A 72089-nucleotide genomic window follows, 5' to 3' on the forward strand; every position below is an offset into this window, starting at 1 on the left:
GAGCATTCGTAGCTCGGCTGACACGCACACAAACAAACACAAAGGCAAACGTGGAGCCCGACTGCCAATCACTGGACTTATGTCAGCATCCGAACCAAACACACGCACACTGGAACCCAAATGCCACTCGATGGACTTACATCAGCTTCCAAGCACACAACGACACAACAAGTTAATAGGGAGTCGGGGACTTGAGCCTATAACTGTCAAGCACACACTGAAACAAACAGGCAACGGATTGCTAAGGAGTCAGGCACTCGAGCCTAGCAACTGTCAGACAACTCACACAAAAAAGAAAAAGGGCGCCCGGAGAGATCAGCTCAATCTCCTGCCTACATACTTCATCTGGTATGAAGATCAGGGCGATGTAGTTCCCCTACAGAGGGATAAAGGACTAGCCTAACCAGATAACAGAGGGAGACACAACTAGGGAGACTACGACTCGAGCCTAGATGTTATCATGCAAATCATCCCTAAATTAAGGTTTCTAGCTAAACGGCACGCGGGCCAACCTATCCTAAGCATGGCTCACACAGGAAGCAAGCCACACACACACCTAACTTGCACAGGGAGCAAGCCAAGTAAAACCTACTTGCACAGGAAGCAAGTCTAAACTAATCCTAACTTGCACAGGAAGCAAGTCAAACAATCCTATCTTGCACAGGAAGCAAGTCAAACAATCCTACAAGCACAGATAGCACACGCTATACACAAACAAGTGGCTCAAACAAGGGTTAGGTTTTAGTCAAGGGGTCATATCAACCTCGACAAACAAACCTCTGGAACTGGGTGAATGTTGCTCTTAACCTTGCCATTGAGGGGCTAAGGTGAAGCAGATGAAAGGATGAAGTGAGGATGAGACCTCACAGCTCTTATCCCTGGCCAGGGAGAGCTCAAGACAAGAATGTGTGGGTTCAGAAAGTGGGAACCCTTCTACACATTTAAAACTGACTCAAATGTACAATTGTACAAGATCTTGGGTTTGTATCTGCAATGCATCAACACAGTGGTGTGAGCAAAGCAGATGACACACTGAATAGTGGGGGATAGATTGCATATCCCTACCTTCCACCAATTGCCTCTTCACTTAGGAGGTCTTTGACTCTATGCAAGGACAAAGTTAAACATCCACAAACATTGCCTCTTAAGGAGGACTTCAGACAGTTGCCTGGCCAAGTAACAGGCCAGGTCTTCCAGACTACATGAAGACAAAGAGACATACCTCAATGCAAATTGCTTATACAAGCAAAGCAAAGCAAAAGTTCACAAGGAACTAAAAGCAACTAAAGCACCTGAAACAGTCAAGCAGATGTTAGTATACAACTTCAAACAAAGTAAAAGGAAACAGAGGTCAACAGTTAATTGGAGGCAAATGAATGTGCAAGGCACAAGGCTTAAGGCATGTGAGCCAAGCCACCTACAAAACAAAGAGGTTAGACAACAATGTTCAAGCAAGTTCAGTCAAAAGAATTGGTCTCAATGGCCATTTGATGGTCAACCTGAAATCACAAACTCAAAGGTGAGTAACAGGACCAATAGGGCTAGCCTAGGGTCAAAAGTGAATGAGAAAGTCCAAACAGCAAGGGGTAAGTATCCAAAATCATGTTCAAACAATTAGGAAACAAAACCAATTGGGTTCACATTCATATCAATCATCATCATCATTTCATGAACCATTTAGGTCAAAACATGGCAAACAGAAACTCACAGAAGTCAACAGAAAGACTTGCATCAAAAGCAATCTAAACATTTTCCAAAAATCACCAAATAAATCATGATCAACCCTAACACATAGCATGGTAAGCATGTCAAATTTCATCCCATTTGGACAAGTGGAAGGCAGTCAATGAAAATCAGAAAGTCAAAGCAATTTTGAACATGCTCAATGAAGTCAACCAAACATGCATCAACTTAGAAAAATCATAAGTCAAGAATGGTGTGTGATAAATGAATGGGACTAAAGCCAAGGCAAAGATGAGGATGCCTAGTTATCTCATGTAAAATTTCAGGTCCATCTAATAAAGTATGAGAATTTCACAAATGAAATGGGAACATGTGTCACACAAAGTCAACATTTGACTAGGCAGGGAAGGAAAATCTCAAACAAATGGAAAAATAGTTCAATTAAATCCAAGAAAATTCACAAGTCAACTAGTCATACAAGAGTAAGTTCATGCAAAATTTGGGGTCATTTGGATGTAAGGAAGCATGATAATGAAAATCATGAAGTTGGACATCAATGGTGTGACACAAATTGTCACACCCTAATTCAAAAAATCATAACTCACAAACCACAAATGATAAATTCACAAACTCTACACCAAAATCACCATGAGTGTGTCTAGTTTGAGCACAAAAAATTTGGGAGCCATTGGATACATTCTCATCATTTCACAAATGTTTTGGCAAAGTGTACAACATTTGGTCACATGTCACAAACCCTAGTACCATTTAAAAACCACTCATCCAAAAATTCTGGAAAAATAATGACAAAAAAGTAGAGGCCATGAGGGAGACAATGCAAAAAACCCCATTCAAATTGGGTTAAAATTGGACAAGTTATGATTTTTGTAAGTGAGACATACCAAGTGAAATAAAAAATGAGAAATAAAAATGAATTAATTGGATAATTGAAACGAAAATGGCAAAGCTGTAAATATGAAACTCATTAAACGGAACGACGCCGTTTTGGGCCAAGGAACGAAATGTTCCTATTGGTGGTTGGCTATGCACGCATGAAACAGAAGAAAATCTGGAAAATTGGCTTAGGGTTTCACTGTTCACTACCATCCCAAATCGTGATTTTCAAAGTTCTCCAGAAATTGCAATTGAGCATACCATTGTAATCATCAAACAACATACAACAACAATCCAAACCCTATTTTCATTAATTTGAACTACACAACAAGAAATCAAAGGAAACATTTTCAAACATCAAACTTTATCTCATCATATCTTCATGAATAAGCAACCATTCCAAAAAGTGAAAGCATCACTAAACTCAGCATTGAAAGATCTTTTGAAAACATGTATCAATTTGAGAATTCATGGAACTCGAAAACTCACCAATTTGGAAGAGCAGTTGTGTTGTTGATGCTTTTGGATGGAATTGGAGTGAAATAATTGTCCTGGAGCCTCCTTGATGATGAATGATGAAAGTTGTTTGACTTATGGATGCTTCAATCTTGGATGGCCATGGATGAATGTTCTTCCAAAACAGCACTTAGCAGAGTTGCTTCCAGTTGTGAAAAGCAATTGCCATAAGCTTAGAAAGATGTTTGGATGGTGTTTAGGCAAGGCAAGGCTTGGTGACTTTGGAGGTTTTGGGCTGTTGCCTGAGAAGTGGCCAAAAGTGTTTTTTAGAATGTGAATGAACAATGGTTTTTCAGTTGGTTATGTTGGTTTGTGGTATGTCAACATGATGCTTAGATGCAGTCCTAAGCAGAGCAAGGCCAAACTCTTCTTAAGTTCTTGGACAAATTTCTGTGATTTGATTAAAATGCCAAGGCAAAAGGTCAATGCAGTTTTAGGGTGAGATGCTCGTGCTGTTGGATGGATTGGCAAGGCTAGGTCAAGTTGGGAGTTTTTTCATGGCAGGGTTTTGAGATGCAAAACAAGGTTGAGGTTGAAAACTGAGTGAAGGTGTTTGTGGTGTGCTGCTGCTTGTTGGTTCAAAATGCTGAGTGGAATGTGCAAGGCAAGGCAGGTTAGATCATGCTGCTCAGTTTGTTGTGTTTTTGACAGAACAATGGCCAAGTGAGCAAGGGCTTTGGTTGGAAAAATAAGTGAAGGTTTATTTTTGGCCTGCCACTTGTGGCAGGGTTTTTGGTTATTTTGAAGCTATGTGTTTGGACAGCAAATGACCTTGGCCAACAAGTGAAGTGTGTGTAAATGTGAAGTTGGTTGTGATAGGGCTACTAGTGTTTAACATGACAGAAGATGACCATGATATGCTGTTTTATGTTGCTCTTTGGCAAAGGCAAACTTGGTCTTTTTGGAAGTTTTGACAGGTCTTGTAGAAAATGCAAGTGAGATCATGTTTGAGAAAATGAATGCAGTTCTGTTGGCAATCTCATGGCTTGGCTGGTATGGCTGCTCTTAGTTTCTCATGACAGAAAAAATGATGGAGAATATGGTGTCTCAAGCAGGGCCAGGTTTGGTTCCTTAGTGTTTTGGACAGCTTCTTGATAAATGCCAAGCAAGCAAGGTCACCTCTTATGAGTATGAATCAATGCAGTTCTGTTGGCTTGGCTGCATGATGAAAATGGTGGTGAAACAACCAAGGCTTCAGCTCTTTGCATTTTAGGACAGACTTTTGAAAGTGCAAAGCAAGGTTGGTCCCATGACAGGTTCTTTTACCCTATGCTGTTGGATACTGCTGGGTTTTCAAAAATGGTCCAATGGCCAAATGAGGTTTTGAGTGAAAGAACATTGAGCAAGGCAAGGCAGGTCAGGTTGTGCTGCTGCAGGGTTTTTTTGGAAACACAATGCAAGGTGAGGTTTTAGAATGCTGTAGGCAATTGATTTTGTTGGTTAGCTCAGCTTAGTCTTGCTATGTCTGTTGACAGAAAAATAGGAATGCCAAAGCCAAGGTGAGATTTGAGGGGAGTGTATTTAGAGGATTTGGTTCTTTTGTTTGGACAGACGATAGCAAGGTGAGGGCAAGGTTGGTCTGTGGCTGCTAGTTTCAAAATGCTGAGTGAAATCTGAAAAATAGTTTGTGTTGTTGGCTAGGCAAGGCAAATGTGATTAAAAAAATGACAGCAGGACCATGTACAAGGTCTGCTCTTTGATCTTTCCCACGCTTCTCTCTTGACAGCTTTTTTGGCAATGATAAAAGTAAGGTGAATCACCTATTGGATGAGTGATTTCCTATGTGTTTTGGTCCTGTCCAGAATGTTTTTTTTTGTCCAAGACAGAAAAAATGATGGTGAAAATACTGTCATGGTTACTTTTTGCACAAGGCAATGACTTGCAACCTTGGAAATTTGGACAGTTCCCTCCAACAGTGCCAAGGTGTGATTTTTTGCAGCCTGAAATTCTGTGGTATTGTGTAGCCTTTAGTGTATCCCAAAAGATGACAGCAAAAAATGCTGCACCATTGCTGCTATGTTGCTGTTGGACAGTTCAAATCATGGCCTGGAGGTATGGAGGACATGGTCACATTTGTCCTTTTTGTTCCAAAAATTAAGCAAGTAGTGAATGGCCCTTTGTACTACTGGTTTTTTGCTGCAAACATGTGTTCAAAATGACAGCCAATAGCCTCTAAAAACTCTGTTTTGATGAGTACAAGGCATGGCTCAAATGCAAGTATGGATGGCATGGTGAGATTGTACTTTTATCCAAATTTCAAACAAGTTGAAGAATGGTTTCATGTACTGCATAATTGAGCTTGCAAACACCTTTTAAATGACATTTTTGAGCTGTTCTAATTGGCCAAATGCTGAAAAAAATGTTTAAATCAAAAAGTCAACTCTTGGTCAAACTTACATTTAAATGAAAAAGGTCAAAATATGCCATTTTGATTGGTGAAGTTTTGGCTCATGAAATTTATATTTTTGGAAAGAGGGGATCAAATGTGACTTGTAGGAAAAAACCCCACCAAAATTGGCCAAACGGTTTGGGAGATATGGCCCTTTGAAGTTCAAGATTTTCTGAAATCGATTCGATCATAACTTGCCAACCATACGTGGGAATTGAGAGTTCTAGGACTTTTTGGAAATGGGAGAACAAGATATTCAACTTTCATGTTGGGCAAAAATTCATTTGAGGCTTGTATCACAATGTAAGTTTGAGGATCAAGACTTTCCATTTATGGCAGGTTTCAGTTACAGGCCCAGTTTCCATTTTGGGAAATTCATGATCTGGCTTCAAATTCTTCCATGATGGTGTTTGGCATGATATATGATGACTATTTGGACATGAATGAACTCTCACAAACCAATTCCAATCATCAAATCACTGATTAAATGGACAGTTGACCAACAGTTGACTTTTAGGGTTTCTGACTGATTATGCATTGACTGATGAATTCCAAACCCTAATTCCTTGAGAATTTGACTTCAAATGATGTCCCAAGTTGTATGAACTCTTGATTATTGATCATGGTGCCCAAATTCCACAAGAATGGCCACCATCCACTGCTTTGACTGACTGTTGACTGTCTAGGGTTTTTGACTATCTGTATATGAACTGCTGACCTCTGAGCCCTCAACCCTTGCCTTGAACACTTCAAATAGACCTCCAAGTCATGTGAACTTGTTGGACAAACCCCAAGGCCTTGATTCAATGAGAAATTCCTTTGCTTGCTTGGTTGACTGATCAGGAGATTAGTTTGACCTAATTCTTGATTGCTTGCTCTTGAGGCAACTGAGGGACAATGCAATGCTATGCAATGGACCATGATATGCCATGACCTAACATGAAAATGTATGTATAATGATAGGTGCAAATTTGAGGTGCTACAGCTGCCCCTATTCAATCAGCTGGGAACCCGAATGGATGAGAGCAACGGCTGTCAGACTTTCAGGGTAAACAGGGATTGAATACCAAGAACCGTAGAATTTGCACAACACAGGGATCCAACAATGGAAACGTCCACTGGGATTTGATACTTATTACTGGGTATTTTGTTTTGTTTTTTTGGTTTTCAAAGGGTATGGTCACATCCAGACATCACAACGATGGTGAATGGGAACAACAAATCACAACTAGATGCCAACGGACAACTAGGAAAAACTCGACGTTTATCGGGACCAACGGAGAGGTAACCAGACGCTATTGAATAACTGGGAGGGATACAACCATACGTCAACGGGCGAAATGGGAAAAACTCGACGTTTACCAAGATCAACGGAGAGGTAAATCCACATGGGGACAGGTACAACTAGTCGTCATAGGACGAATAGGAAAAACTCGACGTTTATCGACACCAACGGAGAGGAGACCACTTCACTTGGGAAGGAGGACACAACCAAATCATCAACGGATGATCGGGAAAAACTCGACGTTTATCGAAACCAACGGAGAGGTAACTCTGCATGGAGAGGGGTACAACTAGACATCATCGGATAACTAGGAAAAACTCGACGTTTATCGACACCAACGGAGAGGAGGAAACTCTACTGGGGAGAGTGAACACAACCAAATCATCAACGGATGATTGGGAAAAACTCGACGTTTATCGTCACCAACGGAGAGGAGAAAACTTCTTCGGTCTGAATACCGGAAAATTGGCCTTGTGCCATGAGTACATCGACCTGATCGTCGGAAACTCCTTCGGTCTGGATACCGGAAAATTGGCCTTGTGCCATGAGTACATCGACCTGATCGTCGGAAACTCCTTCGGTCTGAATACCGGAAAATTGGCCTTGTGCCATGAGTACATCGACCTGATCGTCGGAAACTCCTTCGGTCTGAATACCGGAAAATCATAAGTACATATTATCTATAGCCGTCAAAACGTAGATAATACACTCGCATGGAAGATTATCCATAACCGGGTTGTAGGTTGCTAAATGAACAATCGACCGAAAAGAAAGGCATCTGGGTACCAGACTAGGTATGCAAAAGATGACCAATCAAAAGAGGATAAAGTTGCTAACTTGGAGCAAGTATCCAAAAAGAAAGTGAAGACCCAATGGGGACAATACTGCTTGATCAAAGCAAGTATCCAAAGGGGACAAGACCATTAATACCACAAAGAGGGGATTACATCTACCGGTTTGTAGGCAGAAAACCACGGAAAAGTAACCAGTCATCATCGGGATGAGCACAAAGGGTTAATTCCAACAAGGGGAGGAAAGTGGGATTTTACAACTACCAGCTAGTGGGTAGAAAACCACAAAGATAGGACTTACAGCTACCGATTCGTAGGTAGAGGCCCACAACAAATTCCGCTGAGGATGAAATGAATGAGTGCCGGTTAGTGAGCGACTATTCATTTATGCCCCAGGGCAGCACAAGAGATAGTCAACAAGAAGCCCATTTAGGATCGATCCAAAAAGGCAGACTGAATCAAGACTCATCCTAATGAGGAAAGAACTCAATAGGGAAAACCCATCCCATTAGGGAGGGAACGGAAGCAACCGTCATCCACGAGGATGTATCTCAGTGGGGAAATGGCAGGAAAAGATTGACACTTTCTGCTTAAGGGGTAGACTCTACATGGAGAGATCAGACACACCCATATTTGCTTAAGGAAAAAGACCCAAGCTGGCAAGACACTAACAATTGGGAGTAACACTGATGGGGATACCCACTCGACCGAGGAATCACTTGTTCGGAAAACACCAACCTCTCGACCATGCTGATGAACCCAATCCTGAAGCCGGTCCAATGGCGCGATGCTAAACTCTTTCCAACTGACCCAACCTTGGCTAGCCGCCACGGCCTAGGGTTAATGGATATGCCTGCAATGTTGATGCATGAGTTTTTTCTTGTTTTACACAATGCCCCATGATCATGGAAATGCTATGCACTAATGATGCAATATGCTATGCTTATCTAAATGATGAATGCATAAACACACGTCTCCTTCAGAGACAACACCGGGGAATTCCAGGAACTGTGCTGGGGAATGGTAAAGCGACTTCGCTGGGAGGAAGACTCAACCAATCTTCAGATAGGATAAACCCTGCTTTGGAGAATGTCTGTTACTCCGCTAGGGATAACCCACGCGATCCATGGGTAGAATCAACTCAGCTGGGGATGCAGATATCGGTTTACTACAGAAACTCGTCCAATCCACTGGTAGGATGAACTCTGCTGGAGAAATAAATGCTAATCCACTAGGGACGACCCAACCAATCCATATGTAGGAGAATCACTGCTGGAGATGTATTTCATGAGACCCGCTCCACTCGGGGAACTTGCTGAGGAAAAACCACACCATTCTGCTGAGGAGAACGATCCTAGTGGAGAGAACAACCATAGTGGTGAGAGTAACAACTCTGTTGAGGATGATGACACGTCATATCATACTGGAGATGAATTCCCACAAACCTGCTTGGGATGAACACTCACGGCCATACTGGAGATAACAGCATCATAAACCCAATTGTTGAGGAACACACAAACAGTCTATTGATAAACTCCACTGGGGTGCTCCCGAGGGAAATAACTGCCAGGCGCTCAGCGGGGATTCTCAACTGGGGAAATCTGCAAGCATAGGCCTGCCGGGGAGAGGAGAAGACTGCTCTGCTGGAGAGAGGAACGCTAACGTCTTCAGCAAACACTCTGCTTGGGGAACTGCCCCACAAAAATATTTCAACAGCAACCTTGCTGGGAATGCCCCACGGTAGGGCTCAAACAAACCTATATTGGAGATGCCCCACAATAGGGCTAACAGGGACCTGGAGGAGGAATGTTGTACTGCCGGGAACATGAAGATAACAACTTCAACCAACACTGCACTGAGCAAATTCACTGAGGAGAGACCATACGAGGTTCTGCAGGACAAAGATACAGTCATGCTCGAGATACGAACAATTGTCTTACCTGCTGGTAATCATACCACCCCCGGGAGAGCACCGTGGGTCTCCTAAGTATCCTTCCATCATTGTGAACGTTCTCTTTGTTTAAGAACAATTTTTTTGAAAAATTTGTTTATTTTGAAAACAATGATACTTTATCAATTAAAAACATGCAAAACATTTGTTGAGTTGAAACAAATAAGAATGCAAATAATTGGATAAAAGCTCAAATTGATGTGATGGAATGGTAGTCTGCAAAGGGCGAGACTCCATGGATCTGTACAAGTTTGAAATTGGCGATATATATTGGAGAGGGCTACATTGAACATAATGACCTTTCCTCTACCATTCTGAATTTTCGATGTATTCAGAGCTTCAGTCGACGACGAATCGAGAATCCCTGACGGATGACAGATGTACAACATAGTCTTGTCAAGATGCAGTTACTTGCCAAATCCCTAATTTTGCCTAGATTGCCCCAGTGTGAGGTGTTCAATCTAGCGGGATGCAAATTCTCTTCTTTCTTTTTTTTAATGTCTCTAACTTTTGCCTGGATCGCCCTTTCGGGTTTTCAATCCACCGAGACGCTCCTTTTTGCCTAAGTCGCCCTTTGGGGTGTTCGACTTAGCGAGCTTTTGCTTTTTGTTTTTGTTTTAGGCGAAGTATTTCTTGACTGCATCTGGATCCACAGGACGAGTGAACTTCTTCATTGTTGTAAGTGTCAAAACATTGCCTGAAAAGGCTCTCGTGACAACATGTGGACATTCATAGCTTGGGGGTTCACTTGCCCCTGGAATCGGGCACGAAAGACAAGACTTTTTTGAGCATGAGTCACCTTCTCGGAACACACGAGGCTTGACCTTCTTATCGAATGCTTTTTCACTCTCTGCTGATATGACTGTCCATGACACATGGCAGTTGATCTCTTCCTTTCGATCGAATTCAGCATCAGCCAACTTGGGACTTTGAGGGTGCTATTTTTTTTGTTTCTTTCTTTCTTTTTCTTTCTTTTGATTTGGATTTCTTTTGATTTTGCACCCTCTCTTTCTTTTTCTCTTCTTTTTTCTTTTTCTTTTTTTTTTTTGATGCCCCAGTTGGCTGTTCTGCTGATTCTCGAGATGCAGCTGAGTGATCTTCTTTTCTTGCTCAAGAAGTCGGGCAATCTCGTCAGGAATCCCTTCAACATCATCTTCGTCCGCTTCGAATACAGGGAATTCAAAATTGGGAGATGACGTCTGATCATTATGTTCAATGGGTTTGAGAAACAACCTGCATAAAGATTTTGATATGAAAAGCTCTTTGAAAATCAAACAAGACAATCGTTATGCAGATGAAAAGATTGCTTTTATTCTTGTTTTTTAGGGTTTTTTGTGATCACCAATTTCATGCAAAAAGCGAAAAGGGAAAACAATTGGAAAAACAAATGTTTAACATGAATTATTTGAATGAAAATATCATTGCACAAAATGTTGCCAACAATGTCATCACTTCTCCTTTTGGCATGGGAGAAGGGCTTTTAAATAAAGTGTTTATTACAAAGACTTATGAACAACTGTAGGAAAGCCCACAGTGACCCAATTGTGGCAGACACCACCAGGAATGGTGAAATTGTTCAAGTCCTCTGCGTCCTCTTCCAAGATAGCAGCATCCTCTTCTTTCTCTTTGATCGTCATGGACGAATCCTCCACTCTTGAACAAATCTTGCTCATTAAGTGCCCCAGAACAGTAGCCAATACCAGCCCGGGATCGGTTAACCAGGAATAAATCCATCAACAGTACAAAGTCTGGCAAATATCTCTCTGAGTTCACGATTCTCTTGCTCAGGATGATCCATCAATCTGGCAGAGATGGCTCTGGTATAATACCGGCAAAGTGCGTCTTCAAAATAAATGAAGATCACAGGGTCAGACCACAGGACGGGAGACCGGAACAGAACCTGCTGATGCAAATGATGCATGAAGTGTTTATGCATATGCTTGTTTTTATTTCAAAGGAACTCGAGGGTTTTATTTGCAAACTTTGAAATATTTAGCATTTTGATCATATATGAGAATATCTCATCAGATATATCAGGTGAAAAAATTTTCCCGGTTTTTTCATGTTTTGAAATTTTTGCAAATAAACTCCTTTGAGTTCCTTGAAAATTTTCTTTTTTTCTTTTTTTCTTCCCTTTTTTTTTTATTTCTTTTTTTTGATTTTTTTTTTATTTTTTTCATTGCGTTTCTTTTGAAAAATAAATATGCTATGATGCAAATGATGCAGACTGGACTGGCTGGTTGTGCAAACTCTGATACTAGGTCGAAGCTTCAGTCAAAATCAGAACATAAATCCAACTTAAGGTCAACTGAAAACTGTTGTCTGAACTAGAGTCACCAACAGAACCAAGTCACCAACAGAACCGAGTCACCAACGGTACCTGTAATGAATAACCCTTCCCCACTCACGGGTGTAGTCTAGGCCAGGGTAAGGCTGAGAGAAACGCAACATAAATAACCTTTCGCAGAATACTGTCATATACACACCCGAAGTATGTAACGACAGTATCCCACCAGGGTCTGAACTGCTCGTGATATCAATGTTCCGCTAAGTGGCGCCATACCACCCGCTTCCCATGAATCACTCTATTCCTAGGTATCCTAGATTGCACTCATGGTCTGGGTATTGGACCTTTTACCTCAACTGACTCTTCCCCCCCACACAGAGAGAAACAAACAACCAGCCAGGTGAACAGATGAATAAATGCAAACATTAATGCAAACATAAATGCAAACAATAGACAATGAATGCAAACAGTAAATAATGAATGCAATAAATAAACACAGCACAAAGCAACCAAAACCCTAACCTAGAAAGCGCTAGGAGAGACTCGCTCAGGGAAGATGGACCAGCATAGGTCAACTTCTCTATATATCCCCAGCAGAGTCGCCAGCTGTCGCATCACGCGAAAAACCGGCGGGAAAAGAAAGAAACAACAGAGCCGCCACCGTGCGTTATTTATCCCAAAAGAGGGAAAGGAAACGCTCAGAGTAAACCTAGGAAAGAACATGGTCTCGCGACCAAAGAGAATGGGTTCGGGAGTCGGTTATGCGAAGGGAAGGTATTAGCACCCCTACGCATCCGTAGTACTCTACGGGATCCACGCACAAAAGGAAGGAAAATGGTTGCTAAATCACTGCTCAAACTCACACACACTGGCTGAAAGAGACAAAAGAGACTGACTGAGACTGACTCGGCAGGATATCGCATCCTGGGCCTACTTAGTCTATCAGGCATAGACATCAGAGTCGAAGTAGTTCGGACTGGGGAAACGACACATGCTCGCTAGGATATCGCATCCTATGCATACGTATCTTCTCGGACGAGAGAAGAATCAGAGCATTCGTAGCTCGGCTGACACGCACACAAACAAACACAAAGGCAAACGTGGAGCCCGACTGCCAATCACTGGACTTATGTCAGCATCCGAACCAAACACACGCACACTGGAACCCAAATGCCACTCGATGGACTTACATCAGCTTCCAAGCACACAACGACACAACAAGTTAATAGGGAGTCGGGGACTCGAGCCTATAACTGTCAAGCACACACTGAAACAAACAGGCAACGGATTGCTAAGGAGTCAGGCACTCGAGCCTAGCAACTGTCAGACAACTCACACAAAAAAGAAAAAGGGCGCCCGGAGAGATCAGCTCAATCTCCTGCCTACATACTTCATCTGGTATGAAGATCAGGGCGATGTAGTTCCCCTACAGAGGGATAAAGGACTAGCCTAACCAGATAACAGAGGGAGACACAACTAGGGAGACTACGACTCGAGCCTAGATGTTATCATGCAAATCATCCCTAAATTAAGGTTTCTAGCTAAACGGCACGCGGGCCAACCTATCCTAAGCATGGCTCACACAGGAAGCAAGCCACACACACACCTAACTTGCACAGGGAGCAAGCCAAGTAAAACCTACTTGCACAGGAAGCAAGTCTAAACTAATCCTAACTTGCACAGGAAGCAAGTCAAACAATCCTATCTTGCACAGGAAGCAAGTCAAACAATCCTACAAGCACAGATAGCACACGCTATACACAAACAAGTGGCTCAAACAAGGGTTAGGTTTTAGTCAAGGGGTCATATCAACCTCGACAAACAAACCTCTGGAACTGGGTGAATGTTGCTCTTAACCTTGCCATTGAGGGGCTAAGGTGAAGCAGATGAAAGGATGAAGTGAGGATGAGACCTCACAGCTCTTATCCCTGGCCAGGGAGAGCTCAAGACAAGAATGTGTGGGTTCAGAAAGTGGGAACCCTTCTACACATTTAAAACTGACTCAAATGTACAATTGTACAAGATCTTGGGTTTGTATCTGCAATGCATCAACACAGTGGTGTGAGCAAAGCAGATGACACACTGAATAGTGGGGGATAGATTGCATATCCCTACCTTCCACCAATTGCCTCTTCACTTAGGAGGTCTTTGACTCTATGCAAGGACAAAGTTAAACATCCACAAACATTGCCTCTTAAGGAGGACTTCAGACAGTTGCCTGGCCAAGTAACAGGCCAGGTCTTCCAGACTACATGAAGACAAAGAGACATACCTCAATGCAAATTGCTTATACAAGCAAAGCAAAGCAAAAGTTCACAAGGAACTAAAAGCAACTAAAGCACCTGAAACAGTCAAGCAGATGTTAGTATACAACTTCAAACAAAGTAAAAGGAAACAGAGGTCAACAGTTAATTGGAGGCAAATGAATGTGCAAGGCACAAGGCTTAAGGCATGTGAGCCAAGCCACCTACAAAACAAAGAGGTTAGACAACAATGTTCAAGCAAGTTCAGTCAAAAGAATTGGTCTCAATGGCCATTTGATGGTCAACCTGAAATCACAAACTCAAAGGTGAGTAACAGGACCAATAGGGCTAGCCTAGGGTCAAAAGTGAATGAGAAAGTCCAAACAGCAAGGGGTAAGTATCCAAAATCATGTTCAAACAATTAGGAAACAAAACCAATTGGGTTCACATTCATATCAATCATCATCATCATTTCATGAACCATTTAGGTCAAAACATGGCAAACAGAAACTCACAGAAGTCAACAGAAAGACTTGCATCAAAAGCAATCTAAACATTTTCCAAAAATCACCAAATAAATCATGATCAACCCTAACACATAGCATGGTAAGCATGTCAAATTTCATCCCATTTGGACAAGTGGAAGGCAGTCAATGAAAATCAGAAAGTCAAAGCAATTTTGAACATGCTCAATGAAGTCAACCAAACATGCATCAACTTAGAAAAATCATAAGTCAAGAATGGTGTGTGATAAATGAATGGGACTAAAGCCAAGGCAAAGATGAGGATGCCTAGTTATCTCATGTAAAATTTCAGGTCCATCTAATAAAGTATGAGAATTTCACAAATGAAATGGGAACATGTGTCACACAAAGTCAACATTTGACTAGGCAGGGAAGGAAAATCTCAAACAAATGGAAAAATAGTTCAATTAAATCCAAGAAAATTCACAAGTCAACTAGTCATACAAGAGTAAGTTCATGCAAAATTTGGGGTCATTTGGATGTAAGGAAGCATGATAATGAAAATCATGAAGTTGGACATCAATGGTGTGACACAAATTGTCACACCCTAATTCAAAAAATCATAACTCACAAACCACAAATGATAAATTCACAAACTCTACACCAAAATCACCATGAGTGTGTCTAGTTTGAGCACAAAAAATTTGGGAGCCATTGGATACATTCTCATCATTTCACAAATGTTTTGGCAAAGTGTACAACATTTGGTCACATGTCACAAACCCTAGTACCATTTAAAAACCACTCATCCAAAAATTCTGGAAAAATAATGACAAAAAAGTAGAGGCCATGAGGGAGACAATGCAAAAAACCCCATTCAAATTGGGTTAAAATTGGACAAGTTATGATTTTTGTAAGTGAGACATACCAAGTGAAATAAAAAATGAGAAATAAAAATGAATTAATTGGATAATTGAAACGAAAATGGCAAAGCTGTAAATATGAAACTCATTAAACGGAACGACGCCGTTTTGGGCCAAGGAACGAAATGTTCCTATTGGTGGTTGGCTATGCACGCATGAAACAGAAGAAAATCTGGAAAATTGGCTTAGGGTTTCACTGTTCACTACCATCCCAAATCGTGATTTTCAAAGTTCTCCAGAAATTGCAATTGAGCATACCATTGTAATCATCAAACAACATACAACAACAATCCAAACCCTATTTTCATTAATTTGAACTACACAACAAGAAATCAAAGGAAACATTTTCAAACATCAAACTTTATCTCATCATATCTTCATGAATAAGCAACCATTCCAAAAAGTGAAAGCATCACTAAACTCAGCATTGAAAGATCTTTTGAAAACATGTATCAATTTGAGAATTCATGGAACTCGAAAACTCACCAATTTGGAAGAGCAGTTGTGTTGCTGATGCTTTTGGATGGAATTGGAGTGAAATAATTGTCCTGGAGCCTCCTTGATGATGAATGATGAAAGTTGTTTGACTTATGGATGCTTCAATCTTGGATGGCCATGGATGAATGTTCTTCCAAAACAGCACTTAGCAGAGTTGCTTCCAGTTGTGAAAAGCAATTGCCATAAGCTTAGAAAGATGTTTGGATGGTGTTTAGGCAAGGCAAGGCTTGGTGACTTTGGAGGTTTTGGGCTGTTGCCTGAGAAGTGGCCAAAAGTGTTTTTTAGAATGTGAATGAACAATGGTTTTTCAGTTGGTTATGTTGGTTTGTGGTATGTCAACATGATGCTTAGATGCAGTCCTAAGCAGAGCAAGGCCAAACTCTTCTTAAGTTCTTGGACAAATTTCTGTGATTTGATTAAAATGCCAAGGCAAAAGGTCAATGCAGTTTTAGGGTGAGATGCTCGTGCTGTTGGATGGATTGGCAAGGCTAGGTCAAGTTGGGAGTTTTTTCATGGCAGGGTTTTGAGATGCAAAACAAGGTTGAGGTTGAAAACTGAGTGAAGGTGTTTGTGGTGTGCTGCTGCTTGTTGGTTCAAAATGCTGAGTGGAATGTGCAAGGCAAGGCAGGTTAGATCATGCTGCTCAGTTTGTTGTGTTTTTGACAGAACAATGGCCAAGTGAGCAAGGGCTTTGGTTGGAAAAATAAGTGAAGGTTTGTTTTTGGCCTGCCACTTGTGGCAGGGTTTTTGGTTATTTTGAAGCTATGTGTTTGGACAGCAAATGACCTTGGCCAACAAGTGAAGTGTGTGTAAATGTGAAGTTGGTTGTGATAGGGCTACTAGTGTTTAACATGACAGAAGATGACCATGATATGCTGTTTTATGTTGCTCTTTGGCAAAGGCAAACTTGGTCTTTTTGGAAGTTTTGACAGGTCTTGTAGAAAATGCAAGGGAGATCATGTTTGAGAAAATGAATGCAGTTCTGTTGGCAATCTCATGGCTTGGCTGGTATGGCTGCTCTTAGTTTCTCATGACAGAAAAAATGATGGAGAATATGGTGTCTCAAGCAGGGCCAGGTTTGGTTCCTTAGTGTTTTGGACAGCTTCTTGATAAATGCCAAGCAAGCAAGGTCACCTCTTATGAGTATGAATCAATGCAGTTCTGTTGGCTTGGCTGCATGATGAAAATGGTGGTGAAACAACCAAGGCTTCAGCTCTTTGCATTTTAGGACAGACTTTTGAAAGTGCAAAGCAAGGTTGGTCCCATGACAGGTTCTTTTACCCTATGCTGTTGGATACTGCAGGGTTTTCAAAAATGGTCCAATGGCCAAATGAGGTTTTGAGTGAAAGAACATTGAGCAAGGCAAGGCAGGTCAGGTTGTGCTGCTGCAGGGTTTTTTTGGAAACACAATGCAAGGTGAGGTTTTAGAATGCTGTAGGCAATTGATTTTGTTGGTTAGCTCAGCTTAGTCTTGCTATGTCTGTTGACAGAAAAATAGGAATGCCAAAGCCAAGGTGAGATTTGAGGGGAGTGTATTTAGAGGATTTGGTTCTTTTGTTTGGACAGACGATAGCAAGGTGAGGGCAAGGTTGGTCTGTGGCTGCTAGTTTCAAAATGCTGAGTGAAATCTGAAAAATAGTTTGTGTTGTTGGCTAGGCAAGGCAAATGTGATTAAAAAAATGACAGCAGGACCATGTACAAGGTCTGCTCTTTGATCTTTCCCACGCTTCTCTCTTGACAGCTTTTTTGGCAATGACAAAAGTAAGGTGAATCACCTATTGGATGAGTGATTTCCTATGTGTTTTGGTCCTGTCCAGAATGTTTTTTTTTGTCCAAGACAGAAAAAATGATGGTGAAAATACTGTCATGGTTACTTTTTGCACAAGGCAATGACTTGCAACCTTGGAAATTTGGACAGTTCCCTCCAACAGTGCCAAGGTGTGATTTTTTGCAGCCTGAAATTCTGTGGTATTGTGTAGCCTTTAGTGTATCCCAAAAGATGACAGCAAAAAATGTTGCACCATTGCTGCTATGTTGCTGTTGGACAGTTCAAATCATGGCCTGGAGGTATGGAGGACATGGTCACATTTGTCCTTTTTGTTCCAAAAATTAAGCAAGTAGTGAATGGCCCTTTGTACTACTGGTTTTTTGCTGCAAACATGTGTTCAAAATGACAGCCAATAGCCTCTAAAAACTCTGTTTTGATGAGTACAAGGCATGGCTCAAATGCAAGTATGGATGGCATGGTGAGATTGTACTTTTATCCAAATTTCAAACAAGTTGAAGAATGGTTTCATGTACTGCATAATTGAGCTTGCAAACACCTTTTAAATGACATTTTTGAGCTGTTCTAATTGGCCAAATGCTGAAAAAAATGTTTAAATCAAAAAGTCAACTCTTGGTCAAACTTACATTTAAATGAAAAAGGTCAAAATATGCCATTTTGATTGGTGAAGTTTTGGCTCATGAAATTTATATTTTTGGAAAGAGGGGATCAAATGTGACTTGTAGGAAAAAACCCCACCAAAATTGGCCAAACGGTTTGGGAGATATGGCCCTTTGAAGTTCAAGATTTTCTGAAATCGATTCGATCATAACTTGTCAACCATACGTGGGAATTGAGAGTTCTAGGACTTTTTGGAAATGGGAGAACAAGATCTTCAACTTTCATGTTGGGCAAAAATTCATTTGAGGCTTGTATCACAATGTAAGTTTGAGGATCAAGACTTTCCATTTATGGCAGGTTTCAGTTACAGGCCCAGTTTCCATTTTGGGAAATTCATGATCTGGCTTCAAATTCTTCCATGATGGTGTTTGGCATGATATATGATGACTATTTGGACATGAATGAACTCTCACAAACCAATTCCAATCATCAAATCACTGATTAAATGGACAGTTGACCAACAGTTGACTTTTAGGGTTTCTGACTGATTATGCATTGACTGATGAATTCCAAACCCTAATTCCTTGAGAATTTGACTTCAAATGATGTCCCAAGTTGTATGAACTCTTGATTATTGATCATGGTGCCCAAATTCCACAAGAATGGCCACCATCCACTGCTTTGACTGACTGTTGACTGTCTAGGGTTTTTGACTATCTGTATATGAACTGCTGACCTCTGAGCCCTCAACCCTTGCCTTGAACACTTCAAATAGACCTCCAAGTCATGTGAACTTGTTGGACAAACCCCAAGGCCTTGATTCAATGAGAAATTCCTTTGCTTGCTTGGTTGACTGATCAGGAGATTAGTTTGACCTAATTCTTGATTGCTTGCTCTTGAGGCAACTGAGGGACAATGCAATGCTATGCAATGGACCATGATATGCCATGACCTAACATGAAAATGTATGTATAATGATAGGTGCAAATTTGAGGTGCTACACATCGCGTACTCAAAGATACAACATAGTCGCCATCAAACTTTATTTATTCCCGAAGGAAAGGGAAACATCGATAAAATCCATGGGAAGAGAAAAGGGTAAGGAAGTCGGTTATGCAAGAGGAAGGTATAAGCATCCCTTGCATCCCTTGTACTCAACGAGAACCGTTTCGAATGTTCTTTGCAAGAACGAGTGTTACTATCTGAAAATTACTAGCGCAAGGGAAGAAAGAAAATAAATAAATATGCTCACAGAGGATTAGGGCCCTCGTGTCTATGTATCCTCATAGTGCAATAAGGAAATCAGAGCTCCGTAGTTCGTGGAACTAAGACGGGTGCGGTAGTTATTTATAATGAACAATATTAACATTCGCATTCTACTATCAAATTGCTTGTATGCTCGAGCATGGGAGCCTTAAGTGCCTATTTATTTGCGATATAATGGATATACTCAGACCACACTCTAGCAGTTAAACATTTCTTGTACGCTTGTACATGGAGGCTTAAGCTTCGTCCACGGTAGAACGAAAGTAACACGTCCTTTCTGAAAAGGTTTTAAACTGAAAATGAAGCCCAAAGGAAAAATTGAGTTTGATGAAGTAAGTTTGCTTTTATTTTAAAAAGAGAGTCATGATTTGAATCATACTAAAGTCTATAAATTGAGGTGAATACAATGAGCAATTGGGTCATTCGTCTTGTACCTAAAGATATTCAGAATGAGGATATGAATTATCCATTCTCATCCCTTTTCCATTGCTTAAGGCTCGTGGCGTACAATTCTAATTGTATTGTTAATTATTTTTGAGTTTATTCTCAAAATGGTTTTAGTTTTACTAAGAAAGAAACAAAAAGGAATAGAGAAACCCTAGAAGTTTGAAGTTTGATCTTCAGTCTACATCCCACATTTATGCAGAAAGACTTATCAATTATTCAATTTAAATTGCATTTAAGTCTATGAATAGAGGCGAATATGATGAGAAACTGGGTCATTCGTCCCGTACCCAAAGATATTCAGAATGAGGATATGAATTTTCCACTCTCACATCTTCTCTATTACTTAATGCTCATGACATGTAATCTTCATCATAATTGACGAGTGTTGAAGTTGAATTTCCTTGCAGCTTCCTATGATGAAGGGTTGCTTTTGAAGAAAGAAGACTTTACAATCAATTTAAATCAAATTGTGCTAAAGTCTATCAATAGAGGTGAACACAATGAGCAATTGGATCATTCGTCCCGTACCCAAAGATATTCAGAATGAGGATAGGAATTTTACACTCTCACTCCTTGTCTATTACTTAAGGCTCATGGCACACAACTTGATTTGTGATTGACAAGTGTTGAGTCTGCATTTGTTGTGCTTGAACAGTAGTCTAGCATGTCTTGTAATGATTTGAGTTGAATGAAGTCTAGAATCTTGAGGTCTTGCACATATCTTGAGATCTAGTATATCAAGTACAACTTAAACACAATGGACTTGCCCTATCAAGTGATCAATGATCTTTTGATCACTTTAATAGACTTGGGGAATGGAGCACAGTGTAAAGGATTTGGTTGATCAAAGTGACATTTGACCAACACAACCAACGGGGATGAAAATGAATTGAATCATACATAGAAATCTAAAGGATTAATCATACAATCAGATGATTTACAAGTCCTAATCTAGGGGAACCTGCATTTCAAGATCTAAAACCCAAAGTACTAAGGTTGATGGCATAATTTGTACAATTAGGGAATTAAGCCTAATTATCTAATCTAAAAATTCTAATTAATTCTAAATCATCAAATGCACTTAACCAAATTCTAAAATTCTAATCAATTCTAAAATCTAATAATTCTAAAATTCTAATCTAATATCCTAATTAATTCTAATTATCTAAATCAACCTAAATTTCTAATTATCAAGAAATTCTAATCAAATTCTAATTAACCTAATCAAGTCCTAAAACATAATTAATCTAATATTTCTAATTAACCTCTAATTTCTATCCTAATTATATCCTAAAAACAAATATGGAAATAATTAAATTAAATAAACAATAGGTGATTGGGGTGCAGGCCCATGTATGGAGCGTCAAAAGAAGCCCTGGGGGCAGAGCCCCATCCCCAGGCTCATTGGCCTTTGCATTGCAGCGGGGAAAATTTTACCTTGTACCCCTACAATTAATCCCATACCCCTACAAAAATTTAAAAATTCCCATTTTACCCTTAATTGGTTTTAACCAATTTACCATTTCATTTTTACCATTCTGTTGAAAATTGCAAAAATTACACTTTCACACCCCTCGCACCGGAACTCCTGCAAAAAGACTTCCGGTATGTATTTTTCCAAACCGGAAGACTTTAGGAAAGAGTTCCGGAACACAAAAAAAAACAAACCGGAACACTTAAGGAAAGAGTTCCGGTTCATATAAAAAAAATTTCAAAAAAATTTGCATACCGGAACTCTTCTCCAAAGAGTTCCGGTATGCATTATGTGTGTTCCGGAAGTCTTTCCTAAAGTCTTCCGGTACGTTTTTTTTTTTAATTTTTTTTTTTTTTTACAGAAATGGAAAATCTTCCCAAAATATGTGTAGATACTACTGATGCGTTTATGACGACGAAAAGATTTGGTACACGAGAAGAGGTTATTAGATGGATTAAAAAGGTTGGAATCGACAATAAAGTAACTGTTATTATCAGTCGTTCAGATACTGAAACGGGGAAGAGAGGGAGAAGTAACAAAATAATATTTGGTTGTGATAAAGGTGGGAAACACAAGATTAGTGATAGTGGTACCCAAAGTGCTTCCAAGAAATGTGGATGTCCATTTAAAATCAGGTCGACTCCGGCGAAAGATGGATCTGGTTGGAAGATTGATGTAAAATGTGGGTTACATAATCATGGTTTACCTGATAGATTAGAAGGTCATTCGTTTATTAGTAGGTTGACCACAGATGAGAAGCAACATGTCGCTGATTTGGCAAAGAGACATGTAGCACCTAGAAACATTTTGCTTTCCTTGCAAGACAAGTTTCCTGAGAATGTCACTCGGATTACACAAGTATACAAGCATAAGAGTGTGATAGAAAAAGAGATAAGAGGTCCAAGGAGTGAGATACAACATTTGTTTAAGCTTATTGAGGATGCAGGATATGTGTATTGGAGTAGAAAACAGGATGGCTCGGAAGTGGTGAAAGAGATATTTTGGGCACATCCTGATTCAGTTAAGTTGTTGAATATATTTCCGATTGTGTTAGTTATGGATAGCACCTACAAGACAAACAAATATAGACAACCTTTGTTTGAAATTGTTGGCATGACATCGACTGAGTTGACTTTTGCTGTTGGATTTGCGTATATGGAGTCTGAGCAAACAGAGAATTTTTGTTGGGTACTGGAGAAATTAAAAGAGTTGTTTGTGAAGAAAGACATGTGTCCACAAGTGATTTTGACAGATAGAGATCTTGCTTTGATGAAAGCAATTGAAGTTGTGTTTCCCAACTCGATTAATTTGCTATGTAGATTTCACATTAACAAAAACGTTGGTGCCAAATGCAAACAACATGTGGTGAATGACCTGCAAAAGACGATAGACACATTATGGATGGAAGTTGTCTGGGCTAGTGATGAGGTTGAGTATGGTCAGCGGTTGCATCAACTTGAGCAAGCATGTGTTGATTATAGTGGATTTATTAATTATGTGAAAGACACATGGTTGACTCCACATAGGCATAGATTTGTTGGAGCATGGATTAATCGAGTCCTACATTTGGGTAACACAACGACTAATCGGTACGTCTTATAATTTTGTATGTGTTATTTTTATATCTGATATTATTTTTATGTTTTTTTATGTGTTATTTTGAATATATGATATTTTTAATATTTGATATTTTCAATATCTAATGGTATTTTTTATATCTGATATTTTTAGGGTTGAATCTGCTCATTGGAAGTTAAAGCAGATGTTAGGAAACAGTATAGGTGACATGGTCAAATGTTGGGAAGCCATGAATAACAACTTGAGGTTACAACTGGGACTTATCGTTTACTTACCTCACCGAACCATATATGTCGAGCAACATGATGCTCGTACTTCACCAAAAGAGACGTATCGTACGGCCCTCCTGGATATCCAGTCGGCTCAGCTGCAGCTGCAGATGAAGATGCACCCCGGTCTAACGTGCGGACTGGAATCCGGCCATCTACACCTCTTCTTCGAACCACTGCAAAAATAATGTTAAAAAAAATAATTAAAATTAAAAAATAAAAAATAAAAAAAAATACGTACCGGAACACTTCCAAGAAGAGTTCCGGTTAGCAAAAAAAACAAAAAGCCTTCCGGAACACTTTCTTAAAGAGTTCCGGTATACACCAACCAAACCGGAAGTCTTGAAGAAAGTGTTCCGGTATACAAGTATACAAACCGGAAGACTCTCTAAAAGACTTCCGGTTCAGTGTCCATTAAAGACAACAAACCGGAACTCTTTAGAGAAGTGTTCCGGTGTACAAATATCCAAACCGGAAGACTTACTCTTAAGTGTTCCGGTATACAGTGCAAAAACGCCAAAAATTTGTCTTCTCCGGAAGTCTTCAACGAAAATGGTAAAAAAAATTTGAAAGGGAAAATATACCCTATTTATATGAGGGTATTTTGGTCAAAAAAAATTTAATGTAGGGGTATGGGTACAATTGTAGGGGTATAGGGTAAAATTTTCTGCAGCGGGGGTGTTGAACATCAATCCGTTTAGGCCTTAGGCCCAAACTGGATCCAAGTCTCAAACAGGATCCAAGTCTCAAACATAAAGCGCACGCCTTGTGGAAGCAACGAATCCACACTTCTCATGAGCTGAAGCAAAAGCAGAGAAACGCTTCTCATTCTTTTAGAGGTTTCTGCCTTCAAATACTGAATTCAGCCGTTGTGATCGGACTCTATTATGGATTTCTGACTACAATCGCCATAGGACTGTCTTATGTCTTGCTTATTCGAGCCCGGGTTATGGAAAAAGAAGGGTCCGAGACGGAAATAGCAGCAACAACTGGGTTTATTACGGGATGCCTGATGATCTTCATATCCATCTATTATACGCCTTTGCATTTGGCATTGAATAGACCTCATACGGTATCATTCTTACTAGTACCTTATCTTTTCTTTTATTTTCTATACCACAATGACAATCATTGAGAAGCGTTTCTTCATCGCGGATTGAAACTTCAGAGTCAATCGAAGTGAGCAAGACGAAAACCATGCTCCAATCATCAATTCAAAGACTCGGAATCAGCGTCAATTCGCGTTTCCTCCTCTTCGGCATCGCTTCGTCCTCATCAATGGCGTTCACGTACGAACTCAAAACAAGACAAATATGAAGAACAAGGACTCCAAAATCAACTTCAATCACCTAAATTTGAATCAACACTCACCGTTCACGCTCAATTCAACTTTGTGCATGCACAATCAGAAAGAAACAAGATCAAATCGAAGTAAGAAAATCACCGAATCGAAGCGTCGACACGAATAGGTACCGAATTCTTCTTCTTCCTCTGTTTTGATTCCTTCTTCTTCTTCCCAAACTCTATGCTATCGTGTACATTGTTGTTCGTTGGTTAGTTGAAACGTTGTGTGAGTATGCGTGATTGTTCCTTGATTCCGCAATGAATTGTTGTAAGGAATTGACAGTTGAGAATTGCACGAGTGATGAGAGATTTAGAGTGAAGAACGATTGTTGCGTGAGGTGTTGTGGAGTTGCGTTCGGATTTGAGACTTGTGATGAAACGAAATGGAGAGTGATGAATAATGGATCCCCTGTGAATGATCAAAGAGTGCACTCATTTATAAATTTGAATTCAGTTACGAAATGTACGCTAAATTCACATGAAATTCCATTTGAAATTCTTCAGTTAGTTACCAAATGAAGTGATTCTGTTAGAGTTAGGTATTGAATTCAAATTTGGTTAGTGAGTTTGGATTGTGATTCTCTGCATTGTTTGTGTGTTACAGTGGAACCTCAAAACTCAAATGCTTGTTCATTGTCGGTTTTTAAGTTGTTAGCTTTAGGTAGTTAGTTAAATTTCTTATTAAACTGAACGTTGATGATTATTGGTCATGACCTGTTAGATGTTGGTGATTGAAGACTAGTTAGACCTGTTAGTTCAATGATCAACAACCTGTTATGTAAAAAGTTGAAGAAATCTAATATGCTAAGTGATGCCTCTTGTTCTTGGACTCTTTTAAGCTGTTTGTTGATGTTATGCTAGAATTATGCGAATTACTGGCAACTGATTTTCTGTTGTAATAATGCTATGCTTGCAATGTTAATAATCACTTCCTGTTAGATGTTACTGCTATTGTTATAAGCTACGTCTGCTAGATGACATGGATCATGGATTGCTATGTTAAATGTGAAGTGAATTTGCCAAGTTATTTTCGTGCTAAAAAACTACTGGATGTTGTTGATATGATAGTGATACATGAACTCTGTTAATGGCTTATTGCATCAGCTGGTTATGCTATGAATTTGTTGACAAATGAAGGCTTGATGCTAATGGATTGATATACTTTTGCAGGCCCAAAGTGAGATCAATGTGGTATGTCCAAATGGAAGCATATGGATGCCTTGGAGGATCATAATGGGCTTCCATTCCAAGCTCTCTTTTCTTTTGATTCCAACTATGCATCATGATGCTATGTAATATTCATTAGTGCTATGATGTAATAGTTACTAGGATTGGCTCATATAGAATGCTTGTAATGACATATTCTCTTAGGAGAATCATGTGCCATGCCTGTGTAATGGGAAAAACCTAATTGTCATTTCAATTCAAACTCGTGTTTCAAAGTTCAAATTAATTTTCAAATTTTTTTTAGACCAAAGTGTATGGAATGCTTTTATAAAAATGGATGAAATGGATGTCATAGTCTTCATGTTCAATTCCTTAATTCCACATAAAATTTGGTTAATGTAAATGGAAAAAAGATCAACTAAATGGACTATGATCAATGCCATGGTAATTGACATGGAAATGGAAATGAGAATGCTACAAGTTAGGCTTAGAAAAATCACAATTTGATTTGTTGACATTGGCCAACTAGTTGACCAAAAAGTCAATAGTTGATCAAAAGTCAACTTAGGTAAAAACAACTGCATTCTAATGCACCATGCTTGTGATGAATTTTGAGTGAAATACAATGGGAGAATGGATCAAAATGACAAACAAAACTATGAATGGATGACCAACCATCAATCAAGTCAATGCAATAGCTAGTCAAGAGATTTAATCAAGCACACACTAACGTAATGAACTATATGATCACCAAAAGAATGGGGAATGGATCTCACATTGCCCAAAAGGTTTAGATGGATTCAAAACCCTAAATGTGAACGATCAAGATTATCAATGCAAAAAGTCACGGGAGATTAGGGTTTTATGCTTGGTTGCGCACACTTTAAGATGATGTTATGAAACCCTAGTTTTCCTCAAGTACCATTACCAAACCTTGACCCCATGATGCCTGTCTCCTTGTTTGAATCATGCTAATGCAAATGTGATGGTTTAGTATGCATGTATGCACATGAATTAAGGCCATGGATCAGATGAAAATTGTAAAAGGGGTATGGTACATTTTGAGGTATGATAATTAGTATTAATTAATTTAAATGATTCTTGACTCATTGTTGGAAAAATGTGATTATTATTAGTTTTTGATTTAGGATTAGATGTTAATGAACATGAGAAATTTGTAAATTGCATGATGATTGTTTATCACTTTGTGATTAAATTCTTCCATGCTAGAATTTTAATTCTTGACTTAAGAATTAATTGATTAGGATTAATTTTGTCCATTTAGGTTTAAGTGACCTTTTGATAATTTGTTCCTCGTGTAATTAGTGACGTTGATTTCTTTGATTGGATTGCACCTTAACCATTGCATGTTCCCCTAGTTTAGGGTTTTGTAAAATCATTTGGTGTAAATTGACTGATCAGTTCACTAGATGGTACATAATTCAACTAATCTTTTCCCATTTGTTATGTTGATCAAAGTTTACTTTGATCAACCAAATTCTTTGTATTATGCTAATTTCCCAAGTCTACTCAAGTGATCAAAAGACCATTGATCACTTGATATGACAAGTCCCTAGTGTTCAAGTTGTACTGGACCACAGGACCTCAAGACATCAAGATCAAGAGTTCAAGACTTCAAAGTCGGTATAAGGCCTTCACATTGCAGACAGGGTGAACTATTTTTCAAGCACAACGAAGGTGTATCAACACTTGTCAATCTTAATTCAAGTTGTGTGCCACGAGCCTTAACCAACGAAGAATGATGAGAGGGAATTTTTCCTATCCTCGTCTAGAGTACCTTTGTGTAAGGGAAGTATGCCCTATCTATTCAAAGTATTCACATTCGCTCATAGACTTTAATACAATACAAATCAAATGATTGTCAAGTCTTCTTCTTCAAAGCAACACTTCATCATAAGGAGCAACATTAAATTCTTCCATGCTAGAATTTTAATTCTTAACTTAAGAATTAATTGTCCGTTTATGTTTAAGTTACCTTTTGATCATTTGTTCCTCGTGTAATTAGTGACGTTGATTTCTTTGATCGGATTTCACCTTAACCATTGCATATTCCCTTGTTTAAGGTTTTGTAAAATCATCTGGTGTAAATTGACTGATCAATTCACTAGATAATACATAATTCAACTAATCTTTTCCCATTGGTTATGTTGATCAAAGTTTACTTTGATCAACCAAATCCTTTGCATTATGTTAATTTCTTAAGTCTACTCAATTGATCAAAAGACCCTTGATCACTTGATAGGGAAAGTCCTTAGTGTTCAAGTTGTACTGGATCTTAGGAGCTCAAGACCTCAAGATCAAGAGTTAAAGACTTCAAAATCAGTATAAGGTGTTCACATTGCATACATGGTGGACTATTGTTCAAGCACAACAAAGGTCTGTCAACATTTATCAATCTTGATTCAAGTTGTGTACCATGAGCCTTAACCAACGAAGAATGATGAAAGGGAATTTTTCCTACCCTCGTCTAGAGTACCTTTATGTGCGGGAAGTATGCCCTGGCTATTCAAAATATTCACATTCGCTCATAGACTTTAATATAATACAAATCAAATGATTATCAAGTATTCTTCTTCAAAGCAGCATTTCATCATAAGGAGCAACAAGGAGAGCCTTTTTCGGTAGAATGCCAATTATGATGAGTATCACATGCCATGAGCCTTAAGCAACAGAGAATGATGAGAGAAAAATTCCTACCCTTGTCTGGAGTACCTTTGTGTATGGGGTGTAAACCCTAGCTATTCAAAGTATTCTCCTTTGTTCATAGACTTTAATGTGGTTCAAATCAAATGACTGGCAAGTCTTATGCATCCATCATTCATCATTCCTCAATAGTGTTATATCGTCTTCTCCTTTAGAACCAAATATTATATCCCTTTGGATTCCATGTACACCCTTTTAGGGAAAATAACTAGTGTTCACCCCGTGGAACAAAAGTTGTTTGAATTAATGCTAAGCATTTAATTCTCTTTGTTTCCTGGCTTGATTCATGTTTCCTCTTTGGTTCAGAGTTTATTCCTTCATGGATTTGATATACCAGTGTCTTTTGGTGCTAAGTATACTCTTCATCACTTCTGTCAAATCTTTCTTTCTTTTCTGTATTAGTTCCATGAACTACATAGCTCTGACTTTCTCATTGCACGATGAGAATACATAGGCACAAGGATTCGAACCCTTGAAGATCATACTAATTACTTCTTCTGCCTTGGGGAATCATCCATATATTTCATGATCCATTACCCGATATCTTCAATCATAACCATTCATCTAAGTGATATATTGTCTTTCTTTGAAACCAAATGCCATACTTTCTTTGGGATTCAATATATACCCTTTTAAGGTAAATAACCAGTGTCCACCTTTGTACCAAGAGTTGTTTGTCTTGATGCCGAACATTTAATTTCTTTCTTTTTGGCCAATATGCTTGCTTTTCTTTATGGTTCAAATTTCATCCCTTTATGGATTCCAATAATACCATTATCTTTTAGTTCCAAATTATACCTTATGTCACTTCTGCCAAACCTTCCAGTTATTTCCATATTAATTATTTCTCTCTATCCTACCATTCACTTTTCATTATTCACTAGTCACTACATTCACTCAATATCTTCTACCTTCATTCATACTAGTGATATACTCTCTCTTTGGGCCAAATATACTATTACTTTGAGCTTCATATATACCTTTTTGGGCAAATAACCAATGTCCATCCTATGAACCAATTGTTGGTGTAAGCCCTAGAGGCCAATACTTTTGGTACTTGTATCGAATTATTTATTAATAATAAAAGGCTTTTTCTTTATTATGTTTGTCTAATAAAGTCCCTAGAATAGATAGTCTGTTTAATGTATCAAGTGTGACTTAATCATGAGATCACATTAAACATAAGGACACTATTCTTAAAGTATCCATAGTCGAGCTTTATTGTGAAGGGGGGTAACATTAAAGCATTAAGACTATTATGTATATAGACTGATGATCACATCTCATGGATCATGGATAAGGAGTTATCAAGTCTTAAACATAGGTATGAATATTAAGAGTAATATTTATACTGGATTGACCCGCTATGAGAATACTATATAGAATGTTATGCAAAGTGTCATAAGTTATTCTCATGGTGATAATGGTGTATACCACCCTTCGACCTGAAACCACTATGGACCCTATATGTAGAGTCGAGTGCCTTATTGTTGATCAAACATTGTCTGTAACTGGATGACCATAAAGATAGTTGATGGGTACTCCACGAAGCATGCTAAGGGACATGAGTGACCTAGATAGAATTTGCCCATCCTGCGTAACAGGATAAATGTCTATGGGCCCAATATTGAATTGGACAAGGATGACACGGTTTATGCCTTGTGTTCAATATAGACATAAGGGCAAAAGGGTAATTGTACATATAAGTATTATCACAAAAGGATTTGTCAGATCACATGACATTTTCGTGTCTTGGGTAGCAGTGATGTGTTGCTAGATACTGCTCACTATTTATTATGTTAAATATGTGATTTAATATAATTGCCAATGCCGCGAAAACCTACAGGGTCACACACAAAAGGACGGATTGATGAGAGATAGAGTAACTAAGGAATACCGTAATGTACGATGCCCTTAAGTGAATTGTAGAACATCGTAAGGTACGGTGTACTTAAGTAGAATACGAAATATGGTAAGGTACCATGCGCTTAAGTAATTTTGGCATATTATAAGATATGGGCCACATACACTTGAGTGGGCTTTTAACTTGCAGCCCACACAAGTGGTTCTATAAATAGAACCCTTGTGTAGAAACATTTGTGCAGTTGCAATTTCGTTTCTCTCTCTCTCACTCAATGCCTTCATTCGTAGCAGCTAGCACTGAGATTGAAGGAATCCGTTCGTGTGGACTGAGTAGAGGCTTTGTCATTGTTCAATGTTCGTGACCGCTCTGTAGATCTGCATCAAAGGTTAGAATCGCCATAAGAGGTAACAATTCTATCACTAATCATGCCCATTCGTAAGGACCACTAAAGGAGAAATTTTAAATTTCGCTGCGTTTTGGATCACCCTTCTCCTTCACCAATACCTCTTATTTTTGGCTTGATGCCAATTTAGCCTTATCTTTGGCTTGATGCCAATTCCCCCTTTGTTTTTGGCTTGATGTCATCTTTTCTCATTGGTTCAGATATACATACCCTATGGGTTCAAACAACATTATCCCTTGGTTCAAACCACACTTCAATCACCCTTCTTTCATCTTCCACCATTAGTTCTATGAACTACGAAGCTCTAAATTCCTTATTGCATTATAAGGATATGTAGGCATAAGGACCTTAATCCTCACCGAACACTTTATTTATTCCTTTTTTTCCTTTTGCGAGTAATGTTTAGATAGTAACACTCATCAAAGCATATAACAATCAAAATGGTTCCTGTCGAGTACAATGGTTATGAGGGTTGCTAATACCTTCCCCTTGCATAACCGACTTTCTTACTGTTTTTCTCTTTCCCCCGGATTATAGATGTTTCCCTTTCCTTAAGCAATAAATAAAGTTTGATGGCGACTCTGTTGTATCTTCGAGCTTGCGACACGCTCAAGTATATTTTCGCTAGCTTCAGAATGCTTCCCCCGCAACAGCGATACAAATGTATGTGGATGAAAGAGCTTACGTTTAAGGGGGAGTGAAGCTACGCGAATTATACTCGAGCGTATCGCACACTCAAAGATACAACAGAGTCACCATCGAACTTTATTTATCCCCTAAGGGAAGGGAAAACATCGATAAAACCCGGGGGGAAGAGAAATGGGTAAGGAAGTCGGTCATGCAAGGGGAAGGTATTAGCACCCCAAACATCCATGGTACTCCATGGGAACTGTTTTGAATGTTCTCTGCAAGAATATGTGTTATTATCTGAAGATTACTCACGAAAAGGTGGAAATTAGGGTTAATAGATAATTGTGAAAAAGGTGAGAAATAGATAAATATGAAAAAGGTGGTTATAAATAACTGTGCTCGCCAAGGATTTGGGCCCTCGTGCCTAAGTATCCTCATTCATGCAATGAGGAAATCAGAGCTCCGTAGTTCGTGGGACTAGGACTGATGGGTTAGTTGTTTTTATTGGACAGTATTAACGTTCACGTTCTACTATCGACTGGCTTGTATGCTCGAGCATGAGAGCTTTAAGCGTCTGCCTGTTTGCGGTAGAATGGATAAACTCGGATCGCACTCTAGCAGTTAGACATTGCTTGCCCGGACATGGAGGCTTAAGCGTCATTCACGGTAGAACGGAAGTAACACATCCTTTCTGAAAAGGTTTTAAACTGAAAATGAAGTCCAAAGGCAAAATTGAGTTTGATGAGGTGAGTTTGATTTTATTCTGAAATGAGAGTCATGATTTGAATCGTATTAAAGTCTATGAATGGAGACGAATACAGTGAGCAAACAGGTCATTCGTCTTGCACCCAAAGATATTCAGAATAGGGGTAGGAATTCTCCAGTCTCATCCCTTCTCCATTGCTTAAGGCTCGTATCGTACAATCCTAATCGTAGGGTTAATCGTTTTGGAGTTTATTTACAAAAAGGTTTTTGTTTTACTGGCAGAGCAAAGGATAGAAAGAGAAACCCTGAACGGTTGGAAGTCTGATCCTCAGTTTGATCTTCAATCTTTGTAGACAAACTTATCAATTATTCGATTTAAATTGCACTAAAGTCTATGAATAGAGGCAAATACAGTGAGCAAACAGGTCATTCGTCCTGCACCCAAAGATATTCAGAATGGGGGTAGGAATACTCCAGTCCCATTCCTTCTCTACTACTTAAGGCTCATGACGTGCAATTCACATCGTAATTGATGAGTGTTGAATTTGAATCTCCTTGCAGCTTCCCATGATGAATGGTTGTCTTTGAATGATGAAGAGGCTTGTTAATAAACTTGAATCGAGTTGTGATAAAGCCTATGAATAGAGGCGAGTACGATGAGCAAACGTGTCATTCATCCTGCACCCAAAGATATTCAGAATGGGGTAGGAATACTCCGGTCCCATTCCTTCTCTATTACTTAAGGCTCATGGCACACAACTTGACTCATGATTAACAAGTGTTAATTTTAACCTTTGTAGTGCTTGAATAGTAGTCATGTCTTGTACTGATTTGAATTGCTTGAACTCTCGATCTTGATCTTTGAGTCTTGATTGAACTTGGAGATCCAATATCTAGCATCTTGATCACAAGGACTTGCTTTATCAAGTGATCAAGGGTCTTTTGATCACTTGACTAAGCTTGGGGAATTAAACACAGTCAAAGGATTTAGTTAACCAAAGCGTACTTTGATCAACTTAATCGGTGGGGAGAAATTAGTTGAATTGAGAATACAACTACCTAAGGGGTTATTTGTTTATTTGGAATTATTTTCTCAAAGCCTAAAACTAGGGGAACATGCAAAAATTGGACTATTTCTAACCTAGGAGCAAAACAGTCATTTGACAATTATGGTTAATATTGAATTAAAAATTCTAATCATGAAATCCTAATTGAAATTGATTCTAAATTCTAAATTATTTTCTAAGTTCAATTAAGTTCTAAAATATCCACAAGTGTTGAAAAGATTAATCTAATTAACCTAAAATTCAATTAAATCTAAATTCTAAAATTAATCCAATTTCTAACCAAAATTAATATTTCTAAAATCTATTTAGTCCTAACTTCTAACTTCTAACCCAATATTTCTAATTAATCTAATCACTAATTAATTTTTAATTTCCAAAGATCCTAATCAATCCCTCTAATTGACCTAAGTCCCTAATTATTATTCTAAATTTAACCCTAAATGATCCTAATTAAAGTGTTTTAGAATCCTAATTAGATTTTAATTTCTAATCATAAAAAAAACAATGAGCAAAGCCATAGAAGAAAAACCTGAATTGGGCTTTCGTGGACGATATGGGGGTGCAGGCCTGAATATGGTGGTATGTGCACGAAAACGTACTTGGGCCATGAAGCTTTTGGGTTTTCGGCCCAAGACTCCAAGAGGACTCCAAGAACTCCAAGAAGGCTCCAAGATCGGGTTCAATATCCACGTAACCGAAACCACAATGTCAAAGGGGAATCGGATCCCACGCGAGACGCTTCTTCCATGAAACCTAGCCCCCAATTTGCGATGCCGGAAACGTCTCTCAAATACCATACGCCGCCGTGGAAATTTCCCGTCGTCTTCAACGTTTCCCTTAAGCCCGAGATTCAAATGAAATACAAACTCTACGGCGCAAGACATATACTACCTCAAGGCTCGTTCCACTGTACGTAATCAAAAGGCGGATAGAAGAAGGAGGACCTACCCAATTCCGGAACCGTGTGCGTCTCGTATTGTGGCGTGTTGTTGATCTATGACGAAGATTGTACGATGAAGATGAAACTCTACGCTTTTGTGCCGCTGACTTGTAATGATGAAGGGCCGTTCGTGCCTCGCCGTAAGAGATGACGAACTTCTCCAATTGTGAGTCACTTCCTCCAATTTCTGGTTACTCCTCTTTTCCTTCTATGAGTTATCTGTTGCATTCTGTTTTTTGATTCCTCTTCTTCTTCTGTTCTGATTTTATCGTGTGCAGATTGTTGTGTGTTCTGTGGAGGAGTGGGATTGGAGAGTTATTACGTGGATTGAAGGTTGAGTGTGTTATCCCTAAAACAAGATGATGGTGAGAGTTCTTATGAACTGTTGGGGTCAAGAGAAGAATGGACGAGAATGCAGGTTATAACGGTTATGCGGTTTTTCGTTGGTTGGTGGTGATGGCTGAAGGAACGAAGAACGGTGGTTGAATGGTGGTGATTGGAGGTTACACGTTAGATGCAAGTGAGGCTTGGTGAGGATGAAGACTGAAGATGATCAAATGGGAGTGAATAAGATTGCTAGTGGATAGAGAAGATGGAAGAGAGGTTGAAGGTGGAGGAGAAGGAAGTGAAGAAAAAAAAGAGAGGGGGCGTTGAAGAAGATGTGGTGAGGTATATATAGATTTTTCTATCAAATTTTGTTATGAAACTTGGTTAGAAACTGTGTGAATTTCTGTTATGACAGCTATTAGAATTTGTTGAATCAGTTGGGAAATTCTGTTAGAATTTTTTTTGAATAAGTTTTGTTTTCAGTTAATTCTGTTTTGGGTCTTTTGAGCTAGTTGTTTTCTCATGTTCCATTGTTTTGCAGGTTTTCAGTTTTATAACAGTTGGAGGTTAATTATAATTAAGTGACAAAGTCTCTATTTTGCAGGTGGATTATTCTGCATAAGTGCTTTTGGTTCTCCTGTGTTTACATTTGGAAAGCTCACATTTCATGTTGGCATTTCGGTTGTAATTTACTGTTGTTACAGCTCCCAGTTACAACCTGATCAAGCCTCTTTTTGAACTCATTTGAATATCTTTAGACTGCCGCAACATTGTTATTGCTGGTATCACCTTACTATGTTCTTTCCCCTCATTCTCATCGTTCACTGAAGACTTGTCTACGTTTTACACAGGAACTACAAAGTACGACGTCGTCGTCCCTGACCCGGTCCCGCGTAGAGCCACAAATAATAGTCACTGTCGAGCAGTAACCCGATGCAGACCGTTTGTTATCTATTTGAGAATACTTTGCTTACGCCATGTCGTTATTGGTCAGTGAGTCAAGTGCCTTACAGATAGTTTAAACCTTAGGCCATTCAGACAGAATCGATTCTGAGAGAGGGTCGTTGTCTGCGTATTGTGTTACGCATGAGGGAAGAAGAAAGAAAAATCTGGAATTGGGGACATGAAGGTAAGAAGAGATAGGGGTGACATATATGAAGGGAGAAACATTATGATTTGGGGCGGTGGGATAAAATTGATAAGGAATAGAATATTTGAACTGAATGTGGATTTTGAATATTGTGATTTGTTGAAATTGAATTTTTGTATGTTTATTTTTAATATATGAAGGAAGATGAATAGGCGAGTCACTCATTCGCCACAAACAGGGCCCAATGGTGAGAACAAGAAAAAACAAGAGGAAATTCTATCAATCTAAAAATGGACCTCTAGAATTAATGCAAAGTTAAAGGGTTAATGACTCCTACAATTAATTCAAAATTACAAGGTTAATGCTTTAATTAATTCAACTCTCAAAACCAATTCAGGATTCGAACCAATTTGGGATTCGAACCAATTCGAAATCAAAATATTAATGGTCCCTACAATTAATTCAAATTTCAAAATCAATTTGGAAGCAAAACCATTTTGAAATCAAAAGATTAATTACCTATACCATTGGTTTAAACTTAAAAACTCAGTTTGAGTTTGCAAAATCCATTTGATCCAGAATCAACTTTAAAATTAAAGTCATCTTGACACTCGAATCAACTTGAAACTAAAGTCAATATGACACAATGATGAATTCGGTATCAACGTGTAGTGGACCAATGAACGATCACAAGGCTTTTAAGTCAAGTAAATCAAATGACTTAGATTGGAAGAAAATTCTTTATGCTTGTGGAATACGTCATGTTCAAATGAAATGCAAGCCCTAGGACAATATATGACATGAACTGCAATGATATGCACTATCACTACCTATAAAATGATGAGTGAATAAACTTGAATGAGAATGGAACAGGACCCCATGGATGGAAGTGTAACTTGTACTGATGAATCAAGACACATGTAGTCAAAAATCAAATGGTTGACATTGGACGAGCATAGACCCATGAGTGAAATGAGGCATAAGACCCAATGGATACCATGCAAGTGAAAGTGTCAAGAAGTTAGGTTTTTCAAATCACAGCGCACCACCATTAGGGTTTCCAGCCAATCCCAAGATCAAGGTACCAGTTATCCAATTCAAGTTCGCAAAAAGGTCCTCAAATGGTATGAACCAGGCAATTAGGGTCTTAACCCACATGATGAGCAATACCACAAGCTTCAGGCCAAAATTGCTTCAAAACCTTGAATCTATGATGTTTGTTAGTTGATGTCAATCATGAATGAATGATGAACATGAATGAGGTTAAAATCGCGAGTTAGGTAAAAAGAAAAAAATGGGGGGCAAATTTTGGGGTATGATAGTTGCCCCTATTTAATCTTCTCAGACCTGAAGGTATGAATAGCAACGACTTTCAAACATACATGGTAAGAGAGGATTAAATACTAGAATAGCCAAGAAATTTGCCCGCAGGGAACGAATGAAATGAGTGAGATGTAAGGTAAGGGTATTTATGGAAAGATGTTCAGTGGACGACGTATAGGCTTTCATATATGATTATTCATTAGGGATCAACTGAAATGTATGTGGGGAAAATGAGTCAGCTGTACAAAGGGATGTTTTGTGAGGACATGCATGAAGTATGCAATATGATATGTATGCAATGTATGATCGATCTCTTTTTCTCGTCTTTCTCTATATTTTCCATTTCCTTTATTTTTTGTTCTTTTCTTTCATTCTTTTTTTTTATTCTTACTTCCACAAACAAGTTTTTGGTGTATAACCAATGATTGAAATATCCATGCAGGATTCCACAAAGATAAAAGAATTAAGTGCTTGCAAATGCAAGTACCTGAACAAAAAGAATAGGAACAAGATCTTCTGCCATAGGCAGATAAACGTCTTGCAAAAGGGGACAAACAACTCAATTGAGAAACAACCTCCTCGTGCAATAGGCAGCAATGACTCCTTATCAAAAGGGACGGAAATTTCTAAACACAGTTAAGGAAGAACAAGCGAACAAACTTCTCAAACTTAGAAACGATCTTCTCATGCAACAGGTAGCAATGTCTCCTTAGCAAGAGAGAGAGAGAATTTTCTAAACACAGTGAAGGAAAAAGGCGAACGAACTTCTTAACGGGGAAACGACATCTACGTGCAACAGGTAGCAACGACTCCATAGCAAGAGGAAATAAAATTTCCAAATATTTCTCAACGGAGAAACGACCTCTAGGTAGAAACGACTCCTAATCAAGAGGGATAGAAATTTCCAAAGACTTCTCAACGGAGAAACGACCTCTAGGTAGCAACGACTCCTAATCGGGAGGTACTGAAATTTCCAAAGACTTCTCAACGGAGAAACGACCTCTAGGTAGCAACGGCTCCTAATCGGGAGGTACTGAAATTTCCAAAGACTTCTCAACGGAGAAACGACCTCTAGGTAGCAACGACTCCTAATCAAGAGGGGTAGAAATTTTCAAAGACTTCTCAACAGAGAAGCGACCTCTAGGCAGCAGCGGCTTCTAATCAAGAGGGGTAGAAATTTCCAAAGACTTCTCAACGGAGAGCTCTTAGACACACGGTCTACTGGGGATCTCACACCTCTTCTTGAGCATTTTGATACAATAAATAAATAAATGAAAGTATAAAATTATTTTTTTAATTTATTAATTATCCAATATTGATACCAAAATAAAAAAAACAAATATCTTAAATAAATGAAAAGGAAGTTACAAAAATATTATCAAATAAATAAATAAATAAATGAAAGTATAAAATTATTTAATCTTGATACCACTAACAAATATAATAAATAAATAGAAATAAAATTATAAAAATACCCTCAATTTTGACGCAAAAAGTTGCTAAGAGACTTAACAACTTTAATATATAAGATAAGATATTATAGAATATAAATTAAAGCTAAATAAAAATTGAATTTTAAATTAATTTAAATAATATAATAATAAATTCATATATTTAAATTTATAAAGTATAATTTTTAATTTTAAATTTTATGTAATATAATTTATTGTAATGATATTTTTTTATTTAAATTATATATATATATATATATATATATATATATATATATATATATATATATATATATATATATATATATATATATTATATATATATATATATATATATATATATATATATATAAGAACTATTTATTTACTTATAAAAAATTAATTTTTTTATTTAGTATTGTCAATGATATTTTTTCCAAATAAATAAAATTACTTTTTAGTTTTATAATGTTTTATAAATTTATTTTTATTAAAATATATTTAAAGATTAATTTTAATATTAAGTAATTGTATCATAAGGATAATTTTATAATTTAAATTTAATATTTATTATTATGAAAATATCAAATATATATCAAACACATAAAATAATAAAATTTTATTTTTTATTATATGTGTTTATATGATAAATATTAATTATTATATCTTATTCTTAAATATAATTATAGTTTTATTTTTCTTATTTTAATTTATTCACAAAATTCAAACAATTTTGGTTTTCATACTTTTTTACTTAAAATTAACGAGTGTCCTTAAAATGATGAGATTAATTACTATGCACTGTCAGTGTAAAAAGTTTTATACAATCGATTCATCACCATCACCCGTTTGCATTACTTTATAAATTTTTAAAATAAAAGTCAAACTTGTTTTAATATCTAACGGCTATGATTAACTGATGGTGTAAAATTCTTTTACGCTGTCAGTGTATTTCAATTAAATCCTAAAATGATATGCTATTTGTGAAATATGATAAATTATCATATCAGAATATTTTGTGAATTTTTATAAATAAAAAATTTAAATAAATAAGATAAACAAGTGGTCGCTTTTCAATGCAATGAGATTAATTTTGTGAGTTAGGTAAAATAAAAGGCTAACATTATAATAAAACCTTATTCTTATCACTAATATTCTATATACTATCCTCATACTTGAATATAGAACCCTTATAATTGACTATTAAAGTTTTGATAAATATATATTTTTTTTAAATATTGACAAATTTTTAATTTGAAAAAAATCATTTTGTTTAAAAATATAAAATAATGCTTATCATTAATATATTCTTAATTTTGAATGTTTATCGCTCATTTATCCGTTATTTTTATATAATCTTAATTATATAAATAAAAAATCATATAAATATTAATTAAAAAATATTATAAGAATATAAATTATATTTGAACAATTTATCTAAGTCCTTCAAAATCTTCCAGCAATACAAATTTTTTTCCTCTAAATTAAGAGATTATTTTGGTTTGGTGTTATCGATTAAAAACAAACCCTCTAAAATTCTCATAACCAAAATTTTTCTATTCTTTTCAACAAATACTTTCTATTTTTCAAAATCATCTTATTCCAACGGTGTAAATCTCTAAAATAAAAAAAGTCAATTAAAATATTATTTATTATTAGTTTATAATTTTATAAATTTATCATTAAAAAAGAATAAATTAATGTTTGAATGAAAGTATTTATTATAGATTTCAGAAATATATAATATAAATAGAGGCATGCTGGCAAAAGAATTAATATACTTTAAAATTAAAGAGGATCTTGATGTAGAAAAAACTAAAGAAAATCTTATTTATTGATAAATATACTCACATATCTATTTTATCCTATTCATCAAATTATCTTAAAATTTCTCACCGTCTCTAAATTGAGATATTTTTTTGTGTGACGAAGCTTTGATATTTTCATTACTCCACCACACACGTTAATAATATATATTTTTAACAGTATTTGGATATGCATAACATTATTTGGATCAAATATACTAATTATAATAATAACATTTTTTTCATAAAAAATGGTATTTTTTTACCATAATATAAATTCTCACTCTAATTTTTTTAAAAATATATATAGTTTGATTTTCATATTTTTTATAATACTAATATTATTGTGTCAAAAAAAATACTAATATTATTATTCAATTATATATAATATATATATTATAATATATATATATATATATATATATATATATATTATATATATATATATATATATATATATATATATATTCTACCACCATTATATTTTATTAAGGTTTTTCTTCCATCTATATCATTTTATAATTATTGTTGTGCATATTTTTTTAAATATAGAAATATGATTTGATATACACTTTTCATAATAAGTAAGAAATTCAGTTTTATTGAGTAAAAAATGCTCTTTTTACTTTAAAACCAACAATGTTTTGAATTTTACATATCTATAATTATTTATATAACTATTATACATATAATTGCATTAGGTGAACTCAAAGGTGAGATATCATGATATTGCTATCCATTTATGTGACTCACAATTAGTGTACACCTTTCTTATTTTCTCCATCCAATGAGATGCAATACTTTCATCATTTTCTCTTTTTCATTTCAACATATACTTGATATGTATTAGTGAATATTTACTATAGGATCTTTAACCTAATAATTTAGTGCTAAATAATGTTGCAACAAACCTGTTTAAGTAACATATTAATCAATTTAATTAATATACATCGATAATATAAAAATATTTTATACCGACAATTAATAATAATCGATAGATTATATATATATATAATATATATAATATATTATATATATATATATATATTTTCTTTTCTTTTTTTTCAATCACATAAACTATAAAGTATCACATATAAATCGATGATATAAAACTTTTACACTAAAAATACATACCAATTAATTTCTATATTAATATACTAGTATTCTAAGCATATATTCACAATATTTCTAATTAAAATTTTAATCTTTATCCATTTAATTAAATTTTATAATTTTTTTTACTATCAAGTCTAGTAAACCGCTAATTTATCATGTAACGGATTTAGATGTCACCATTCCAATAGATTGATCATTTATACATAACACATAATATAAATAAATGTAAAACATATTTTCATGCAATTAGAGTTAACAATGAGCCGAATCAATTTAAATATAGTTTGAAATTCGATTCAATAATTCAACAATTAAATCATTAAATTATGTTCATTAACCAAATGAGTTGAATATTAGAAAAAAATTAAGTTCGTTAACTATATAAGTTGAATTTGAACTATACATCGTTTGACTCGTTTGATTCATCCGAGTCTTAATCTTATATTTTTCTTTTTAATCTAACGATTTAATTGATCATTTATATTTCTGAGTGAGAAAATATTTATAAAAGTGATTATAAAATAAAATCAACATCATAATAATATTTTTAAAAATAATTTAACTTCGTGAATGATGCGAGTTGAATCTAATGAGATGAACGTAATGAATTGAACTAAATTATTCGTGAATTTATAATGAGTCGAATTTGCTTCAAAAATAATTCGTGTCGAACTCAAATAGAAATTTAAGCTGAATCGAGTCGAGAATTCGACTCGACTCGATTCGACTCATTTCCAACTTTACACACAATATCTGATATTTCTTTTAAATTCATCAAATAAAGCTTTACCATTTAAATATTTATATTTAAAAACTAATGTAACAATGTCAACATTTTTCAATAAAAATAATGTCATTCTAGATAAAAAATATATTAACAAAAAGTTCATGTAAATTGAATTTTATAAATTCACTAGAATCTCTTATATATTGAGTGTCTCTCTCCCCGTCTCTCTACAACTATATATACACATATATGTATATGTGAATGTGTACATGATGACATGACACATTACACAAACACACGCAGTCTCACATGACACCAAATCTCATCTTCATCCCAATCGACCACACCACACCCGTCTTCTCTTCTCTCTAGCTTTCTCTCTCTAAATCTCTTCCAATTCTCGATCTGTGAATTATTATTCTAGATTTTGTCAATTCAATACTGATTCCGATTCACATCGAATTGAAATTCAACAAACTTCGATCCTTATAGAAAGGAATGAAAGCATTGGTGTATTGTTATTGAATACAAAAATAATGCCAGGATTACCCCAATTCAGTAATGGCTCATCACCAACAATGAGCTCTATCTCTGCCAATGGATTTTGGTCTAAGAATAGCGACGATGTTGGTTACAATCAGCTCCACAAGGTATATATATTCGATCCAATTTTTATTTTTTACTTTTTTTTTATAAAATAGATTTATTTTATTAGTTCTTAGATTTATTTATTTGTTTTTATTATTTGGGATGATGTTAGATCGTTATTTTGGTTGGTTTTTGTGTTGTTAACGATTGGTCGTTGATTTAGCTTTATTTGGATCTAGCACTGGTGTAAGAAAATTGATTGATTGATTGGTTGTTTTTTTCTTTGGGAGAGGGTTAGTATGTATTTTTATTGGATGCAATAATAATATTTTTGATTGTTTAACCTGTTTTATAAATGGTTGTGTTATAATGATGTAGAATACTGAAAGATAAGGAAATTGATGGTTTGATCAATGATTTTTTTTGTGTGATATAGTTCTGGAGTGAGCTGTCGCCACAAGCGCGGCAGGAACTCTTGAGAATAGACAAGCAAACCCTTTTCGAGCAAGCTCGGAAAAACATGTACTGCTCGAGATGCAACGGATTGCTTCTTGAAGGCTTTTTGCAGATTGTTATGTATGGGAAATCTTTGCAGCCAGATGGAACAGGGGTTCAGTTTCCTTGTGGCAGACCCGGGGCTCTGAAAAATCAAAGTTTTGGTGGATCGTCTGTTTCCTACGGGGTCCAAGATGAAATTCGAGATCCATCGGTTCATCCTTGGGGAGGTTTGACGACGACGCGTGAGGGTTCACTCACACTTATGGACTGCTACTTGTATTCAAAGTCTTTGAAAGGATTGCAAATTGTAAGTGTAGCGAAATTGTATTGGGTTCTCGTGATGCAATAGTTTTCCCTGCTTGGTAGCTTATCTTTTTTTTATCAGGTATTTGACGGTGCACGTGCTAGAGAGCGGGAAAGAGAACTGCTTTATCCTGATGCCTGTGGTGGCGGAGGCCGTGGTTGGATAAGCCAAGGTATAGTGAGTTATGGTAGAGGGCATGGCACGCGGGAAACCTGTGCCCTGCATACTGCCAGACTTTCATGTGATACGCTGGTGGATTTTTGGTCAGCATTAGGCGAGGAGACAAGACAATCTCTTCTAAGGATGAAGGAAGAAGATTTTATTGAGAGACTCATGTTCAGGTGAGCAATTTATTCGAGCATTCTCCATAGTGTGTTAATCTTTGATAATGCCGGGCCTTGCAGCCAATTTGGTCCCACTTGACGACAATAATTTGTAGTAATAGTAGTATCAAGTATTTTATTACCTATTTTACTTTATTGCCTTGAGTATATTTTCCTTAGTTGCAGAGCGATATGGTACTTCTAGTTGACTTTTATATGCTTACATTGAATGCATTCCAATTTTGTTAAATAACCGCTCTAGCGCCGATAAACAGCTATTGACTTGAGTATATTTTCCTTAGTTGCAGCAAGTTATGTTACTTCTAGTTGAGTTTTATATGCTTACAACAAATGCATTCCAATTTTGTTAAATAGCTGCTATAGCGCCTATATACAGCTATTGCCTTGAGTGTATTTTCCTTAGTTGCAACACTTTATGGTACTTGTATTTGACTTAATACGCTTACATCGAATGCATTCCAATTTTGTTAAGTAGCCGCTATAGCGCCTATATACCGCTATAGCAAAGCGGGATTTAGACAAACCGCTACTGCTTTGCGATATGCTATTTAATACAAAATATTGTCAAATAGTCTATATAGCGGCGATATAGCACTATAGCATAGCGGAATTTTAACAATTCACTATTTTCCATATTTGACAAGCTGATTCATTTTGGAAAAGAACAAAAACACATTTCATGCATGAATGAATGATGACCGTCATATATGCTCATTCCACAATGTTAAATAATTAAACTTTTATTTATTGATTCGTATGGATAAAATAATTAAATATTTTAACGGCTATTTTATTGCCTATTGTTGGAGTTTCCGCCTTAATTGCGGTCTGCCCCTAGTCGCCTTAATTGTGGCACTTTGGCTTGCCTTCATTGCAGCCCCCAACACCTTTATTGTGTTGGGTTTGAAGGGGTGAATTTAGTCTCACATTGTTTAGAAATATGACCTTTGTTTGTTTAAAAGTAGGGGCAATCCTCACCTTACAAGTCGGTTTTGTAGGGATGAGTTAGGCCCAACCCAAATTCTAACACCTATTATATTTTAGAAAATTTCAACTTTTTTGCATTCAAATTGTTTTACTCTTATTCTTTCTCGCTTCTCGCATTCTTTTTAAGTGAGCTTTTAAGGGAGATAATTGATATCAAACTATTGCAGTTGATAGGATTAACGTATCATTTTCTTCATTTCCAAATTGTCTCATTTTATTCCTTTTTGTTTATGTTTGCAAACATGTATTTTATTTAAAATTTTCATTGCTACCTTTTTAATTTTATTTATATACTTTATAGCAATGTGAAATATTAGAGAAAGTATGAGTCTGGTTTTGACAAATTGAAGAAGTAAAGATTTAAAAACTAGTTCAATCTCAATCTCGTGCTCATTTACATTATAGAAAGTCTCTAATGATGTCACCCGAGTTATGAAATCGTGATAGAACAATCACCTATCTTGGAATTCCATCTAGAGCATTTAGACAATTGCATCACATGTAGTCCAGTAACTGCATATATCTTTAATGTAAAGGATGTTTTGGAATGTAGGTATGGACAATATGGTAAGAAGGATGATGTTATTTATGTATTGTTATCATGCATATATGGAGAATATAAATTAATTGATAAGCTGTTTTTAGTGTTGAACCAACTCAATTCTCCATTCTAATGATGATTGCTGTTTCTTATTGAGTGTTTAGGAAACTATGTAGTTAATGCAATTATGTCCACTCCTCTTATGAGGGCATTGTGATGTTTTTGAAAGAGTGTTAGGATACCACGTCAACTAAGGAATATGTCCTAAGTAATCATTATAGTAAATTAAGCTAGCTTTTGGGGTTGAACTAGGCCAAGTTTATTATCAATTCTAATATGGTATTGGAGTCTACTCTAGGCCTAATATTGTGTCACTTGTAGATTTTCAATCCCACAACTCAAGATTTTCAATCTTAGGGGTGTTTTAAGATCCTACATTGGATAGGTATATGACCAAGGTACTTTTATATAATTTCTTAAGCAAAATTTTGAGGTTACGTTAGGTTGGGTCTAAGTTATCAGCTCTTGTTTATCTAGTATTTTTGGCTAGCATTTTGTCTTAGGAGTTACATGACCTTTTAGCAAAAAGACAGATATTAAGTGAAGTTTTATGTTCCTTGGCAACTTATTTAAAAATTTCATCATGATGCTTGGTTGCATGCTTGTTCCACTTCCAAGGAGAACTTCTTGTCTTCTATTGTTTTGAGGGTCTTAATGCCATTATATTTTGACAAATGATTTTGCTTGGTTCCGAAGAAAATTCTTTTCCTAAATTTTGTTCTCATTCTTTTTAGAATATATGCAATTTTCATTTGATTTTTAGCATGGTATAGTTTATATTGTTGTAACTAAATGAAGCCCTGCTTGAAGGCTGCGTTTGTGTGTATATTAAATTGTATATTTTTTATTTTACTAAAAGTTTACCTTTTATCTACAGGTTTGATAGCAAGAGGTTTTGCAGAGACTGTAGAAGAAATGTTATTCGAGAATTCAAGGAGCTAAAAGAACTTAAGCGCATGCGTAGAGAACCTCGTTGCACCAGTTGGTTTTGTGTTGCTGATACCGCCTTTCAGTATGAGGTGTGACTTCCATATTTCTACGCCCGTGAAATCTGCTGTGATTTGGATTTCAATGGGAGAGTCTGTTGTAACATTTGTATGAAATTGATTGTTTATCTTGCTTCAGGTTGGGACTATATTAGATATTGTTCTTAACTCAATACATCTGCTTTTTCAGGTATCAGATGACTCAATTCAAGCTGATTGGCGCCAAACATTTGCGGATACTGTGGGATCATATCATCACTTTGAGTGGGCTGTCGGGACAACCGAAGGAAAATCAGACATTTTGGAATTTGAAAATGTTGGAACGAGTGGATGTGTTCAAGCTAGTGGCTTAGATCTTGGTGGCTTGAGTGCATGCTTCATTACCCTCCGAGCTTGGAAACTAGATGGACGGTGTACTGAGTTTTGTGTTAAAGCTCATGCATTGAAAGGTCAAGAGTGCGTACATTGCAGGCTAATTGTAGGGGATGGTTATGTTACAATCACAAAAGGAGAAAGTATAAAAAGATTCTTTGAGCATGCTGAAGAGGCTGAAGAAGAAGAGGTACTTCACATTTAGGAAATTGGATTCCCTTCTATTGTCCAAAGTTCATGGAATTTTATAAATTGTTTATTGAGGAATGTCATCTAAGTTTCATCCGTTAATCATTTATTGCTTACTTCTAGGATGATGATTTGATGGACAAAGATGGGAATGAGCTTGATGGAGAATGCACCCGTCCGCAAAAGCATGCAAAGAGCCCTGAACTTGCTCGAGAGTTTCTTCTAGATGCGGCTACGGTTATATTCAAAGAACAGGCATGCTTTGCTTTGATTAATTGTCTTTTTATTCCACCTTCTATGAGTATCTTTACATTATCTTTTGAGTTTTGATGTTTTTTCTTTACGTTATCTTTTGGCCATGGTTGTTGTGTGTGTAGACATCTTATTAAACTGCTAACTGTCTATATTTACAGGTAGAAAAGGCTTTTAGAGAAGGAACAGCACGTCAAAATGCGCATAGCATATTTGTTTGTCTTGCACTAAAACTGCTGGAGGAACGAGTTCATGTTGCATGCAAGGAGATCGTTACATTAGAAAAGCAGGTCATAATTATTATCCTTTTATTAGGAACATACTTTTTGAAAATAAAATGAAAAAGCCTAGATCTCGCTTCTGTGTCTTGTGATTATACTTTTTCCGAAATCGTAAATATATGATGTGTTTGCAGACAAAACTTCTTGAAGAGGAGGAAAAGGAAAAACGTGAAGAAGAAGAGCGCAGGGAGAGGAAAAGAACAAAAGAAAGGGAGAAAAAGCTTAGGAGAAAGGAAAGACTAAAAGGAAAGGATAAAAATAAAGAAAGAAATTGTTCCGAGTCAATTGATGTTCCTAGCTCTCCTGAAAGCCCAAAGGAAGAAGAACTGTCTGCACCGGTTGATTCAGAGCGAAATAATGCTATAACATGCATGAATTCAGGTAATGCAAACGATGAGGCTAATTTATCACAGTGTGATTACCTGAACATCCAAGATGACGACTTCTCAAGTGAGTCTAGTACTCTCAGAGCACAAGACTGTACTTATGGTGACTATGATGGAGACGACATTGCAAATGCACATGACAGGAATGATACTTTTACAGCTGAGCAGCCAAAGTTTTATAATCAAAGACTTAGATATAGGAAAGATTTTCAACCTGATATGTCTTCAAAGTGGTCTGAGAGATCTGAGCCAAGACACTATGGAGATAATTTTGGAACATCTTCCAGGGGAATCAATGTATTGAACCGACAATCAAAAATAAATGTTCCGAAAACCAGCGGTCGTAACATAGGTCATAAGTGTAACGAGAAACCCTATAGTTCCAACTACCGGATGTGTGAAAAATATGATTTCCATTCATGCAGTTGTAGCTTGAACAATAGAATGACCAGAAGTAGTTGGGAGATGAAAGCTGCTGGTAAGTCTGAATCTAATGTAGATACATCTAGGCAGTTTTTTCGTGGTAGTAAGTATAATCAGGTAGACTTAATGCATGAGAGTAGCGGAAGACCCAAAAGCAGAGTCTTCTCAGGAAACTATTTTCAATCAAAGAAAGTTTGGGAACCTACGGAATCTTTTAACAAGTATGCTCGTAGTAATTCAGACTCTGATGTTACATTGAGGTCCACAGGTAAGGTATTTGAGTTTGATTCGGTCAGGTCGCCTGTTGACGAAATTGATGATTCGGGTGAAATTGACAATGATGGTAGTGATTTGAAGAGAAGTGGAATGACCGAAGGCTGTCAGAATGATCTTGATGCAGAAGCCGAAGGATCTTGCAGCTCCATAGAAACGAGGAGATCTACCTTACATAATTCTTCTGATCGCAGTCAAGGTAGCATTTCTAGTTCTGATAACTGCTCATCATGCCTTAGTGAGGGTGATAATAATACGACCTCTTCAACCCATGAAAATACAGAATCTTCAAATTCAGATTCTGAAGATGCTAGCCAGATATACGAGGTAAGAGGTAGTTCAGTCCGCGATGACAATGATTTGTCTGGCCATTATGAACCTGAGATCAAGAATACTCATGACGCAAATGGTGATAGTCTGTCGAACAAGTCCCAATCTGTTCCATCCTTAGATGTAGCAGAAAGCGAATCGTTAGGGAATCCGGTGTTAGAAACTGTCCAAAATTTTGAAAATGGTAGTGTCCAAAATTTTGAAAATGGTTTTTCTTCCACCAATGTATGTTCTCAACCTGGAAGCATGCTTCCTCCAATGGCAAACCGAAACATACAATTTCCCGTGTTTCAAACTCCCCCGGCAATGAGTTATTACCATCAAAATCCAGCTTCATGGCCGCCAGTTGCTCCCACAAATGGGTTGATGCCCATTCTACACCCAAATCAGTATATGTATGCAGGCCCTCTTGGATATAACTTAAACGAGGATCCACGCTACTGCTTGCAGTATGGTTCCTTGCAACAATCGACACCACAGTTCAACCATGCTGCTATTCCAGTTTATCATCCAGTTGCGAGAGCTAAGGGCATAAATGAAGAGGAATTGACTCAAACTTCTAAGCCATCATCTATGCAAGATCATTTGCATGAATCTATTGCAGAAAGGTTCGTTCCATATACAGCTAATTCCAGAAAAGCAGTACTGAGCCGGGAAGACCGACATGGACATGGCAATTCTGCCAAGTCACAAGATAGTAACAATGACTTTTCATTGTTTCATTTTGGCGGGCCAGTAGCCTTTTCAAATCGATGCAAAGGAGCTGCTGCGTCTTCAGGCAATGTTGGAGATTTTAACTCAAAAAGTTTTCCAGATCAAGTCGATAAAGAACATGGTTGCAGTAAGAAAGAGAACGCTTTCATAGAGGAGTACAATTTGTTTGCCGCGAGTAATACCTGGTTCACAATTTTCTAATAGAGCGGAAGAATAAAGCGACATAAGCAATTCGGTCCCCATCTTCATGTGGCCGGTGGTTTTAGGTATCTTGTAATTTGGAAAACAATAAGCGTCTTCAGCAATTTCTAATTCTATTCTATAGATTTATTAGTTGATTGCTACTCAATATGTCTCTTTGTTTTGATGTAGAAAAAGACTGAGTGCTGGTATTTTAAAGGTTTTTATTTATTTATTTATGAGATTACAATTGTAAGATTAAGGGAGGCATTTGTTTATGCCAATTTTTTCCTGTCATGTTGCAAACCAAAGCTTCTTCATTGTGGAAACTATATGGGAGATTTTGAATGAACATTATCAAAGTGATTAAAGTGTTATATTTGTTTGATTTTACTTGATGGTTTTTGACCTAGTAATTTTATTCAGAACCATATCTTGGTGTTTAACCAAGTGATTCGACTCATGTAAGTAATGAGTTCTACTTAAAAGATAAGTTTTGAATTCTGCATCACAGAATTCTTCTATATGTATTCTGTCTTACAAGAATTGTAGATTTCATATGGTTCAGATCTATCTTCATAGGAAGCCATATTGGTGTATGGTTCTGGAGTCTGCAAACGTATATGAAATAATTCACTACCCCCCAACACTAGGGGTGTTCGCGGTGCGGTTTGGGCGGTTTTGACGATAAAAATCATCCAAACCGCAAGAGAAAAAAGCATGCGGTTTGGTTTGGTTTGATTGATTTTTAGAAATAAAACCAAACCAAACCAATGCGGTTTGGATTGGTTCGATTGGTTCGATTTTTTACAATATTTTTATTGAGTCATACATACACGTATAGAGAACAACGTGACTTTGTATTTAGTCATTCATACATTATTAAATAATATAAAAACTTATCATATTTAGACAAAAACTTCGCATTCAATATACACAAAATTAGATTAGACAAAAATGGAATAAAAAACATATATATAATAGTAGAATAAAATAATATCAAAGACATTATAATAAAACATAAAAAACATATGAGATGAGAGATTAGAGAAGATGAAAAAAAGAACATATGAGATGCGGGATTGAGAAAAAATGTGCGATAAAAACGTAATTGGAATAGAAAATAGTAACATAAAAGATTAAAAAGAAAGAACATAAGAGATGAAATATTAGAGTAGAAAAAGCGAAACGTACATGGTAAAGAAGATGAGAAGAATGTGCGATACTACTGGGAGAGATTTAAGAAGGTTGAAATTGATATCCTAAGTGTGAGTAAGAGAAAATCGTTTTTAATTGTAAGGTTAAGGCATACCAAGTTTGAGTTTTGGATTGGATGTGGGACAATTGAAGTTTGAGTTGTAACATAATGCGGTTTGGTTTGGTTTAGTTCGGTTTGAAAAAAATAAACCGCAAACCAAACCAAACCGTGCGGTTTTGTTAGAGAATGACCCAAACGGATCCGAACCAAATGCGATTTTTTGCGGTTTTAGTTTGGTTTGGTTTGGTTTGCGGTTTTCTATTGGGTTGGTTTGGTTTTGAACACCCCTACCCAACACAACTTCACTCAGAATTATTAATAATGGAGTGGCGTAGTTATATAATAATCTATGAAACATGTCAGCTACTTAATGGAAAACTAAACAAATAACACAACACTCAAGATTTATGTTGGAAAATATATTATTTCTGATTTTATTATTGTCTTTAATACTACATTTATTTTTCTTTATTCTTCATTAAGGAGAAAATCAATTATAATAATGATATCTTTATTATATAAACCAACCTAAGGCCGACGAATAAAATATAATAGTTTTTACCTATTTTTTTCAATATGGTATCAAGAGCACTGTGTTAGGGGTTACCATAAAACTTTCCTCAACCTATTGTTATTGAGTTAAGAGCACTGAGTTAAGGGTTACTGTAAAACTTTCTTCAACCTATTTTTGTTGGGTTAGGGATTACCATAAAGCTTTCCTTAACCTATTTTTGTTGGGTTAGGGGTTACCATAAAGCTTTCCTCAACATATTTTTGTTCGACCTACTTTCTTTCCCGACCCGACTCACATACCCGTTTAGCCTCCTATGACGAATAATAATAACAAGTGGCCTTCCCCATCACATGCCTACACTGGATCCAACCATGGCGAACAACCGCAATCTGAGTCGGGCATCGGCCGCGGAAACGACGTATGAGAGGAACCACCAGTGATCATAAACTATGGCAGTAATGACGTCAATAATGGAAATAGGAACAACATTGTTTTTGGTGACCGTTATTCCAACATAGGCGGTAATGATCAAGAGGGTTCCTCATACTCCCTCAAGGTCAATATCCCTAAAATGAATGAGAATAACTATAATGAATGGGCTCAAACCGTTCGGTTGGTATTGGATAGCAAAGGAAAACTTGGTTTCTTAACAGGAGCAATAGCTGAACCGACAACATGAGATCCTCGTTACAAACAATGAAAGTCGGAAAACTCCTTGATTATTGCGTGGCTGGTAAGCTCTATGGAAATTGGAATATGTAAGGCTTACATGTTTTTACCTTCCGTAAAGGATGTGTGGGAGTGTTAGCTGGAGATTTTGACAATTAGGTGAAGTTCTTTGAAAGTGTTATGTTTTGGAGAACAAATAAAAATGGTTGTGTCGAAGCTATTTATTAAAATCCTTTTCTTGGGAGAGGACCTTTCTTGTCGAAGCTTGAGACTTAGAAGATTTTTGGGTCTCCACAAGTTCTCTTCGACGTAGGCGTTTGACAGATTCGAAGCTTCAAGTGGGAAAAGATTTGAAATTTAAACGAAGCAGTTTCGTCAGGCCAACGCGTGGAAGCATCTGAGATACGCAACGCTTGAAAACGCCGAACGTGGCAATCATCTGTGTAGAGACCGTTAGGGTCGAATTATTATAAATAGGAGTCTAAGTTTTAGATTTCGGGGTGTTCAAACTGATATACAAAATTCACTAAAATACTCAAAGTACCGGAGCGAGAGAAACGAGTCTTTGTTGGAAATGTATGTATGAATAACACCATGATAGTATTTCATATTATACTTTTTATGCAAGTTATTTAAACTACAATCATTTACTGTCTTTTCTTCTGTCGAATCGCCCTTATTTTCAGTATTTCATCATCACTTTTATCTTTGCATTTACATTTTGCCAAACTTTCATTTCCAGCACTTTCTCAAAACTTAAAACTTTTACTTCAAGTTATTTATCTTTACCTTTGCCAAGTACTTTTGTTATCCTAAAAAACCTTTTTCCTACAAAGTTACTGCCATTTACTCTTTGTCTATAAAGTCATAAATTTCGTTTAGAGTTATTGTCGAAACCACCTTTTACCATTCATAAACCAGAAACAAATTTAATCATGAGTCAAATCACCATAATAATAGTTCTTGAGACACATGTCCTATGATCAATCTAGTCGATCCTGTAAGTTACCAAGATTTATAATATTGGAGGACTAACGGTTGTTTGTCAGAAATTACTGGTAAACAAATTGGCACGCCCAGTGGGACAGTGTCAAAAGAACTGTTAGTTTGCTTTACTTTTACAATACAAAATCGCTGTTATTCTTTTGGGTTAAAAAATCATAGTGTTGTATGAGCCTTAGAAGTGGTAAGATAGCCAATAATTCGCAACCTATAACCAAAAGAAAAAACACAAAAAAGATGGTTAATACAACCAGTCAAGGGGAACAATTTCCTCCCCAGGGAACAAGCACAATCGGAGCAAATTTGATTGATGCATCCACTGAGATCCCTAGTGCACAGGCCATACCAACATCTGGATCCATGGCCTTGCATAATTCGACAACAATGCTTATTATGTCAAGCGTAGCAGACATTTCTGCAACTTCAACCCCTAGGCTACCAGGATTTGAGAATTTTAGGCCTTTGAGAGAATACCCATATGGAATGCCATCTACTGCCATGGCGGGACTTCAAAATAATTCTTCCATATATACTCAACCCCATAATACGGTTATTTCTCCAATTCAAAATTCTGGCTATGGCATGAACCATGTAGGTCGAAATACCCAATCACAAGGAGTCTCCATCCTATTACCTACCCTTACAACGAAAGACCAGGCAACCTTTAGACAACAAATGGATGCCAGTAACTATGATATGGTAGGAGTTCTGGCAAGAGAAATGAATATCATTTTTTCTCCCCTAATACAAAATGTAAATAGGACTAACAATGATAATGCCCAAACATACCAACAACTGTCAGCGCGGATGGGACGCATAGCAGATTTCCTAGGCATCCCACAGTCCTCTGTTCGACGCAGACCAAACCAGGTTATAATCCAGGAAGAAGAACCAACTATAAATCAGGTTCGACCACCAAGACAAGCGCCTGACGAAAGGGTCATGGGGGCAAGATTAGAACAACAGCCAGTTCGACGGGAAGTCCATGAAGAACAACCTAGGAGAGTAATAATGGTTAATAGAGACCAGGATGCAGACGAAGTAATTCATAGGGTTAGGCGAGAAAACATGATGGAAAATGACTTAACTACTATGATAGAGAGAATCATGGCCCAGAATGGTCTGAATACAGGACTTCGACGGTCAAATTATTCCTCCCCTTTATCAGAATACGTTCTACAAACTGAATTACCAAGGGGTTGTAAAATCCCTAAGTTCACCAAATTCTCAAGGGACACTAGTGAATCCACTATAGAACACATAGCCAGATACGTGACTGAGGCAGGGGATTTGGCGAACAGTGAGAACCTAAGAAGGAAATATTTTCCCAGTTCTTTAACGAAGAATGCCTTCACGTGGTTTACAACTTTGCCACCAAATTCCATAGACACTTGGCCTCTTTTGGAAAGATTGTTTCATGAACAATTCTACATGGGCCAAACTAAGATAAGTCTTAAGGAATTAGCCAGTATCAAAAGAAAATTCACTGAACCTATAGATGATTATCTGAATATGTTCTGTTTGTTGAAATCTAGATGCTTCACAATAGTGCCTGAACATGAATTGGTCGAAATGGCCGCTGGAGGTTTAGACTATTCCATTAGGAAAAAGTTAGATACCCAGTATCTAAGAGATATGGCCCAATTAGCAGACAGGGTTCGACAAGTTGAACGTTTAAAAGCTGAAAAGGCCAGAGCGAATAAGAATTATAAGAAAGAGAGGGTTGCTTATGTCGAATTCGAAGATGGGGAGTCTGAAATCTCTAATGACCCTTATGGTCTCGAGGAATTCGAAGTATATTTGGCTGAATTAAAAGAAGTGCCACCTTATGCTTGTAAATTACTTACACCTTCGAATGGCAGGAACCCTGTCGAAACTGAAAAGAATGATAGATTTCCTAAAAAGACTTACACATTTGATGTTACCAAATGTGACGAAATCTTCGATCTTATAGTAAAAGATGGCCAAATGATAGTGCCTCATAATACCAAAATTCCTCCGTTAGAACAACGGAAGAAAATAGGCTTCTGTAAATATCACAATTTTTTAGGCCATAAAACCTCGCAATGCTTTCTTTTCAGGGATCTTATTCAGAATGCAATTAAGGATGGCCGCCTCAAGTTCGCTGACAAGGGGAAAAACCAGATGAAGGTTGACGCTGATCCCCTCAACATTGCTGACACAAATTATGCTGAACCTGTCGAAATCAACATGATTGACATAGGGGAAGTGGAGGTTGTGAAGGAAACAGGAACTGAAGGCTATGCGCTAGATGGAAAGCAGGCTACTGATGGCCTAAATAATGACGTTCCCTTTGGAATTTCTGTCAGAGGTGAACAGGTTGCTAATGTCGAACCAAGGGCCACTGAAGGTCTTAATGGGAAAGCGAATGAGGCTACTGAGGACCTAAGGAAGAAATTTGAGGAAATTTAAATCATTGATGGCACCAATCTAGGTGTCAACATGGTGGATCTGAATCACCCCCCCCCCCCCCCCAGAAATGGAGGAAGTGGAGAGGTGTCTGAAGATGGAGCAAGAGGGGATGCAGTTTGGCTATCCCAAAGCTAATGAAAGCTTACGTGAATACCTTTGGAGATGTCACAAAAGAAATTCTGACATGTTGCTGTGCCTAAGGTGTAGCATCAGGTTATGTCGAAGGGTGGCTGAGGACTATGAAATATGGCACCGAACAAAGACTGAGAGAAACTGGAGGAAGGAAAACCAACTACAGAAGGTGTATCCCAAGCCTGGAGAAAACCTGCTTGGTTTTATTGTGCGTTGCTACAAGTACGAAATAGAATGCTTGATGTGTCCCAGATGTGGGGCAGTGTACAACAGAGAATTAGCTGAAGCATTCGAGAGAATCCCATCTAACCAAGGTTGGGAAGGCATGGAGGTAACCCGAATATGTACATATTCGACAAGAGGGGAGTTCCTAGGAGGCCAGACAACCCTCACCCAAGGGCGAAAAGAGTTATGTTTAAACTTCCAGCAGAAGTCCCTGAGGACAAATGGACTTAGGCGGGGTCGAAGAAGGGAAAGTGGAGAAGTTTTGAGGATGGAGGAAGAACCTCTTGGGCTTATAGAAAACAGTTCCAGGCATCTAAGAGAGAGGCTATCAGACTGGAGAACTACAAAGGAAAGAATCCCATGTCAAGATCCTAGTGGAGAAGACATCAGAGGTTAAGGAAGGCTGAAAGAGAGATGACTTCAAGGGAGATTGGAGAATCCAGCAGCGTCAAGGTTCCCCAAAATGTCACAAATTCGACCAATCCACCGGTAGGAAGGAAGTTGTTTCCATATGAAAGCAAAAATCAGAAAGTTCAGGAGGAACAAGTAAGAGAGGAAGAAATGCTCACTGACGACTTTGAGTCCGACGGAGTGTCATCTGTTAATATGAATTGCAATGTGGTCTCAGTTCTGCCATACAAATATAATCAGGAGACGGAGATTGAAGAAAATGAGGAAGCGGATGCTGTGGAGATGGCGAAGCATAAACCTGTGTGTTACTATGTTCTCAACAACGGCGCTGTCGAAGAGCAGAACGCTCTTTTTGAAAGGCCTCACCAAGGGATGCAGAACCATCTCAAGCCCCTATACATTAGAGCTAAAGTTGGACATGTGGGGGTGAATAAAGTTATGGTGGACGGAGGAGCAACAGTCAACCTGATGCCTCAATTCATGTTGAAAAAGATAGGTATGTTTGACACTGATGTCAAACCTCATAATATGGTATTGTCAAACTATGAGGGTAAGATAGGACAAACTCTGGGTGTCATACAAGTGGATCTGACTGTTGGATCAATCACAAGACCAACAATGTTCATGGTGATACCTGCGAAGGTGAATTACAACTTGCTGTTGGGAAGGGAATGGATACATGGAATATGGGCAGTTCCTTCGACCGTGCATCAGAGGATATCCATTTGGAGAGAAGATGGTGTAGTAGAAAACGTTGAAGCTGACCAAAGTTACTTCATGGCAGAAGTAAACCATGTAGATAAGAAGAATTTCGACAGGAACTTGGCTCATATAGGACCATGCCACCCAGCTGAAGAAGGTTACGCCCCAAATAGAAATGCTTTGTATTTCTTGACTCTACATCCCAATGGCTTTCAGTGGGATAGGGAAATTATGGGGGACCCAGAAGAAGGGGAATCATCTGAAATACGGCCAACAGGCTGGGATGAAGACCTCTATTATGCCTGAGTCGAGAGACAAAGTTAGGTTGGTAAGCCAACAAGCAAACATGGCTCTTTACTGGAAACACTCTTGAAACAAGCATCCTTGGGAAGAGAAAGGCACGCCATATATCTTCGATCTCTGTGCTGGCGTCCTTAACAGCATCTTTGAGCGAAGCAGTGAACCAGGAAGGACCATGGGTTCGACTGGAAAAAGGAGCCATCGAAGGAGAGAAATGGTGACGCTTCGAGAACATCAGGGTGTATTTGGTAAGGGAAGTTTGCAGATTGTCAACATCATCAACTGGAGTCAGCTGAAAGAGTCTGGTGCCTTCAATGCTTCGATTTACTATCTCTGGGGCATTTTCATCAACGTTTCCATGTGTTGGCAAAAAGGATTCGAAGGTGGCATTTAGCCACAATTGAAGAAGCCAATAAGGCCCAGATAGTAATAAGTTGGTACCAGCTTTATACTCCTTTAACTTGGCACTAGTAGATCCTAGGCTTTCATACAAACTAGCCAATAAGAGTTCACTTAAATACACTCTTCGACCTGCATGCAATTGGTTATCAAGTGTTAGAAACCTCTTTGCAACTTGCAGAGATGTACAGCAGAAGAAGAACTTGGATAGCCATAGGCCCAAGAATGCTATATGTTCTATGTCAGAAACTTCTTCCCTATCAGCATGATACAAATTAATATAAGTACTGAACGAAGCATTCTTGATGTTAAAGTCAATTAAGTTTTCACAGTCTTGATAGAAGTCGAAGGTTTCCCCTGTCGGAGGAAATCCAGAAATGGCAGCTACGTCGAAGAGCATAGGAGTCATCATTCCACAAGGGAGATGAAAGGTGTTATATGTACTATCCCAGAAATACAGGCTGGATAGTAATAAAGGTTGGCAGTAGCTAAACCCAAGTTTCGACATCTGAATCAGGTCAAAAATGCCCAATTCTTTCCAAAATGGAGATTTCTTTTTCTCAACTTTCGTCAACCAAGCTAAGTAAGATTTATCTAGAGTTGGACAAGAACGAAAGGGTCTGAAACTATCAGTAATAAAATCCATTTGAAAATCCTCTCTTTGGACTGAATCTTCAACATTTCTAGAGGAAACAGTTTTGTTGGCTATGGGTTTTGTAGTGTGATAACAAGGAAAAAACTTTACACATTTCTCTAAATGACCTTCAGGAACTGATGGGCCTAAAAACCCTAAAGTATTTCCAGAAAGTAAAGAAGGAATCATTACCTAAGAAGCAAATATTGCTTTTTGTTCTTTGATGAGTTTTGGAGCAGTAATATACTCCCGATCCCCAACAGTTATGATTTTGCTAGTTGGAATGTTTTGAGAAAGAGAACTTTTTGAGGATCCAGCGCTTTTAATGTTCTTTGATTGCTTTTGCTGTTTATCAGAAGACATTGTTATGGGTTTTTTGGGAGGGTTTGAAGGATTAGGGTTTTTGAGGAAGAAGAAACATTTTCAGAGAAATTTAGAGATGAACTCAGGTTAAAGATGAAGATTTTTGTAAAAAGGGAAGAATGAAGTGACAATAAGCTTTTATAGTATTACCCTACGAAGCTGATTGGTTACACCTTGCCAAGGTAGTGGGCCACGTGGTGGCTTTTCTGTGAAAAGGGTACAAGGATTACTATTCATTATTCTTGGAAGTTGGAATTCATGATGATAATAACTGCGCACACGTCTTGATGAGACGTTTTGAAAAAGTAAATCATGATTAACTGACAGATATGGACTTTTAGGTCTATGAAAGGTCTCTGGTCGAAATCTGGTGATTACAAAAATTGCCCATTTCTGCATTGATTCGAAATAGACATTTATTGGGGGCAATTTGTTAGCTGGAGATTTCGACAATTAGGTGAAGTTCTTTGAAAGTGTTATGTTTTGGAGAACAAATAAAAATGGTTGTGTCGAAGCTATTTATTAAAATCCTTTTCTTGGGAGAGGACCTTTCTTGTCGAAGCTTGAAACTTAGAAGATTTTTGGGTCTCCACAAGTTCTCTTCGACGTAGGCATTTGACAGATTCGAAGCTTCAAGCGGGAAAAGATTTGAAATTTAAACGAAGCAGTTTCGTCAGGCCAACGCGTGGAAGCATCTGAGATACACAACGCTTGAAATCGTCGAACGTGGCAATCATCTGTGTAGAGACCGTTAGGGTCGAATTGTTATAAATAGGAGTCTCAATTTTAGATTTTGGGGTGTTCAAACTGATATACAAAATTCACTAAAATACTCAAAGTACCGGAGCGAGAGAAACGAGTCTTTGTTGGAAATGTATGTATGAAGAACACCATGATAGTATTTCATATTATACTTTTTATGCAAGTTATTTAAACTACAATCATTTACTGTCTTTTCTTCTGTCGAATTGCCCTTATTTTCAGTATTTCATCATCACTTTTACCTTTGCATTTACATTTCGCCAAACTTTCATTTCCAGCACTTTCTCAAAACTTAAAACTTTTACTTCAAGTTATTTATCTTTACCTTTGCCAAGTACTTTTGTTATCTTAAAAAACTTTTTTCTACAAAGTTACTGCCATTTGCTCTTTGTCTATAAAGTCATAAATTTAGTTTAGAGTTATTGTCAAAACCACCTTTTACCATTCATAAACCAGAAACAAATTTAATCATGAGTCAAATCACCATAATAATAGTTCTTGAGACACATGTTCTAGGATCAATCTAGTCAATCTTGTAAGTTACCAAGATTTATAATATTGGAGGACTAGCGGTTGTTTGTAAGAAATTACTGGTAAACAGGGAGGCTGTTAAGGAAACATACTTTGATATTCAAAACTCCTCTCACATTTTTGGTTTAAAATCAAAGTTATGACATGCGAAACAAGGTGACCGGAGTGTAACTTCTTATTACAACGAGCTGTTGACATTGTGGCAAGAGTTAGATCTCTGTTATGATGACAATTGGAGGTGTGCAAAAGACAATGTTTTGTTTCTCAAGAGGCAAGAAAATGATCGTGTATTAATGCTTCTCGCTAGGCTTAATAAAGACCTTGATGAGGTAAGAGGTAGAGTTTTAGGAAAAGTACCATTGCCAACTCTTCGTGAAACTTTTGCAGAAATAAGAAGGGAGGAGGCACAACAAGGAATTATGATGGGCAAAACACCACGAAATTTTGAATCTGAAGGCTCAGTTCTGGCTACTAGGAACCTTGACGAGGGAAGAAGATCATACAAAGTTCCTTGGTGTGATCACTGCAAACGCGAATGGCATACACGTGAAACTTGTTGGAAGCTCAAAGGCAAACCTCCTAACTGGAAGAAGAAAAGTGGTAGTGCATTTCAGGCTAGTAATTCTGATCAAGGGCAGCAACCTCCTCCGTCTCAGTTTCCACTCACTATGGAGCAACTAGATAGACTGTACAAACTCCTCGAGTCTCCAACCCCTTCTTTCTCTATAGCAACAAAAGGTAATTTTGCATTTCTTAGTGTCAGTCCCAATCATACTTGGATAGTAGATTCAGGTTCCTCTGATCACATGACAGGTGAATCTGGCTACTAGGAACCTTGACGAGGGAAGAAGATCATACAAAGTTCCTTGGTGTGATCACTACAAACGCGAATGGCATACACGTGAAACTTGTTGGAAGCTCAAAGGCAAACCTCATAACTGGAAGAAGAAAAGTGGTAGTGCATTTCAGGCTAGTAATTCTGATCAAGGGCAGCAACCTCCTCCGTCTCAGTTTCCACTCACTATGGAGCAACTAGACAAACTGTACAAACTCTTGCCACAATGTCAACAGCTCGTTGTAATAAGAAGTTACACTTCGGTCACCTTGTTTCGCATGTCATAACTTTGATTTTAAACCAAAAATTTGAGAGGAGTTTTGAATATCGAAGTATGTTTCCTTAACAGCCTCCCTGTTTACCAGTAATTTCTGACAAACAACCGCTAGTCCTCCAATATTATAAGATATGGTCCAAAATACACTTAAGTGGGCTTTTTAGCTTGAAGCCCACACAAGTGGTTCTATAAATAAAACCCCTTGGGTAGAAGCATTGTCACTCCAATCCACTCAGACAGAAATTCAAGTAGAGACTTGGAATTTTGTTTCCCTCTTTCTCTCACTCAAAGCCTTCATTCATAACAGTTAGCACTGCGATTGAAGGAATCTGTTCGTGTGGACTGAGTAGAGACATTGTCATCGTTCAACGTTCGTGATCGCCCCGTGGATCTGTATCAAAGGTTTTGATCATTATCAGAGATCTGCACCAAAGGTTTGAATCGCCACAAGAGGTAACGATTCTATCACTGATCATGCCCATTCGTAAGGATCACTAAATGGAGAAATTTTTAAATTCCGCTGCGCCTTGGATGGCTATTCTCCTACAGTGGTATCAGAGCCACTTACGAAACCATGAATCTGATATTTGTTTTTGTTCTGTAATAATATGATTAAAGACAGAATGAATCAAAGGTTAAATTGAGATCGATCAAGTTACATATATGTGATATATGTAATCCTGATGCAAAATACATTATATATGATATAGTGTTCTCGTTTCGTTCATTCAAACCCTCGATGATTGTTTTCCTTTGAGCGATCAATGGTCGTTTGCTTCTTGATCCGACATTAGTATGGTGAAGCAATGACATGTTGATCAATCATACTGAATTAACAATCGAGATGTGTTTGACGATCTGAAATTGGTGCATCAGGGTTAGTGACGGCACAAGGGTTGTGTTGTCAGAGAGTTATGCGATTGGGGTTTGAACGCACAAGAGTTGTGCTTCCTAAACACTTTTTGGAACAGTGTTAACCGGTTAACGCGTATGGTTAACCGGTTAATGGAATGCGAAATAAAACTTTTGAGATTTTCAAACAGTGTTAATCGGTTAACGCATTTGGTTAACCGGTTAACGCAAGGCGGAAAACAGTTTTCCAAGACATTTTCAAACAGTGTTAACCGGTTAACGCATATGGTTAACCGGTTAACGCAAGGCAGAAAACAATTTTTTCAGATTTCAAAACAGTGTTAACCGGTTAACGCATATGGTTAACCGGTTAACGCAAGGAAATTTTCACCCATTCGGCTAACTCAGTGCTTTAAAAGTGTCAAGTGTTGATACGAAAAGCGACATCGATTTTAAATGAATTGTTCATTAAAATGTGATGATCGGTCGTCGAAATTTAATTTGATTTTAATTAATTAAAGGAATTAATAATAATAATAATAATAAAGTGTTTATTATTGTCTTGTGGTGATCGGTTATGGCCTTAGTTTTCCTTTGTTTTGTTTTGGGTTTTTAAAATACGACCTGCGTGTCGTGCCTCTCTCTTAATCTCCCAAATGTAACTTCTTTTCTCATCTCACTCCCTCGTATGTAAAACGAGTTTCTTTCATGTAATGTAATGATATGAAGAAAGCAACGAAGTCAGTGCCAAAGGAGGACAACCTTGAAGATCTTGCTTGGAGAAGCTTAGATCGTTGTAGGTTAGCTTAGGTTCTCTCATTGGCTTGGGAGAACAATTGCGCTAGGGGACATAACTGTTTCATTTTGTTTGTATGTATGTTGATGCATGCAAGAGACGGTTTATATGATAAACAAGCCGGTGAGATCAGAAAAATTGCAATTCCCTCAAATTAAATATTAAGTTTATGCTTTCCAAGTTTTAACACTCATCAAGACTAGTAATGGATAATGTAGGTTTCGCCTACGCGAGGTGCATGATCTATATATTAGTAAGGTGCGATGGGATAATTGTAATATCCAACTGTTAAAACAATGGGTCAAACTTAACTAAACAAATTATAATAAGATTATATATGTTTAGAAGCAAGAGTTGGGATAATCCATATGATGGATTAGAATAAGGAGTTATTCACCCAACTGAAATTTTCGAGAGTTGTATGAGATACAATTGGAAGGAGTTCCTACCTAAAATAACCTAGTTTTGTGTAATCCGCCTAAGCGGACTTAGAACGAAGTGAAATATGGATCTCGACCCACTAGAAAATCTTCCAACAGGATTTCCGAATCAAATGATGAGGGTCATTTGTTTTGAGTAAAATAGTGGGAGCATATTTAATTAAAGGCCTAATTGAATATGTCAATGATACTTATATTTTCATTAATCCTTGTGTAGATTACCATGATAACAAACACCTCTAACAACATATTGTGATCAAACCTTGACAAAGAAAAATTGTCTGGGACAAATTTTCTGGATTGGTACCGAAACATGAGGATTGTCCTCAAACATGATAAAGGGAAAGGAAAGGAAGTTGCCAAACCCAAACCCACTAGTGCTGCTTTGAAGCCTAGTGGAAGCATAGAAAAGGAAGGCACCTGCTTCCATTGCGGTAAGACCGCACACTGGAAGAGGAACTGCCCAAAGTACCTGGAAGATAGGAAGAATGCAGTAGAGACTCCAACTTCAGGTATTTTTGTTATTGAAATTAATTTATCTACTTCTGCATCATGGGTATTAGATACTGGATGCGGTTCTCACATTTGTACAAATGTGCAAGAACTAAAAGGGAGTAGAAAATTGGCAAAAGGTGAAGTCGACCTACGAGTTGGTAATGGAGCAAAGGTTGCTGCCTTAGCCGTAGGAACTTATGAATTGACTTTACCTAGTGGTTTAATAATTCAGTTAGAGAACTGTTATTATGTACCAGCAATTAGCAGGAATATTATTTCCGTTTCTTGTTTGGACAAGTTCGGTTTTTCATTCATAATAAAGAACAATTGTTGTTCAATTTATTTGAATGATATATTCTATGCAACTGCACAAATGAACAATGGACTATATGTCATTGATCTTGAAATGCCTATTTATAACATTAATACTAAAAGGATGAAACCTAATGAGTTAAATCCAACTTACCTTTGGCATTGTCGATTAGGCCACATAAATGAGAAACACATTTCCAAACTCCATAAAGATGGACTGTTGGACTCTTTTGATTATGAATCATATGAGACATGCAGATCTTGTTTAATTGGAAAGATGACAAAGTCTCCATTCACAGGAAAAGGTGAAAGAGCTAATGATCTTTTGGCCCTCATACATACTGATGTATGTGGTCCACTGAACATATCAGCCAGAGGAGGTTTTCAGTACTTCATCACATTCACTGATGATTTCAGTAGATATGGTTATGTGTATTTAATGAAACACAAATCAGAGTCCTTTGAAAAGTTCAAAGAATTCAAGAATGAAGTACAAAACCAACTAGGTAAGAATATTAAAGCTCTTCGATCAGATCGAGGTGGTGAATATTTAAGCCTAGAGTTTGATGACCATCTGAAAGAGTGTGGGATCCTATCCCAACTCACTCCTCCTAGAACACCCCAATGGAATGGTGTGTCTGAGAGAAGAAATCAAACCCTGTTGGACATGGTCCGATCCATGATGAGTCAAGCCGATCTTCCAAACTTCTTTTGGGGACATGCGTTGTTGACCGCAGCTTACACACTTAACCGTCTTCCATCCAAAAAGGTTGATAAGACACCATATGAGATATGGAGTGGTAAGAGACCACATATTTCTTACATGAAGATTTGGGGTTGCGAAGTTTATGTGAAACGACAAATTTCAACTAAGCTTGAGCCCAAATCTGACAAATGCTTATTTGTGGGGTATCCTAAAGAAACAAGAGGATATTATTTCTACAATCCTTCTGAGGGAAAAATGTTTGTCGCTCGAACTTGAGTTTTCCTAGAAAGGGATTTTATTTCCAAAGGAATCAGTGGGAGGAAAGTAGAACTTGAAGAAATTCAAGAATCACAAAGCATCGATACACCTATGGAGGAATTAGAGCAGGAAACACAAGTAGTTGTGTAAGAGCAACCTGCTCAAGTAGAACAAGACCAACGTAGGTCAGGCAGGATACGTCACCTACCTGAGATATATGGATATCTGATCAAGGTGATGTATTACTCATGGATCAAGATGAGCCTGTGACCTACTCATGGAATCTTCGCCTTGATGAAACAGTAAAACTGTATGGATTCATCAAGAACAAAGATGAGCCTTATGTCTACAAGAAGGTTAGTGGGAGCATGATCGTATTCCTGGTCTTATATGTAGATGACATATTACTCATTGGAATCGATATCCCTACCCTGCAACAAGTAAAGTCTTGGTTGGGGAAATGCTTTTCTATGAAGGACCTGGGTGAAGCAGCCTATCAGAATCTATAGAGATAGATCATGAAATGCTTGGCCTAAGTCAGAGTACATAGACAAAGTGCCGAGACGCTTTAATATGAATGATTCCAATCTGGTTATGTGTTTTGCTTAAATGGTGGCACTGTGAGCTTGAAAAGTTCAACGCAAGATGCAGTTGCTGATTCTAAAATTGAGGCCGAGTATATTGCTGCCTTAAGTGCAGCAAAGGAAGCTGTTTGGATCAATAAACTTGGCATAGTCCCTAGCATTGTGGATCCCATTGGTCTCTATTATGATAACAATGGTGTTATCGCACAAGCTAAGAAGCCTAGATCTCACCAACGATCCAAACACATACTTAGGCGTTGTGCGAAAATATGTAAAGTACCTACACTTGACAATATAGTTGACCCACTGACAAAGCCTCTTGCACAGCAGAAGCATGCTGGCCATACTAGATCAATGGGCATACGGGGTATGCCTGATTGGCTCTAGTGCTAGTGGGAGATTGTTGGTGTAAGCCCTAGAGGCCAATACTTTTGGTACTTGTATCGAATTATTTATTAATAATAAAAAGGCTTTTTCTTTATTATGGTTGATTAATAAAGTCCCTGAAATAGATAGTCCGTTTAAATGTATTAAGTGTGACTTAATCATGAGAACACATTAAACATAAGGACACTATTCTTAAAGTATCCGTAGTCGAGCTTTAATGTGAAGTGGGATAACATTAAAGCATTAAGACTATTATGTTTGTAGACTGATGATCACATCTCATGGATCATGGATAAAGAGTTATCAAGTCTTAAACATAGGTATGAATATTAGGAGTAATATTTATACCGGATTGACCCGCTATGAGAATACTATATAGAAAGTTATGCAAAGTGTCATAAGTTATTCTCATGGTGATAATAGTGTATACCACTCTTCGACCTGAAACCACTATGGATCCTAGATGTAGAGTCGAGTGCTTTATTGCTGATCCAACGTTGTCCGTAACTGGATAACCATAAAGACAGTTGATGGGTACTCCACGAAGCATGCTGAGGGACATGAGTGTCCTAGATGGAATTTGCCAATCCTGCGTAACAGGATAAATGTCTATGGGCCCAATATTGAACTGGACAAGGGTGACACGGTCTATACCTTGTGTTCAATATAGACATAAGGGCAAAGGGGTATTTATACACATAATTATTATCACAGGAGGTTTTGTCAGATCACATGACATTTTCGTGACTTGGGTAGCAGTGATGTGTTGCTAGATACCGCTCACTGTTTATTATGTTAAATGCATGATTTAATATAATTGCCAACGCCGCGAAAACCTATAGGGTCACACACAAAGGACGGATTGATGAGAGATAGAGTAACTAAGAAACACCGTAAGGTACGGTGCACTTAAGTGGGAGACGAAATATGGTAAGGTACCAAATACTTAAGTGATTTTGGGCATATTATAAGATATGGGCCAAAATACACTTAAGTGGGCTTTTTAGCTTGAAGCCCACACAAGTGGTTCTATAAATAAAACCCCTTGGGTAGAAGCATTGTCACTCCAATCCACTCAGACAGAAATTCAAGTAGAGACTTGGAATTTTGTTTCCCTCTTTCTCTCACTCAAAGCCTTCATTCATAACAACTAGCACTGCGATTGAAGGAATCCGTTCGTGTGGACTGAGTAGAGACGTTGTCATCGTTCAACGTTCGTGATCGCCCCGTGGATCTGTATCAAAGGTTTTGATCATTATCAGAGATCTGCACCAAAGGTTTGAATCGCCACAAGAGGTAACGATTCTATCACTGATCATGCCCATTCGTAAGGATCACTAAATGGAGAAATTTTTAAATTCCGCTGCGCCTTGGATGGCTATTCTCCTACAAATATAAATCCTTAAACTAATTTTTTCCGATCTCACTGTGTCTTTCAGGATTTGAACTCGGGGAAGATGATTGGCATTGCTAAGGAGAATGAAGGACTCTACTACCTTGACATTGGATCTGCATCACAACTACCTTAAAAAACAATAAGTTCCTGCTTTGAGTCTTTTTCTGTTTTGAATAATAAAGATGACAACATTATGGTATGGCATTTAAGATTAGGTCATCCTAGTTTTCGTTACTTAAAACACTTATTTCCTAAGATATTTCACAATAAAAACTTTCCTTCGTTTAAATGTGAAGCATGTGAGTTTGCAAAGCATCATCGTTCCCAATTTTCAATACCGTCTTATAAACCATTAAAACCTTTTTCTATTATTCACAGTGATGTTTGAGGCCCTAACCGTACAAGTACACTCTCTCTCAAAAAATGGTTGATCACATTTATAGATGACCATACAAGAGTATGTTGGGTGTACTTGTTAAAGGGGAAATCAGATGTTTGTCAGGTTGTAAAGAATTTTTTTTCAATGGTGTAGAACCAATTTCAAACAAATATCCAAGTCTTTAGAAGTGATAATGCCAAAGAATATTTTAACACTATCCTGGGTGATTTTTTTCTAAAAAATGGGATTGTACATCAAAGTTCATGTCCTAATACTCCTCAACAAAATAGAATGGCCAAAAGGAAAAATAGACATTTACTAGAGGTTGCCAGAACTCTACTTTTTTCAAATAAAGTACCAAATTATTTGTGGGACGAAGCTGTTTTAACAGTTGCGTATTTAATTAACAGAATACCCTCCAAAATTCTCAATTTTCAAACTCCTATTAATGTCTTCAAAGAATGTTTTCCTAGTACTCGTGTTTTAACTGATTTGACTTTAAAAATATTTGGTTGCACAACCTTTGTTCATGAACATAAAAATGTTGGAAAACTTGAGCCACGTGCTATAAAATGTGTCTTTGTTGGATACTCCCCAACACAAAATTCTGAGATTTTTACACCTGCACCAACAGAAAATGGCCATGATTCTTTATCTGATCATACTCCTGTTATGAGTAAGGAACCTTGTGAATCCGAGCCTACATTTTCTCTTGTAGAAAACAATGAGAATCCTGAAAAATGATGATAATGATGATCTAATTGAAATGACAAAAAATAATGATGAAAGGCTTTTGTGAAAAAGCACCATAACGGAAAGGACCAGTCCACATCTCAACACTGCCAGGAATCTGAACCGGGGAATGATCAATTTCCTAACATAAGAAAAGGTAAGTCTATCTCTGTTTCCGAGAGTCGTATTTCGTATCCTGATATAGATGATCATGTTGCCATTAGTAAACCTATCATATATTGCACTAAACATTCCATGTCCAATTTTATATCATATTCAAATTTGTCTTCATCTATGTCTGCCTTCACTTCAAAATTGTCTAGTGTAGAAATTCCAAAAAGTGTACAGGTTGCTCTAGAAATTCCAAAGTGGAGGGAAGCTGTACTTGAGGAGATGAAATCTCTTGAAAAGAAAAAAACTTGGAGTGTTACGTCACTACCAGATGGCAAGAATACAATTGGATGGAAATGGGTGTTTACTGTGAAGTATAATTTAGATGGGTCAATTGAAAGGTACAAGGCTCGCTTGGTGGCTAAAGGCTTTACTCAGACCTATGGTATAGGTTACTCAGAGACACTTGCTCCTATTGAAAAATTGAACACTGTCAAAATTCTTTTGTCTCTTGCTGCTAACATGGATTGGCCTTTGCATCAGTTAGATGTTAAGAATGCATTTCTTAATGGCGATCTAGAAGAAGAACTATATATGGACATTCCTCCTGGCTTTGAAAGAAAATTTGGCTCAAATGTGTGCAAACTAAATAAGTCTTTGTATGAATTAAAGCAGTCCCCCAGAGTTTCGTTTGAAAATTCACCCAGTCCATGAAGAAACAAGGGTACATCCAAGGACAGGCTGATCATACCTTGTTCACAAAATTCTCCCACGATGGGAAATGTTTTGTCCTGATTGTTTATGTTGATGATATTGTCCTTACTGGAGACGATACAATGGAAATAGCAAGAGTAAAAGACAAATTGGCAATAGACTTTGAAATCAAGGACCTGGTATTCATGAGATATTTTCTAGGTATGGAGGTTGCTCGATAAAAAAATGGTATTGTGGTTTCACAACAGAAATATATTATAGACTTGTTGAAAGAAATAGGAATGAGTGAATGTCGTCCTGCAGATACCCCTATGGATCCTAATGCTAAACTTTGGGGAGAAGGTAATGTTTATGTTGATACTGGGAGATATCAGAGATTGGTTGAGAAACTGATTTATTTGTCACACACCCGACCTGATATTTCTTTCTCAGTTAGTGTAGTGAGTCAGTTTATGCATTCTCCTTTCGAGGAACATCTTGAGGCAGTCTATAGGATACTGAGATATTTGAATGAAATCCTGGAAAAGTATTATTTTTTAATCAAACTAGTGAAAGAAATGTGTCTATCTTCACCGATGCCGATTGATCAGGTTCAGTCACAGATAGAAGATCAACCGTTGGATATTGTACCTATGTTTGGGGTAATCTTGTAACATGGAGGAGCAAGAAACAAGGAGTTGTAGCAAGGAGTAGTGCAGAGGCCGAGTTTAGAGCTATGTCTCAATGTATTTGTGAAGGATTATGGATCCTTAGAGTCCTAGAAGAACTTAAGATTAAAATTGAGCTTCCATTGAAATTGTACTATGATAGTAAAGTTGTTATTAGCATAGCTCATAATCCAGTTCAACATGACAGATCCAAGCATATCAAGATTGATCGACACTTCATAAAGGAGAAGTTATATGAGGGAATCATATGTCTACCCTTCGTGACTTAAAGTCAACAAACTGCGGATATCCTGACCAAAAGTTTGACAAGACCTACTTTTGAGTATTTGATAGACAAGCTGGGCATGATAGATATCTATGCACCAACTTGAGGGGGGGGGGGGGGGGTGTTGGAAAATATATTATTTCCGGTTTTATTATTGCCTTTAATACTACCTTTATTTTTCTTTATTCTCCATTAAGGGGAAAATCAATTGTAATAATTGTATCTTCACTATATAAACCAGCCTAAGGCTGACGAATAAAATATAACAGTTTTTACCTATTTTTTCCTAATAAATTCAATGTTAAAGAACAATGCTTAATCAAGATTTAAAACATTATAGAAAATTCAAAACATAGTATAAGATTCAAAACATCACATCTTAAAATTCAAACTTAGAACTATTATATGAAAATTTAAGCAAACATAGAAATCATAGATCATCATCAAAGAGGTATTCTTCATAGATAATCAAAATATTCTTCCAATTCTTCATCTTCTTCAAGACCTTCTACCACCACTGTTGTGTCATTGTTTCCCTAGATGTATTTGCAACTTCAAGTAGCCTTGACCTCCTAGATTACAGACTCATTAACCCCACTTACATCGGCAATTTGAGACCAAATTAAATCAGCATTTTCATGAACAAGTTTTCTTCTAAATGTTCACCATCTTCTCCTAGATCTCTCATCTCTCCCACCAACCATTCAGTGTGATAATTAATTTCACCAAATTTCATAGGATCAATTTGTCCGGAATTTCAAATCTTTCAATCAAAATTTGGTTATACTTGATGAAAACCAAGTCTTGTAACCTTTGATGTTGCAACTTATTTCTCTTTTTGGAATGAATCTAAAATACAATAATTTGAAGTATTAATTTAATAATACTTGAATGTAAGATACTTTAATATCCTAGTAAAAAAATTAATACTTACACGCTCAAGGATGCTTCAGTTACGCTCACATCCGTAAACACTGCAACTCAAACTCAACACTTTAACAACCAACAATTGCAAATCCGGAGTTTCAGCTCCATACAACTTCCACCACTCAGCTGTAAGTAAAAATCATCTATATTAGGATATACACAATACAAAGTGTCTCACATGTGATCAATAATCATAGAAAGAACTCAAAGGAATGAAAGAGAATGGATGAAAGAAAATGGATCAAAGAATAGAAGTAAAGAACATAAAATAAATTAGAAAGAATAGTACATAACAGAACTTACCTGAGGAAGAAGAAAAACATAAGAGGAGGGTGGGGAGCATTGGTTGCAAGAGAAGGGGAAGTGCCGGTTGCCGGACAGAGAGAGACGAAGAAAGAACGTGGTTATGGTTTGAAATAAAGTGAATAAGAATAAAACAGTTATGGAACAATGGAACGAAAACACGAGAAAGAGGAAAAAGTAGTGCTTTAACAATTTTAAAAGTAAGGGAAAAATCGTATTTCGAATAAAAAAAACAAAATGGATCACCCGCTTCGTCCAGGAGCGACCTGTGATTGCGGCGAAATTGTCAACGTTTCCAAATAGTGATACGGTCCCGACTTTGCCCTAGATCGCGCTATTCGCGATCGCGATTGATTAACGTGACTTCACTTAATCTCTTTGATGGAGTAACATATTGGTAAATAATAGGACACATACTTTGTTTGTTAGGTGCTCAATAACTACTTATTTGTATAATTTTTTTGAATTTATCAATAATTTTATTTAATTATACCATCTAATTACATATTACTCAATCACATCTAATTTAATATCTTTTATTTTGTATATATAATAAAAATAAATATATTAGTATTTAATAGGTTACATATGTAAATATATTGT

General features: G+C 37.2%; 2 protein-coding genes across 2 annotated transcripts; one reads left to right on the forward strand and one right to left on the reverse strand.

Moving 5' to 3' along the window:
* Window positions 1-23224: 23224 nt before the first annotated feature.
* On the reverse strand, window positions 23225-35834 carry LOC127094690 (uncharacterized). Its single transcript, XM_051033491.1, has 3 exons — window positions 33778-35834; window positions 23351-23520; window positions 23225-23236 (listed from the first exon to the last, which is right to left on the reverse strand). Exons 1-3 carry the CDS (start codon window positions 34130-34132, stop codon window positions 23225-23227), a joined length of 537 nt encoding a protein of 178 aa, XP_050889448.1. The 5' UTR covers window positions 34133-35834.
* A 6419-nt stretch (window positions 35835-42253) lies between these two features.
* Window positions 42254-50091, forward strand: LOC127098393 (uncharacterized). Its single transcript, XM_051036977.1, has 8 exons — window positions 42254-42656; window positions 43031-43399; window positions 43478-43737; window positions 46206-46347; window positions 46505-46876; window positions 46999-47130; window positions 47289-47417; window positions 47543-50091. The coding sequence occupies exons 1-8, from the start codon at window positions 42543-42545 to the stop codon at window positions 49733-49735; spliced, it is 3711 nt and encodes a 1236-aa protein (XP_050892934.1). The 5' UTR covers window positions 42254-42542; the 3' UTR covers window positions 49736-50091.
* Window positions 50092-72089: the final 21998 nt, after the last annotated feature.

The sequence above is a fragment of the Lathyrus oleraceus genome, chromosome 6 (assembly GCF_024323335.1).
Source record: "Lathyrus oleraceus cultivar Zhongwan6 chromosome 6, CAAS_Psat_ZW6_1.0, whole genome shotgun sequence".
Taxonomy (NCBI): domain Eukaryota; kingdom Viridiplantae; phylum Streptophyta; class Magnoliopsida; order Fabales; family Fabaceae; genus Lathyrus; species Lathyrus oleraceus.

Coding starts and splice junctions, on each gene's coding strand:
- LOC127094690 (XM_051033491.1), bottom strand. CDS start 34,132: ATGTCTTGCGCCGTAGAGTTTGTATTTCATTTGAATCTCGGGCTTAAG. Junction 23,521..33,777: donor TCCACGAAAGCCCAATTCAG/GTTTTTCTTCTA, acceptor TTATTTTTGCAG/TGGTTCGAAGAAGAGGTGTA.
- LOC127098393 (XM_051036977.1), top strand. CDS start 42,543: ATGCCAGGATTACCCCAATTCAGTAATGGCTCATCACCAACAATGAGC. Junction 47,131..47,288: donor CGGTTATATTCAAAGAACAG/GCATGCTTTGCT, acceptor CTATATTTACAG/GTAGAAAAGGCTTTTAGAGA. Junction 47,418..47,542: donor TCGTTACATTAGAAAAGCAG/GTCATAATTATT, acceptor ATGTGTTTGCAG/ACAAAACTTCTTGAAGAGGA.